Source organism: Neofelis nebulosa, chromosome 2 (genome assembly GCF_028018385.1).
Source record: "Neofelis nebulosa isolate mNeoNeb1 chromosome 2, mNeoNeb1.pri, whole genome shotgun sequence".
Classification (NCBI taxonomy): domain Eukaryota; kingdom Metazoa; phylum Chordata; class Mammalia; order Carnivora; family Felidae; genus Neofelis; species Neofelis nebulosa.
Window position 1 is genome coordinate 165,539,582 of NC_080783.1, and position 72,089 is coordinate 165,611,670.

At 37.4% G+C, this 72,089-nt stretch overlaps 2 protein-coding genes and 1 long non-coding RNA gene across 8 annotated transcripts in view; 2 read left to right on the plus strand and 1 right to left on the minus strand.

Annotated features, from left to right (window-relative positions):
- The first annotated feature begins 10,244 nt into the window (after nt 1–10,244).
- DEPDC1 (DEP domain containing 1) lies at nt 10,245–32,529 on the plus strand. Of its 2 annotated transcripts, XM_058717015.1 has the most exons (12): nt 10,245–10,410; nt 12,488–12,753; nt 16,184–16,340; nt 16,796–16,914; nt 17,339–17,469; nt 19,083–19,130; nt 22,949–23,086; nt 24,374–25,225; nt 25,683–25,855; nt 27,560–27,736; nt 29,880–30,065; nt 30,773–32,529. In XM_058717015.1, exons 1-12 carry the CDS (start codon nt 10,363–10,365, stop codon nt 30,911–30,913), a joined length of 2,436 nt encoding a protein of 811 aa, XP_058572998.1. In that variant the 5' UTR covers nt 10,245–10,362; the 3' UTR covers nt 30,914–32,529. The 2 variants fall into 2 exon arrangements, with proteins under 2 accessions (XP_058572998.1, XP_058572999.1); XM_058717016.1 differs by lacking the exon at nt 24,374–25,225 and having other exon boundaries at nt 10,246–10,410.
- LOC131504580 (uncharacterized) lies at nt 23,565–53,383 on the minus strand. Of its 3 annotated transcripts, XR_009258068.1 has the most exons (6): nt 53,050–53,383; nt 52,211–52,270; nt 30,761–30,851; nt 28,294–28,474; nt 24,752–24,793; nt 23,565–24,510 (listed from the first exon to the last, which is right to left on the minus strand). It is a non-coding gene; the product is annotated as an uncharacterized LOC131504580 (long non-coding RNA). The 3 variants fall into 3 exon arrangements; XR_009258067.1 differs by lacking the exon at nt 52,211–52,270; XR_009258066.1 differs by lacking the exons at nt 30,761–30,851; nt 52,211–52,270.
- A 5,523-nt stretch (nt 53,384–58,906) lies between these two features.
- RPE65 (retinoid isomerohydrolase RPE65) overlaps nt 58,907–72,089 on the plus strand; it is a 20,455-nt gene continuing 7,272 nt past the window's right edge. The window contains exons 1-10 of one of the 3 annotated variants that reach the window (XM_058717017.1): nt 58,908–59,032; nt 60,108–60,190; nt 61,803–61,953; nt 63,467–63,574; nt 63,677–63,818; nt 66,582–66,729; nt 67,949–68,030; nt 68,268–68,400; nt 68,508–68,647; nt 69,594–69,723. In XM_058717017.1, the coding sequence (XP_058573000.1) occupies nt 59,022–59,032; nt 60,108–60,190; nt 61,803–61,953; nt 63,467–63,574; nt 63,677–63,818; nt 66,582–66,729; nt 67,949–68,030; nt 68,268–68,400; nt 68,508–68,647; nt 69,594–69,723 (1,128 nt within the window). In that variant the 5' untranslated portion in view covers nt 58,908–59,021. Of the gene's footprint in view, nt 59,033–60,107; nt 60,191–61,802; nt 61,954–63,466; nt 63,575–63,676; nt 63,819–66,581; nt 66,730–67,948; nt 68,031–68,267; nt 68,401–68,507; nt 68,648–69,593; nt 69,724–72,089 lie in introns of those variants that run through there. The other 2 variants (XM_058717019.1, XM_058717020.1) reach the window with 2 other exon arrangements.

Below are 72,089 nucleotides of genomic sequence, written 5' to 3' on the forward strand. Positions count from 1 at the left end.
AAAACCCAACAGACTCCACCAAAAGTCTGCTAGAACTGATAAATGAATTCAGCAAAGTCGCAGGATACAAAATTAATGTACAGAAATCAGGTGCATTCTTATACACTAATAGTGAAGCAACAGAAAGACAAACTGATCCCATTCACAACTGCACCAAGAAGCATAAAATACCTAGGAATAAACCTAGCCAAAGATGTAAAAGATCTGTATGCTGAAAACTATAGAAAGCTTATGAAGGAAATTGAAGAAGATACAAAGAAATGGAAAAACATTCTGCGCTCATGGATTGGAAGAATAAATATTGCTAAAATGTCAATACTACCCAAAGCATTCTATACATTCAATGCAATCCCAATCAAATTGCACCAGCATTCTTCTCGAAGCTAGAACAAGCAATCCTAAAATTTGTATGGAACCACAAAAGACCCCGAATAGCCAAGGTAATATTGAAGAAGACCAAAGAGGGAAGCATCACAATCCTAGACTTTAGCCTCTACTACAAAGCTGTAATCATCAAGACAGCAAAGTATTGGCACAAAAACAGACACATAGACCAATGGAATAGAATAGAGACTCCAGAATTGGACCCACAACAGTATGGCCAAATAATCTTTGACAAAGCAGGAAAGAATATCCAATGGAAAAAAGACAGTCTCTTTAACAAATGGTGCGGGGAGAACTGGACAGCAACATGCAGAATGAAACTAGACCACTTTCTTACACCATTCACAAAAATAAACTCAAAATGGATAAAGGACCTGAATGTGAGACAGGAAACCATCAAAACCCTAGAGGAGAAAGCAGGAAAAGACCTCTCTGACCTCAGCCGTAGCAATTTCTTACTTGACACATCCTCAAAGGCAAGGGAATTAAAAGCAAAAATGAATTATTGGGACCTCATGAAGATAAAAAGCTTCTGCACTGCAAAGGATACAGTCAACAAAACTAAAAGGCAATGGACGGAATGGGAAAAGATATTTGCAAATGACATATCGGACAAAGGGCTAGTATCCAAAATCTAGAAGAACTCACCAAATTCCATACCCGAAAAACAAATAATCCAGTGAATAAATGGGCAGAAGACATGAATAGACACTTCTCTAAAGAAGACATCCAGATGGCAAACAGGCACATGAAAAGATGCTCAACGTCACTCCTCATCAGGGAAATACAAATCAAAACCGCACTCAGATATCACCTCACGCCAGTCAGAGTAGCTAAAATGAACAAATCAGGAGACTATAGATGCTGGCGAGGATGTGGAGATACGGGAACCCTCTTGCACTGTTGGGAATGCAAACTGGTGCAGCTGCTCTGGAAAACAGTGTGGAGATTCCTAAAAAAATTAAAAATAGATCTACCCTATGACCCAGCAATAGCACTGCTAGGAATTGACCCAAGGGATACAGGAGTGCTGATGCATAGGGGCACTTGTACCCCAATATTTATAGCAGCACTTTCAAACAATAGCCAAATTATGGAAAGAGCCTAAATGTCCATCAACTGATGAATGGATAAAGAAATTGTGGTTTATATACACAATGGAATACTACTTGGCAATGAGAAAGAATGAAATATGGCCTTTTGTAGCAATGTGGATGGAACTGAAGAGTGTTATGCTAAGTGAAATAAGTCATACAGACAGATACCATATGTTTTCACTCTTATGTGGATCCTGAGAAACTTAACAGAAGACCATGGGGGAGAAGAAGGGAAAAAAAAAAAGTTAGAGAGAGGGAAGCAAACCATAAGAGACTCTTATAAACTAAGAATAAACTGAGAGTTGATGGAGGCTGGGAGGGAAGGGAAAGTGGGTGAGGAGGGCACCTGTTGGGATGAGTGCTGGGTGTTGTATGGAAACCAATTTGACAATAAATTTCATATTTAAAAAAATTATGTCTAATACATTATCCCCTCAAGATGTTTCTTGGTACCATTATTATAATGACCCTAACTAATGTGGTTAAATGCCCAAAACCTTCCTAGAGGTGCTGGAAGGACTTTTATAAAATATGGCAGATTCAACATAGTCAATGGTTTAAACCCAATCAACATTAATTGCATCCAAGGCAACTTAATATCCTTATTAGCTTAAGGCAATCCAGGGCTATACCTACAGCTGAACTTACGCACCATGTATCAAAGGAATGGAAAGTGTAAGAACAACCTGGGATATAAGAAAGATGAATAAGGGAAAGCAATGCTGTTTAATCAATCAGTAAATGTCCACTATACTAGGAGAGAATGTTCCTTCATCCTGCAAGGCAAGAGTCATTTACAGACTTAATGCAGTCTTTTCTCACCAAAAAGTTCACCAACTGCCCCATCTTCTCTATAAATCCCCTTCTACCAATGTTATTGTCATACCCTGAGTTCACCGGATTTCTCATGTACATACTATAGTTACAGAGCAGTCCACCAAAGGATTTTTTTCTGATTTGAGAACACATATGTATTATACTTACATACCAAGATATGTCTTAGACATGTATAACTGTACATCTACAGACCAATTAATTTTTAATGGATCACTTTTAATTGAAAAACATAGAAATCATATTAAACAAGGGCAAACAGACATTTGATGGTTGTCTATTACATTAGCATTTTCTATGTATACTAAAATTCATTAGTGAATTTTACTCCCTCCAGGATAGTGTAAGTCCTGACTAAGCAGAGTTTAAAGAAGAAGATAGGATTGGTGTTAAAGTTCAAAGAAATGTGGAAGTCTATAAAATGACATATCAAATGAAGACCAGAATTCCCTACAGCCTCCTCCCTTACTACTATCTCTCTACCAGGAGAGACAAAAGAGTAAGAAAAAAAAAAGAGAGAATGAAGGAAAATGTAAATGGAAACTACTTCATATGAATGACTTTAGGGAAAAAAATAAAGTTCTACATTAATGGCAGAATATAATTTATAAAATTTTATTACTGTTACTATCATGCCCTAAACACACACAAACACAAATCAGAATTATTCAAAGAGAAGAAATTCAAGGGGAGGGACCTAAACAATAATATTCAGGTATACAAAAATCTTAACCAAAATGAAATTGAAAATTACTTAATTAAAAATTTTTCCACATAATTTCTAATACACATTTTTAAGCATCAACAAGACATAAAAGAAAAGTGATTTTAGAAAAACTTTCAACAATGATATTAAACAAAAAATTATTCTAGTTAAACAAAAAATTCTGATTGGCCAGAATACCCCATATAAATCAAGTATTTTTTTTTTACCTGAATTTCAATTTTATGTACACACAAGATATACTTAGTCTGTTTTCACAGAGATTAGTTTACACTCTAAAATGTAGTATTTCCAGTTGAAAAGCTACTAAATATTGCTATTAGTTTTTAAGGAAATGTTCAATTCCCTGTCTCTGAAGACTTCTAAATCTGTATGGCCTAGAAGTAATCAACCTTATATCAGTATCCTGATGTGCTACTAAACAGAGAACTCCAAAGATAATCCACTCAGGACCTAATGTGCAATTATGTGAGAGCATTCACATAAACCACAGGGAGGAAGGGAGGAAAGGATTCACTCTTTTATTGTGTTCCCTAGTACACAGGGAGAATGAAGGGTCTCAGAATGATCACTGCTATTTTTATTATCATGGTTGTTTATTAACCAGCTGAACTGTAAATTCCTGCTTCTCCTTCCAGTTTCCATTAAGCCTCAGCCACAAAGGCTTCCTTGTCTTCCCTGAACAGGGATGGACCTTCTTTCTCCTATGATCCCACAGTATTTTAAACATACCTCCATTATTGCCATTAAATTCTTGTATTTTAATTCCTTATTTGCATGACCATTTCCAATGCAAGTTTTAATCTCCTAGAGAAAGACATTCTATTATTTTTCCAAAGCAACTTTTGCTTTTGTTGGAGTTCAATATACACTTGTTAAATGAAGGAATAATCAATCAACATTGTATCAGAGATTCAGTCCTTCAGTTCATTATATAGAATAAGACTTGAGATGGCAAGACAGTTTCTCTGACATATTTTCCATTCCCAAACTCCCTGTATTACTAAAGAAAAGGCCTATAACTGCCTTCTTAATACAAAGAAAGAAGTATTTCCTGCTTCCATCAAAGACTAACCTCTCCAATTCTATTTCATCCCTTCTGAGTTTTTCATGGGATTTGCTCTCACAATTATCTCCTCTCTCCTGCATCATCAATTATTCTCTTCAGTTTAATTATTCCCATCAGCTTACATAGTCTGGTATCCTGTCTCTTAAAATTTTTAAATACAAATAAAGCAAACAAAAATAAACCCTCTCTTGCCTTCATATCCTCTTCCAGTTACTATTTCTTTAAGAAGCTGTTTCTCATCTCCCCTTCACTGTAAAACTTCTTGAATGGGTTAGTGGTATTTGTCTTAACTTCCTCATTCCCATTCTCTTGTAAGTTCTCTCCATTTGGGCTTCATTTTTTTATCACCACTACACTAAGACTGCTATCAGGAAGGTGCTACTGATCTCCATGTTGTCAACGCCCATAGACACTTCTCGGTTATCCTGCTCAACCTCTCAGGTCATTTGACAAGGTGGGTCACTCCCTTCTTCTAAAAACATTTTATTCCCTTAGCTCCCTTAACACACAGCTAGTTTCTTGTCCTCTTAATTCAATGACTGTTTCTTAAACTTCTTTGCTGACTCATCTTCTTCCCCTCAACCTTAGGAGTGACCCAATGGTGAGCTCCATTCTCTTTTCTACATCTTCTCCTACAGTATTAAATACAATCTATATACAGATGCCTTTCAAATTTCATTCTGTAACTCTGACCTCTCTTATAGTGAACTGTAAACTTGACATCTGCACTTGAATTTCTACTAGGCATCTCATAATTAACAAGTCCAAAGCTGAACTCTTGATTCTAATTTGTTCTTCCCCCAATCTTCTTTATCAAAATAAACTTTACGATTTATCAGGCTGATTTCTTAAGAACAACGAGGGTCTTTATATTATGTATTGTTCTGTAACAATTCTCCCAAAGAACAGCTTAAGACAATAAACATTTATTAATCTTAGACTCTGCAGGTCAGGAAACCAGGTACAGCTTACTGGTTCTAGCCCAAGTTCTCTCATAAGATTGCAGTCAGGATATTGTCGAAGATTGGTCATCCAAAACTTTGAGTGGGGCTGAAGTATCCACTCTAAGGTGGCACACTTAGTCAGTGCTGACTATTAACAGAAAGCTTCAATTCCTCTCCACATGGTCATCTTCAAAAGACTTTCCAATTAGCCTCATGATATGGCAGCTTACCTCCCTCAGAGCAAAAGATCCAAGAGTTAGCAAGGCAAGAACAGGAATTCCTTTTATGACCTAGTGTCAAGATTCATACTGTCATTTCTGCAACATCCAATTGGTTACTCAGGTTGGCCCTACTTGGTTTGTGATGGGATGACACAACACCAAAAGCATGGATCACTGGCGGCCGGCTAATACAATCTCACATAGAGAAAAAGAAATCACACAATTGAATTCTTCATAGTCTTTTCAACCCCAAATGTTTCTTTACTATAAAATGTCCCACCACACAAAAACACAACACAGAAAAATATGGAATATGGCAGCCTGACTACTGGTTCCTGTCATTCTCCTCTTCCCAAGCGTCAGTATATTAGTATAGTGTTAGTGTGTTTGAGACAATAGGATTTACTAGAACCTTTGGAAAAGTAAGTTAGGGACTTTTATATACTGTGTACTAAGTAGGAGACTAGAAGTCTCAGGAGGTAAGAGTCCCTACTAAAGAAAAAAGTCATAGGTCCCAAAATTAGCTTAGCTGTCAAACATGTGAGAAGCTCCTCAGGAAGGCCAGAACCTAATTGTGAGCAATCCTGATAATCTCCCCAATGCAGTTATATGACTTCTCTGTTTTCTATATACAGCTCTGTAACATACTGAAATGATATAAAACCTTACCAAGGAATTGAAAGGCATTCTCACTGAGAAATATCATCATTAGCACTCTAAAAAAAATTCTTTTACTGGAGATGGTTGAATTATAAGTGACAAAAATCTAAACAAACAAAAAAAAATTTGTTGTACCATATAATCAAATTCTAGGGATGTAAGCTAGCCTCAGAAACACTAAAACTACTACTCTCTAGCTTTCGTTTCTGTTTCTCTTTAGGCATTAATGTATTTTACAGACTAGACGTTTCATTCAGTTGTAACTATAGCCAGCATTGGGCCCTGGTTCATATTTTCTCAGTTTAGTTACCAGAAAGAGAAGGCTCTTCCCCCTGGACCCAATTTGAAATAAAAAATCTCAAAGGACTCTCCTTGATCCAGCGTGTTAACCACCTCACTGAATCAGGGGAACTGAATGCTATAATTCAGTTGGATACAGTGTTCATTCCTGAGAGCAAGGAACATGGAAAAATCCATTCAGAACGCATGTTATAGTGGAAGAAGTAGTTCTCCAAAGGAGGAGGAATGCTATTCCCAAAAGAAATGAGAGCCAATTGCCAGACAAAACAATAAGTGTCAACTTTACTTCTAACCTTAAACTATAACAGCTGTCAACATACTTGAGAATGCAGGATCTGGGAAATTAATGGTTACAAAATAAAAAGTAGATATTTTAATATTTTCATGGACTTAGCCAGTCTTTGCTAGGACTCACCTCATTTACTGGTGGCAAATTTTAAAAATATGTATCTTAGAAGAATATGTAAATGAAAGCAAATCAATGCACACAATAAAAAAATCAGCAGTTCAGAGAAGGTCATTCTTGAGAATTTCATAGTGAGTTACTATAAAACATAAAGGTGTAAAGGAAATTGGACCAGTGAATTCAAAGCTCAGTCATCTCAAAACTTACAGAAAAAAAAAACAATAAAATAAAAATCACAGAAGGAAGGACATTAGAAAAATAAGATATACCCAAGATATCAAATAACCAAGAACAGTTTCAAAAGCAGGGAGAAAAATAGACTGGAGCGACTCAAAAGAAAAAGAGGAAATTTTCTCAGACCAGATCAAATACTAGTCAAGATTTATGAAATCAGACTCATAACTAGACATAGCATGGTGGAAAGACTAAACTTCAAAAAGAAATAAATCTTACAAATATGCAGAAATATTTTATAATAAGTTTCCTAGGGGGGGCGCCTGGGTGGATCAGTCAGTTAAACGCCTGACTTTAGTTCAGGTTATTATCTCGCGGTTTGTGAGTTCAGGCCCTCATCGGGTTCTGTGCTGGCAGCTCAGAGCCTGGAGCCTGCTTCGGATTCTGTGTCTCCCTCTCTGACTGCTCCTCCCCTGTTCACACTCTGTCTCTCTCTCTCTCTCTCTTTCAAAAATAAATAAAACAATTAAAAAAAAAGAATTTTTTTTAAGTTTCCTAGGAAGAAAAGATTGGATTATATCACCCATATACAAGCTTTCTTTTTAGTGAGAAGAAAAACTCATCCTTTCACCAAATATTTATTAAATTCCTATGAACTGTTTAGCAGCTGGAGATACAACAGTGAACAAATGAGATAAAGTTTCTGCTATGGAACTTATATTCTAGTAGGACCAAATGAAACTGCAGGCAAAATGGAAAAAGCTTGCTGAGCTAAATAATCTCTATGTAGGTAGGAAACTTTGCATTTCATTGTATTTTGTTTCATCATATTTAAGAGGTGATACTACATTTATTTTGTGATATTTGTTCTATCAATTAGGATTATGTTCAGCTCTAAAATTAAATTAACAGAGGTTCATATTTCTCTTATATATAAATCCACAGGTAGGTGGCCTGTGGGCATTCTAATAGCTCAATTCCATGAAGTCTTTAAAGATCTAGGCTCCTCCATCCCTAAGAATGTATCCTGTACCTACCTGGCCACACCACACACACACACACATATACACACACATACACACACCCGATCTCCCAAAATTATTTGGGGAATCCAAGGAATTAGCATTTTAAGAGGTATCCCAGGTGATCCTAATGAAGTGGTTTGTTACCCACCTAAGAAATCCTGAGGTAGGGGTATGAGGAAAAAAATAGTGAAATAAAATTACTTGTAAGAATCAAACTATGAAATCAATAAATAGTTGCTAAGAGCAGAAATATACAAAGCTAACTAAAGAAATATAAACGACTCACATTGACAAAATCCCAACTTTTAGATATTTTCTTGTCTACAGAAACAGTCAACGTGAAGCTGAATGATGCAAATCAAGTCCTCGGACATAATAAAAGCACCTAAAAAAGAGTCTCAGAGGCTTTCTCAAGATGTGACACCTACATCTTGTTGCACACCCTTTTAGAACTTCTCCAACCATCCTCTTATGAAAAGTTTGGATTTACTTGTTACCTTTTAAAACATGCCAGATGATACTTTATAAATTTTTTCAATATTTATTTATTTATTTATTTATTTATTTATTTATTTTTGAAAAAGAAAGAACACAGGCCAGGCAGGGGCAGAGAGAGGGGGAGACACAGAATCTGAAGCAGGCTTCAGGCTCTGAGCCAGTCGAGCTCGAACTCATGAACCGTGAGATCATGACCTGAGCCAAAGTGGGACACTCAACTGACTGAGCCACCCAGACGCCCTGATACTTTATAACTTAAATTAATTTTGTGCCATTAATATTATCCTCCATCAGGTTACGTCTTAAAAACTTAGGTCATATTAAGCTGTTGCTACTCATATCAAAGGCTGTAATGAGATCATTTTCAGCAAAGGAGTTAGGCAAAAATGCAAAATGAATTTGGCTTTCATATTCTCATCTCCCTTTCATTCTGAAGAGAAATAGGAGGCAAAAGAAAAGAGAAAAGAAAGGACAATATATCATAAAGCCAGATAAACAATAGTTAGCACTATGTTATAACATCCATCACTCTACTTTTCCTTAAAACAAAAGCAAGATGGGAGTTGATTGTGTTCACCAAGTGGTTTTTGAAAATTCCTATCCACTGGTCCTGTTCAGAAAACAGATGCATATCCATCTAAATTATCTTAAGTTCAATAGCTAAAGTAAACTTCAGACCATTCTACTACTCCTCCTTAGAACACTTCCCCTTACCTGGTCTTTTTGCTAAGTCCTATCCTCTAAAATTGCTGTTTAATTTCCAATTAATTATTCTACAGTTACCAATCACTCAACCTCTCAGTATGCTGTGCAAGGCATTCCTATGATCAAACAGTTTCAAATTGGTGATAGAGCGTTTATTTTCTGGCCTCCGCCAAGGAGATCCGGGACTTTGGGTAAGTCTCTTCAACGTTCAGAACTTAGTTTATATCATTTGAAAAAAATAATGTTTGGGGGCACCTGGGTGGCTCAGGCGGTTAATCCCACTCTTGATTTCGACTCAGGTCACGATGTCACTGCTTGTGGGTTCAAGTGCCAGTGCAGAGCCTGCTTGGGATTCTTTCTCCCTCTCTCCCTTCCCCTCCCCTGCTCTCTCTCTTTCAAAATAAGTAAACTTTTAAAAAGAAGAAGAAAAAGAACGCTTGTTACAGATTTTCTAAAATCCCATCGAATTTTTAAGCGTATGATTGTGATTTAAATGTAACCAGCATTCCTGTAAAGACATGGTAGATTTTCTTCAGGGGAGCTACTTGGCAAGTTTTACATAACTTTTCCCAAGCCCGTCATTGTGTGTGTACTTAACGGAAATCTACTTATGCTCCATTTTACCTCCAAATTAAAGGGGGTGTGGATAACCTATATTTTTGCACTGAGAACAGAATCATGGCCCCTGCTAAGCTGTATCAGAACGACAGCACAGCCAACATACACCCAGGAAGCTTTTTAGAAGCAAAACCAAGGGATTTGTCAGGTGAAAGCTACGCCCCAGAGATGCTTTGTTTTGCATGCCAACCACTGCTGGAGATCCTGTAGGGCCAGGCTAAAAGGGCTTAGGGTTTTGTTTTCCTTTTTCTTTTCAAATTTCAAATTCCCTTAAGCCGAAGCCTGGTCTCCAAACCATCCAGTCCGTGACTAAACTGCCTCACCGGTTCTTAGTGTGGAAACAAGACTCCGCCTCGCCTGCAACCGCAAGAGGGAGAAGCAGCTCCAGGGCAGCCGGGTGAAGCCCGGAGCCCGTCCCACGGGCCCGGCCCCCGCGCTGACTCGCGGGCGCCAGCCATCCACCGCCAGCGCCCCAGCCCTGAGAGGCTCCACTGTGCAAGCCAACCGCAGCCGGATCCCGGCGGCGCGCCACGTGACTCAGGGCCGCGACCAATCAGCGCAGCCCTCTGCGCTATTCAAATCCGCGGCGCGGCGGACGGTTGTTCCCAGCCAGCCGCCGTCGGGGCCCCCAAAGCCCTAGAGTCGCCTAAGGCCGCCATGCACCGCGCTGAGCGCTGACAGACCTCCGGGCCCGGCGGGCGGAATGGAGAGTCGGAGTGTGCCTCCCGGACCTTATAGGGCCACCAAGCTGGTAAGACAGCGCAGAACGACTAGACCGGCCAACCGCAGCCGTGGCCGCCACCGACTTTACGTGAGAGCGTTCGGAGTTTTGCCTGGGGCGGACAGACGGGTCCCAGAACCTGGTTTGGGTTTGGTTTTCTGAGACGTCCGGGGAGGGGGGCGGGGAATAAACCGGTATCTAGAAACCCTTGCGGGACACCCCTCTCCCCCTTACCTGGAGGTCGGGGCTGTGTCCCTCCCTGTGAGCCGTTTGTCCAAAGGGTCTCGTCCCCGGGATGGCGCATCATACTCTGGCCTTGTTTGGGCGACAACGGTGCCTGCAGTTGTCAGCTTGCCCTGGAACATCAGAGAATATTATGATTTTAGCCGTTCCCCACGTCTGATTTTCTCCCCCCATCTGGATACAAAAAAAAATTCAGAGTTCCATTACTCTGGAGTGTCAGAATGGGGACAGTCCGAATGTGACAGCTTCTTTTTGCGGGGCCTGTAGAATTTAATGCAGGATCTACCGACTGAATAGCACTAGGTAACAGCTGCCCATTTAAAAACTAAACCCAGAGTGTTTAAGATACTCGTCAGGAACCACTGTTGGTAGTCACTGGATTTGTGCAGTCTTTGTGCACTTAAATTTTCAAACCAAGAGAATACAGCGCCACGGGGTAGGAGACATTAGGAGAGTGACTTAACCGCTGTGAGCCTCAGTTTCCACATTGGGAAAGTAGGGCTAATGATGCCTATCTACCTTAAGGATATCCTGAGAGGATACTGCATGTGAACGTGTGTTGTGATGTATAGATCCTATGGATAGGCTACAGCTCAGTGTTTCCTGAGTAAATAAATGTGTGAAATGGGGAGGTGTGGTGGGAAGAAAAGAATACGGTTATTGTGTTTTCAACTCTTAGGTTTTGTGTTGTGGTGCCACACAGTTGGGGTTACAAGTCAGATTTCTTGGCCTCTAATGGAGGATTTTTCAATTAAAAAGTGATGTGTTCATTTTACACCACCACCACCACCTTAGTTCTCCGCTGTTCTAGCCGCCACAAACCTTGAAAGTGTGGGTTGAGGACAGTTTAGAAAATATGAGTATCTTTTTAAAACATAGGTATATCAGTGTTATTAAATATATAGTGGACTTAAAGCTTACTTAATTTGCCTCATCTGTTCTGTGTTCACTATTGGAATCTTTACATAAGAAACACTATAGTAAATATTGGAGCGCCTGGGTGGCTCAGTGGTTAAGCGTTGGACTCTTGATTTCTGCTCAGGTCAGAATCTCCCAGTTGCTGAGTTTGAGTCCTTCCTCAGGCTCTGCACTGACAGCTGGAGGCCTGCTTGGGATTCTGTGTCTCCCTCTCTCTCTGCCCCTCTCCTGTACTCCAACGCACGTTCTCTGTGTGTGTGTGTGTGTGTGTGTGTCTCTCTCAAAGATAAACGTTTAAAAAATACTATAATAAATATATAAGATATTGCAACATTAAAGGTATTTTACCAGTAAAACTACTGCCTGCCATCAACTTTGTTTGGCCAGCTTGGTAGTTATTACTGCAAGTTGTAGAATAAATCAAACCTGGGTTTGAATGCCTGAGTTCATCACTTAGTTCTGTGACCTTGGTCAAATTATCAGTCTCTCTGTGCTTCATATTCCTTATATGAAAACGGGATAATAATAGTACCTATTCATAGAATTGTGAGAATGAAAGTGAAGTAATGAATGTAGAGCAGTGTCTGACACAAATGTTACCAGCATTTTACTAGTATTAGTTAAAATTAAAAAAAAAAAAAAAGGGCACTTTCTCTGTTGAAGGTTAAGAAGCAAGTTCATTACAGTTCTTCATTATTTCTAGGTTTCCTAAATAAGCCAACCAGCCAATAAGTGCTTTTACACTATTACAAAGACATATTATTACAATGCCAGAATTAATAAAGAGAAATCAGTATGATATATAAAATTTTCTACAGTAAATAAGATCAATGATTTCTTCACGAATTATGATGTAATCAGATATGAATAAAATAATGCTCTTTGTCTCATTTGTTCTGAATCAGCACAATGTTTAATTTCTTTTTTTAATATTTTCTTTTTGCAGTGGAATGAAATTACAACATCTTTTCGAGCAGGAATGCCTCTAAGAAAACACAGGCAACACTTTAAAAAATATGGCAATTGTTTTACAGCAGGAGAAGCAGTGGACTGGCTTTATGACCTATTAAGAAATAATAATAATTTTGGTCCTGAAGTTACAAGGCAACAGACAATCCAATTGTTAAGAAAATTTCTTAAGAATCATGTAATTGAAGATATCAAAGGCAGATGGGGATCAGAAAATCTTGATGACAACAGTCAGCTATTCAGGTACTGAACAGATAAATAACTACAAAACTGAATTACTTAACAATATAATTTAACTCCACTTCTATAATACTTTTACTAAAATTGCAGCTTTTTCAGAAAAAACATGTTTTCTTTATAAAACTGTTACTGCTCTTAGTGTAATTAAAACCACTTAGAATTTAAAGTTAATTGCTACACAATTAAAACTTTTAAAATGTTAGATAGTATATATAATAAAATAACTATTGGGAGGAAAGAATGAGATATCACTTCTGCATATTCTGAAATCTGTAACATTTCAAGGATAGGTCATTATTAACCTTTAGTTTCATAGATTCAAGAATTATAAGACAAATTCTCACAGGTCCTTGCCTCCAAGTAACATAATCTCATATAACCTAAGAATACATGTGATAAAAGAAATAATAGCAAACTTTATATAATAAATAACAGAAGAAATATACTATAGGTTAAAGAGAATATTTTTTAAGGATTTACCATATATCAGAAGACCTGCTGTATGATTTCCATGTTTTCTTAATCCCTGGACTAGCTAAGCAGGTTAGGTATTAACTTCTTTTTACAGATGAGGAAGCTGAGACCATGCTTCAGTAAATCTTGTTATATCTATCTGAAATATGTTCTTCTACCTTGAAACACTGTAGACATTGTCAGATTAGTAAATACATTTGCTCTCCTGTCAATTCTATTGCAGCCTCCTCTGTGGAGCCTTTCTGACTCCCTTAGGCCAGCACCATTGCTTTTTCTCTCATGTGCAGTGTTCTGTGTTATATATCATTAAACTAGGTCTTTGGATTCTAATATCCATGTTTTTTCTCTCTACAAAATTAGTACTTTTCAAATGAAGTGTCTTAGTAGTTGATTCTTGTGTATCAAAGATGATTTATGTTGTACAAGTAAATTGCAGTAACAAACATGTGAGTAGTTCCATTTGTATAGCACTCTACAAATCCTGACTGTCTTAACTACTGCTCAGGCACTTGGTGAGCTCCTTTGCTATTATTCATCCTTTAGCTGTTACTGGTTCTAAAGGTCCTAGACTTGTCTTTACTTCACTGTCTCCCTGGGCAATCTCTTGCCATGTCTTCACCTACTTTCCTTATAACTTTCAAACTTCCAACCCAAATATATCCCTGAGCTTCAGACCTATTTTTGCCCATTAGGCACTCCAGATAGAACATATAGAAAAATCACTATCATGTCTAAACCCAAATTTTATCTTCTTACTCCATACTTAACTGTCTTCCCTATAGTTGTTTTGATTCTTTTCCTTTTTCTCCCCTTTAAATATGATTTAATTAACAGACCATCTCTGTTATACCACTTTAGCAGTTCTCTGATCTACTCCTCCCTTCACTCTGATAGTTCATTTTGTTAAACCATTTTTCTCTCTTACCCAGAATTCTGCATAACTCTTCAACTAGTCTCTCTGCCTCTAAGTGTTTTATAATGTTAGCAAATTTATAAAGTATACTTAAAAATAAACTTTACCAAAAATGTGTCAGACTTTACTGGAGAAAATTATATAATTGTTTTAAAGGTAATAAGTGAAGAAGGATATCCTGTTGATGAATCAGAAGACTTAGTATCCAGAGCGCCTGGGTGGCTCAGTTGGTTAAGCGTTGGATTCTTGATTTCACCTAAGGTCATGATCTCACAGTTTGTGAGTTCCAGTCATGTTGGGCTCTGTGCTAAGGGCATAGATGGCACAGAGCCTGCTTGGGGTTCTCTGTCTGCCTCTCTCTCTGCCCCTCCTCACTCATGTGTATCAGCTCTCTCTCAAAGATAAATAAACATTTTTAAAGAAAGAAGACTTAGTATCATAAATAAGTCATTTCTCCCCAAATTGATATATATATATAAATTAAATGCAATTTCATTCAAAACCCCTATATAATTTTTTATAGAATTTGACAAGCAGGTTCTAAAGTTTTTTTAGTAATATAAAAGTCCAAGGCAATTTTGAAGAACAAGGAGGAGAGAATTTCCCTACCCAATATCTGGGCTTAAATTTAAATAATTAAGTACTGAAAAAACAAAACTATACATACAGTTGATCCTTGAATAACACAGCTTAGGGGCACCAACCCCCTCCCCTGCATGGTCAAAAATCCACATACAACTTTTGACTCACCAAAAACTAGTGATAGCCTACTGTTGACCAGAAGCCCTATCAATAACATAAATAATTAACACACATTTTGTATGTTAAATGTATTATATACTGTATTGTTACATTAAAGTAAGCTAGAGAAAAGTAAATGTTATTAAGAAAATTAGGGGCGCCTGGGTGGCTCAGTCGGTTAAGCATCTGACTTCGGCTCAGGTCATGATCTCGCGGTCCATGGGTTCAAGCCCCGCATCGGGCTCTGTGCTGACAGCTCAGAGCCTGGAGCCTGTTTCTGATTCTGTGTCTCCCCTGTTCATGCTCTCTCTCTCTCTCTGTCTCAAAAATAAATAAATGTTAAAAAAAAATTAAAAAAAAAAAAAAGAAAATCATAAGAGAGAATACATTTATAATACCGTACTGTATATACAAAAAATGTGTTTAAGTGTGCTGCACAGTTCAAACCCATGTTCAAAGGTCAACTGTACATGGGAACTTGGTGTAAGAAAATATTTTTAGGATCATGGAATAAGAACTTCTGAGGTCACTAAAAACTTACGCATATTTTATTTTATACATTATACATATATCTTATATATTAATATATAAATGCCATAGAGAAAAAAAGCCAAACCATATGTTGTTTATGTATACTTATTAAAAGTATAAAAACATGAATAAGAAAGAAACACACTAACTGCAAGTTAATGGCTTCCCTCAGAAAGAGAAAGAAATAGAATAAGCAAAGAATTTGATTAACAAAAAAAAATCATGAAGTCTTTTTTTTTTTTTTAATAATGAAGTCTTGAGTAAAATGTTAAATATTGTATTGTTTGATGTTTGATGATTACATATCTGGATGTTGTTTACATTATTTTCCATACTTTCTTGTATCTTTGAAATATTTTTTATTATACTGGAGGGGGGGGAAAGCATTATAGTCAAAAGGAATAACAGAGACCAAGCTCTGGAAATTAGAAAAAGAACAGTCAGACGAAGATCAGAAAATATATATAAATTAGATAGCTTGTCAAAGAAATTTAGAAAATGGAACTATTTTTTTCTTCAACAGAATTGATCCCAATAACTCTTACTTATTCAGATATAAAGTTAAAATACATACAATATAGTAAAAAAGTAGGAAACCATTAAAATGTTTTTTAAAGGTTTAATGGGAAAATCAATTTATGTAGAATCTTCCTTCCTTGGTAATATAAATAATATAAATAAATTCAGTTCTTTTGTGATTTTTAAAAGATAAACAGACACTAAAACTTTGTTTCTGATCTTACATTATTTAATTGCATATTATTCTTAAACCAGATTTCCTGCAAATTCTCCGCTTAAAAGTTTTCCACGAAGGCATCCAGAATTGAGAAAAAACAGCATAGAGAACTTTTCCAAAGAAAAAGATAGCATTTTTAAATTACGAAATTTATCTCGTAGAACTCCTAAAAAATCTGGATTACGTTTCTCTCAGGTAAAACATCCTTTTTACTAATCACTAGTTTAAATATTATTACCATGTACTTAATTATAAAACATTAAAAGTAGATAGATAGTTCTTTAATATTTGAAGCCAATACTAAAGTCTCTTAACCTACATTATATTCCAAAAATATGTGTATATGTTTTACCGTAGAACAATAGAACCCATAGGAACAATAATAAAAATGGTAGTAAGACACACCTGAAACAGTATTTGTATAACTTAAACATGTTTTGTTTTAAATTGATTTGAGAGTGGTAGGGGCAGCTACAAAACCAAAAAGCTTTATTGCCATATGTTAACCTTATTCCTTCAGGTGACACTTAAACTTACAGCTTCACAGTGGACTGTTTATTAGTAGAATTACTAAATATTAGGAATTGTGTCAGTTCAATATTTCCTTAATTTGAGCATAGCATGTTAAACCAAAGTAATTTTTTTTCCAGGAAAATATAGAGAAAATGAACCATGTAATAATCAATGAAGATCAAGAAAACTCAGTTGATAATAGAGAAATAAGCCCAGAAGATATTGAAGAAGTTTGGAGATATATTATTCTGATCTAGTAAGCTAAAACTAAGCTCTAACCACGTTCCAAAGTGTTCTAGAATGTTAATTTGACATTTTTATCAAGATCTACAAATGCAAAAAAACAGATTAGTTCTTAAAGCTTAGAATTTAACCTGTATTTGTATTTCTTAATAAGTGCTCTTGAACTTCTAGTACAGTTGAAATAGAATGTTTTCAGTATGATTTGTTTTTTCTTTGAGTCGAAGTTATATATAGCTATAGTTCAGGGTCTGTATTGGAATCATTACAAGGTTACTAAGGTAAGTATATTTGAAAGTGGATACTAACTATAACCTTTATCAGTTTGGCTTAAGAAAAATATTCTGATGGCTTTGTTTGCCATTCATACTCTTTAATATTTATCCCATTCCACTTATTTTATGTAGAAAAAAGAAGTTTGTATTTTTTCTTCTGTTTAGCCTGCAAACCATTTTAGGTGTGTCATCCCTAGAAGAAGTCATAAATCCAAATCAAGTAGTTCCTCAATACATAACGTACAACATGACCAATACAAGTAAACATGGAATAGTTATACTACAAGACAAATCAGGTTGGTATCAATAAAAGAAGTTGGACTCTTTTAAACTTGCTAACATAGGTTGCAGCTATTGTGGGGGTGTAGAGAGACTAAAAATGTAGAAAGTAGAATACTTTAACTGAAAGAGTATTAAGGGGAGATTATCATCATAAGTGCTTTAGTAATCATTTAAGTGAATATTATTGGTACTATTATTTTAGCCTCTCATGGTATTTATGCATGATTTTTTTTAAATGGCAAGGTTAAACATCCAAAAGGTATTAAAATATAATTAAAACTATTGATTAACTACATTTTATTGAGGGCCTACAATGTACCAGGCATTATACTAAAGATTTAGTGATGAACAAGAGAAAAATGGTCCATGGCTTCTTGGAGCTTACATGAGCAGTTATATATAAATTTACACAAGTCAAGACATATGCAAAACCCTCAAGACCAAAGTCTCAAGACCAGTATTTTAAAGATCACTGGTTTATTATATATATTTATATATATATAATGTATTGATTTTAGATATAAGATGGAAAAATCAATGATATATTCAAGCCAGCTGCATACATTTAAAACTTAACATTTTAAGAAATGTATCAATGGGGCGCCTGGGTGGCGCAGTCGGTTAAGCGTCCGACTTCAGCCAGGTCACGATCTCGCGGTCTGTGAGTTCGAGCCCCGCGTCAGGCTCTGGGCCGATGGCTCGGAGCCTGGAGCCTGTTTCCGATTCTGTGTCTCCCTCTCTCTCTGCCCCTCCCCCGTTCATGCTCTGTCTCTCTCTGTCCCAAAAATAAATAAAAAACGTTGAAAAAAAAAAAAAAAAAAAGAAATGTATCAATAAATCTCAAAATGTTGACTCATTTTTTATAATCAATTATTGCCTGTAGAATTAACTGGTATGTATCACTTGAGTTTCTTTGTGTTGGCAAGAACTTTAAAGTTTGAATTGTAGGAACAAAAAGCAAAAACTTAAGTTATGTTGCATATGCATATGGCTTTGTACCACTCCCATCTTAAATTACCTAAAATCACATACTTACCAGTATATTCTCTTATTCAAACTTTCTATTCTTTATAACCATAAACTCTTCAAGTTAAGTGTATATGTGGTTTTTGTGTTGGTGTCAAAAAACAGTTCGATTTTATGCAGCATACTTCAGTTAGTAGCAAATGAAAGATTTTAAGCAAGCCTCACTAAAAGCACACTAATATTCAGATATATCATTTCAATCATAGGTCTCACTCAAATCAATAATATTCAAATAGCATACCTATAATCAGAATGGAAATTAAGATAAAGAAAACATGGTGGCAGTGGACAAGTATGAACATTAACTATTTATGAACCCCTCCACCAAAATATCCTCAATTTGGGGGTAATTGTTTTATGTATTCTGGAAAGAATCAAACTCAAGATCTCTATGACTTTTAAACTTGTATTTTAAAATATTGTCTTCACCTTATGTCTTATTAAACATATAATAATTATTAATCCTGGTAATATACATACATATGCATATATACATATATATGTGTGTATGTAATTATATATAATAAGCGTAAAGTTTTAAATATAGTATCATGGAAATTAGGTGATATTATTGAACAATATAAAATTTTTTTTTGTATAGATGACCTTCCTCACTGGGTATTATCTGCCATGAAGTGCCTGGCAAATTGTAAGTTAAACAAACAAAATGTGTATGTATATATATATATATTTATTTATAAAATATATTTATATAAAATATATATTTATACTATTTAATAAGAGCTAAGGAAATTTTGAAAACAATGTATAGAAATCCTGATAAAGTATGCCATTTCTTTTGAAGTTTGAATGACAATCTAGTAGATCTGATCGCATTTCCTTGCATGTGGAATGCATTATAAAGTCCATAACTTTTTCTATGCAGACGGTGATTTCATAATTTAAGTTCATCATTTGTAGCTCAGTTTTCATAAATCATAAAATCACAGGCTAGTGGATATCAAAGGATTTTAGGTATAACTTACACCAGTTGCCTTAGTGAGGCCTATAGAGTTCAAATAGCAACTTTTAAGTAATAGCTCTTATAAAGTGGAAAAGTTCAATCAGAAATGAAGTCACATTCGGGGCACCTGGGTGGCGCAGTCGGTTAAGCGTCCGACTTCAGCCAGGTCACGATCTCGCGGTCCGTGAGTTCCAGCCCCGCGTCAGGCTCTGGGCTGATGGCTCGGAGCCTGGAACCTGTTTCCGATTCTGTGTCTCCCTCTCTCTCTGCCCCTCCCCCGTTCATGCTCTGTCTCTCTCTCTCTCCCAAAAATAAAATAAAATACATTAAAAAAAAAAAAAAAAAGAAATGAAGTCACATTAAATCTACTTCATTCCCCTTGCCATTGTACACAGCGTCAACACTGAGCTGCTTCATGACATGCTTGTACTCCGTAAGATACATTAATGGAACTTTTATGTTTATAAAAAAAATGATCTGTCACTAATCAGTAAATGGAAAAAAACGTTTTCAATAGTGAGCAGTGATAATTAATTTTTATAATTTGAGACACTGGCTCAAGTACAAAGCCCTAATTGCTTTAAAAATCAGTTTTTTTATTTTAAAAAAAGTTTTTTTAATGTTTATTCATTTTTGGAAGAGAGAGCGAGCGCAAGCAGGGGTGGGGGGGACACAATCCAAAGCAGGCTCCAGGCTCTGAGCTGTCAGCACAGAGCCCGATGCAGGGCTCAAACTCACAAACCGTGAGATCATGACCTAAGCTGAAGTCGAATGCTTAACCGACTGAGCCACCCAGGTGCCCCTAAAAATCAGTTTTAAAAATATGCAGAAATATGTGCTTCTAAATCATTAAAAGTTAAATTATATTTTAATAATTTTTTTATAAAAGGATTTTTTCTAGTTCTTATGAAATGAGTATTTTATTAATAATGTTCAAGATAGGTACATATTCCCTTGTTGTCCACTGGGTGTCAATATGACAAAATAACAGAATAAATAGCAATAAAGTAAATAATGTAAGTTATAGAAAGATTTTATTTATCAAACTGAGGTGTAAAGATCTTAATCATAAGCTTGATTTGTGAGTTTCTCTTTCTGCCTTCCCCCACCTAACTGCCCTTCTATCTTATACTTTGGCTCATGGTTAGCAACCCAATGCTTATATTTTCAGGAATTTCTCAAATACCCCATGTTTAGAGATTTTTTTTTTCCCTTTCTTACCAGTCCATGTTATACCTAAATGATAGCAAAGATATAATTTACTGGATTCCAGTTTAACAATATATCTAGCTAGAGGTAGCATTTAGACTTTTAGTTATTATTCAATCCCCTACAGTAATCCTGTGACATATAGGAATGAGTGATTAATATACTATCCCCAGCTTTTTTTTAGAAGAGAAAGTAAGTCTTTTGAAAGTCTTCTACTGATACATAAAGATATATGTATTCAAACCTAGATACACTAACTATAAATTTTGTATTTTTAATTCTAATAAGAGTATGTTCTTAGAAAATTTTCTAATGATTATCACATTTTTTTATTCTACATATTAAGAATATATTTTATATCCTCCTTAAGCATCTGACTCTTGATTTCAGCTCAAGTCATGATCTCACAGATCGAGCCCCATGTCAGGCTCCATGCTGAGTGTGGAGCCTGCATAGGATTCTCTCTCTCTGTCCCTCCCCTGCTCACGTTCTCTCTCAAAAACAAATAGATAAACTTAAAACTTTAACAATAATTTTTTAAAAGATTTTTATTTTGCTCTACATAAAACCCATATTAGCCTTTAAGCTGTTAAATGTGTGTGATTGTTTTCTTCAATCCTTTTTCAGTGTGTGTGCTCACATTATGACCATACAAAAGTTTGCTGGCAGAAAAGTAAAATTATTTGGGTTTGGGAAGAGAAAGATTTTAACTTGAAAGATAAAATAGTGACTCTCAAACCTGAGTGCATATTACAGTCACTAGGGAGACTAGCCAAAGATTCTGATTTAGATGATTCATTAGGTAGGTTCATTCCAGTTGGACTAAACATGCCTCAAAAGCTTCTTATTAGTGAAGATTCCCACACTCAGCATTTGGAAACTACTAAATTAGTGAGCCAGCAGCAAACATTTCTAAGTCAGTAATTCTTAGCTTCACCTCCATAAATTCTGGTTTGTACAGAGGAACTTACATATTTTTAACAGGCACATTGAGTGAGTCTGATTATGTAGTCCATGGAGCACACTTCAAATGTTGTTAGACCTCAAAGCTCTGAGTCTTGCTTTAAGTGCTCTAAGTTCTAATTCTAGCTTTGCCACCAATGGTTTTTTTCATCTTAGGCAAGTTACTCTAACCTTCAGTTTCCTCATCTGTAATATGAAGTCAGATCTTATTTCTGAGTAAAAAACTAATGAGCAGGCATGATTCTTTGAAGAACGTTAAGCTAGGGGCGCCTAGGTGGCTCAGTCAGTTGAGTGTCCAACCCTTGATTTTGGCTCACCTCAGGATCCCAGGTTTGTGGGATCAGCTCTGCGTCGGGCTCTGCACTGAGCATGGATCCTGCTTAAGAGTCTCTCTCTCTTCCCCTCTGCCACTCTCCCCTGCTCTCTCTAAAAAAATAAAAAATAAAAATTTAAAAAAAGAACATTAAGCTAATGAAATGGCAATGTAAAGATATTATTTAAACTCATTAAGGGTATGCTTCATGTCAGACAAAATTTATTCATGAAAATGTAAATTTACAAAAGATAATTTGGAAGAATTATTTTCATTATCTACACATTCTTTGTTTTGTAAAATGAATTGCAATAAAATCTCATTAAATAACCTTACTGCTTTAAAATATATTTCAAATGTTGCCTTATATACAGTTTTTAGGTAAATAAGTATTAAGACAAAATGCTAGTAGTTACTTGCAGTGATTTTTTTTTTTAGAGTTTATTTATTTATTTTGAGAGAGAGAGCACATGGGTGCAGCAGAGGAGCAGAGCCACACAAGGAGGCTCAATCCGAGCCGAAATCCAGACTCGGATGAATGCCCAACCAACTGAGCCACCCAGGTGCCCCTATTCGCAGTGATTTGTAATGAAAACATAATGAGAAAGAATGAGATGTGATGTGCACAATTCTTTGAAATGTTTGAACTGTGACAGAATTTGTTAAACTTTGCTCCATCATGGAGAACTTTTTGACACTTTTTATAAGTACATCTAAATTTTTATTTAAAATAAAATATATTGGGGTGCCTGGGTGGTTCAGTCAGTTGAGTGTCCAACTTCAGCTCAGGTCATGATCTTGCAGTCCATGAGTTCAAGCCCCGCGTCGGGCCCTGTGCTGACAGCTCAGAGCCTGGAGCTTGTTTCGGATTCTGTGTCTCCCTCTCTCTCTGCCCCTCTCCCACTCATGCTCTGTCTCTCTCACTCTCAAAAAAGAAAAAAAATAAAAGAATAAATGTTAAAAAAGTTTTTTTAAATAAAATATATTTTACCAATTTTTTTGGCCTTCTATCTTTTAGGGCCAAGAAGTAATATGAATAATCCAACTTATGTTGGATTTGAACGAGATGTATTCAGAACAATAGCAGATTATTTTCTAGATCTCCCTGAACCTCTGCTTACCTTTGAATATTATGAATTATTTGTAAGCATTTTGGGTATGTATGAGTTTTTACTTATTATGTAAATTTATTAACATTTTCAAGTTTCCCATAATTTAAAAGATCTCAAAGTGTAGGTAAATATGAAGATGGCAAGCTATAAATTATTTTACAGTTTGGGAATACTATGGTTCCCGTTATGTTGTCTTCCAGTAATTCAAATATATCATTCTGACACCAGTTATTCACATCAATCGGGTGTACTACAATTCAATTCATTTCTGACACTGACTACCCAGAGTTAGACCAGACCCTACAAGTGAAGGACAAATTCCTTAAATTCTGATACTAACCACCCAAAGTTATGCAGACTCCACAGATTAAGGGCTCAGTTCCACAAGACTGCCCTCACACTTCAGGTACCACCTACAGATGAGGTCCTCAGGCTTACTCACTCGCATTTCTGCCCTAACTACCAGTTTGGGTGTCCCTTCAACCTTCCTTGGGTTTAATAATTGACTACAACTCACAGAACTCTGGAAACTGCTTTATTTAATGAGTACCAGGTTTTATAAAAGATACAAGTCAGAAACAGCTATGTGGAAGAAGTAAGGGTTGTACACAGCTTTCATGCCCTCTCCAGGGATTCCACCCTCCCAATCATGTCAATGTGTTCACCAACCTGTATGCTCTGTTGGCCTTGTTACTTCATAGTTTTAACTGAGGCTTAGTTACATAGGCATGATTGATTAAATCATCAGTTATTGGTGATTTTGCTGAGTCTTCAGTCCACATCCTCCTGTCATTCAGGGAGGTCTGAGGTAGATTGAAAGCTCCAACCTAAGCAAGTTCAGCCCTAAGTCACCTCATTACCATAAACTCAGATGTTCTCCAGTAGGTGTACTATGGATAACAAAAGACGCCCTCTCTGGAAATTCTAAACGTTTTAGGATCACTATACCAGTTACTAGAGACAAAGACCAAATGTGTAAGTTTTATTATAGTACAGTTAGTTGTCTTATAATTAAGGGCTTTCTAATACTTGTAGACAAAGCCAGTGATTTTTTAATGTATTTGACTCAATTCCTTTAATTAGATTGTTGAAAAGATTTTTAAGTGATTTATATCACAAGTTGGAAAACCTCTACTCAGTCTTGCACTTTGTAACTGAATGTTGCATGTGTCCTATTTAAGTGGCTTCCGAATTAAGCAACTGCTGTTGTACTATACTAACAATATATACTATAGTAATGCTTTATTTTTTTTAACTTTACTATTGTTTTTGTTTTATTTTTGTCCACTGTCACACAGTTGCATCTTAATTTTTGTTTCATTTCCTGGTAGTTGTTTGTGGCTACGTCACAGTTTCAGATAGACCCAGTGGGATACATAAAATCCAAGATGATCCACAGTCTTCAAAAATCCTTCGCTTAAACAATTTGAATTCCTTCAAATCAACTGAGTGTCTTCTTCTCAGTCTGCTTCATAAAGACAAAAACAAAGAAGAATCAGATACTACTAAGAGACTGCAGATAAGTGATCAAGGATTTCAAGAAAAATGTGCTAAGAAAATGCAGCTAGTTAATTTTAAAAATAGAAGAGCCAGTGCTAATGACATAATGGGAGGAAGTTGTCATAATTTAATAGGCTTAAGTAGTATGCATGTTCTATCCTCTAACGTCAAATCAAGATGCTATTCTTTAGAAGGAATTGTAGACTTACCAGGGAGTTCAAGTAAAGAGGTCTCCAATGTCTTCCATCAATCTGTTGTGAATAGAGAAGGACAAAATAATAAGCAGTTTTTAGAGTCTAAGACCAAACAGGAATCCCTAATGAATCTTCATTCAGAGGAAAGTACTCAAAAACCACTCTGTGTTGGTTTTAAGAGAACCTCTACTTTGACTGTTCAAGACCAAGAGGAGTTATGTATTGGGAAATGCAAGTCAAAACAGCCTTGTAGATCTCAGAGTTTACTTTTAAGAAGTAGTACAAGAAGTAATAGTTATATCAATATGCCAGTGGCTGAAATTATCATGAAACCAAATCTTGGACATCTCAGCACAAGTATACAAACAGCTATGGAAAATGAACTCGGAGAGTCTAGTACCACAATCAATAAAAGACTCTGCAAAAGTACAATAGAACTTTCAGAAAATTCTTTACCTCCAGCTTCTTCTGTATTGACTGGCACACAAAGTAAGGTTGATGCTTTCAATGCATGTAATATTAACTTTTAGTGCTTACTAACTGTTTTGCTTACCTGTCTTTTCTTCTCTGAAACTGCTTTATATTTTTCTTCCAAAAGGAAAAGTTTTTATCGTAAAAGATTCTTGTCATGGCATAACCAAGATTTATTCTACTTATATAAAACACTTATTTTCTTTTACTTCATTTTAACTTATTCTGAGTCACTTTATTTGTAGTAAGTGAAGGATATTAGTACTCAAATAGGTTATGAAGAAAATGAGCATCTTACCATGCTTTTGAGGAATGTGGAAATTTCTAGGGACAGTTATAAGAAATTAGATACTAAAATATTGTTTTAATATTTATATAACTGTATTCTTTATGTAACTGTATATGTGCATAATATGAAAGCAACTAGTGTCATTGATGATTTTTTTCGGGGGTGGGGTATAATTTTGCCTTCCAGGTTTGCTGCAACCTCATTTAGAGAGGGTTGCCATCGATGCACTACAGTTATGTTGTTTGTTACTTCCCCCACCAAATCGTAGAAAGCTGCAACTTTTAATGCGCATGATTTCTCGAATGAGTCAAAACGTTGATATGCCCCAACTTCATGATGCAATGGGTACAAGATCACTGGTAAGTTGATTTCTTAAGGAAAGAATAAGCCTTGGTTCATAAACTATAAAAAGAAAAGCAAATCACCTAAAAGTACTACTTGAATGATGTCCTAGTCTCAAAATCCTAGATTCTTGGGGTAGAAAGGCTCTTAAAAATATCTTTCCTAGTAGCAGAATGTTGGTGCATTAATCCTTTGTGCCCAGTATGTTGTACTTTCATATCCTGACCTTTATCTTGTCTGAGCACTTTACCTCTTCATTCATATCACTTTGTAGTGATTGACCTAGACCATCAGACCACATTCCATTGCCTTATGCCAATGCTGTTTGGTGGGAAGGAAGAGGAGATAGTAGGCACAGTTAAAAGCGTAAGGGCACTATAACTCTAGAGAATTGATGGGAATATTATGGTAGTGGGAAAGTTGTATTTGATGAATTATGTGAATCAGGATAGCATGTCACTGTGGGTAAGAAATTGGGACAGACTACTGTGAAGCAGTCTCAGGCTCCATAAGAGGATGAGGGTAGAGGCATTTTATACAGCTATTGATTGGAAATGAACTCTTAAAATAGTATCTTCTCTCTCTTCAAGAGCTGCCACTTCCTCAGTGCAACTTCAAATGATCTTCTTATAGCAAGGAATCTAGAGTTGAGTTCTATTCTTCTACTCATTAAGGACAGTTCTTTAACAATGATAGACCCAAACTACAGAAGAAGAATTATTCTTGCATAATTGTGACACCATTAAAAAGCATAGAGAAGTTTGTAGAGGAATATATTTTGAGAGACATGAGTAGAAAGGAGACAATTTCAGTTTTATGCTTTTTGAGTTTGAGTTTATACAGGACATTCAAGTGAAGTTTATCCAACAGACTGTTAGAAATGTGAGCCTGGTGAAGATCAGGGCAGAAGGCAGATTGTTTGGAGGGAGGTAGTAATTGAAGCTTTGAGGGTAAATGAACTCTACAAAACTAAGAAAGAAGACTAAAAAGCTAAGGACTGAGTCTTGGAAGGAGAAAAGAAAACATGACTGACATGTAGGAATAAAACCAAAAATATTTCAATTCAATAAATATGTTCATTGTCTATTATGTACAAAATTCTTAAAATAGAATTCTTATAACTGTAATTATTTTAGAATGAGGTGTCTGTTTACGTGTGTCTAATACTTAGTGGGTAATATGGATATGATTGAGAGTAAATGAGTTATGAAACACAAAACTTATCCCAGAATTTGAAGACTCCTTATGATGGAATTGAACCATACATGTATTGTCTTTAAAGTCTGACAAAATAATTAAAAACTATTTTCCAGAATTTCAAAAGCTAAATGGTACCAACTTTATAACCACTAAGTTTCTATATTATGTATTCTCCTGGCTTGTGTTTTATGAGATTAATTTAATGTAATAAGTCATTATTCTTTAACATTCTCTAAGTAACATATCTATATGATACCAATAGAACCCATGATATTTACTGATACAATTGTGACAAAATTAAAGAAAAAACTAAGCCTTTTATAATCCTTTAGAATTATATTAAGGAAATACTTAACAAGTACTTTAAGTTCTTACCTTTCTAATGTAATTAATTGTCCTCATTTGTAAGCTGAAGTCTGCTTATCGCTTTGTCTCAGTACTTTAGCATGATACCCAGAAACTACTGATACTCTTATTTATATAATACCTTAAATTTTTAAATTCACATCTTTTGTTTCTAGATGATACATACTTTTTCTCGGTGTGTGCTATGCTGTGCTGAAGAGGTGGATCTTGATGAGCTTCTTGCTGCAAGATTAGTTTCTTTCTTAATGGATCATCACCAGGAAATTCTTCAAGTACCCTCTTACTTACAGACTGCAGTGGATAAACATCTTGACTACTTAAAAAAGGGCTATGTATGTATTGTAAATCTTAAAATTGTCTGCATTAGTCAGTTCCAAGTGGCAAATTCATCTCAAACTAGCCTAATGAAAAGGGAAGACTTTATCAGCTCACGTAAATAACCTCTAAAAGTCAGGAATGTAGACAGAATTTGGAGACTCAAATAGCAATAAAACTGTTTCCTTCATCTCTTATTTCCACTTTGGTCCTGTATTTGACAAAAGGCTCCTTCACATGATGGGGGATCCATAAGTCTGATTAAAGTTCTTAAATCACAGACTTAACATTTTTTTTTTTTTTTTTAATTTTTTTTTTTTCAATGTTTTTTATTTATTTTTGGGACAGAGAGACACAGAGCATGAACGGGGGAGGGGCAGAGAGAGAGGGAGACACAGAATTGGAAACAGGCTCCAGGCTCCGAGCTGTCAGCACAGAGCCCGACGCGGGGCTCGAACTCACAGACGCGAGATCGTGACCTGGCTGAAGTCGGCCGCTTAACCGACTGCGCCACCCAGGCGCCCCGACTTAACATTTTTAATCCAAAGGAAAAAAGAACTATCCCTTCACCTACCAGTTTGAAAAGTTCTTCACATGGACTCTGATTGGCCCCATTCAGGCTAAATACACATCTTTTAGATGGTTGAGGGTGAGTGCGTTGGAGACAGGGCCATGCTCTGATTGGCTCTCCATAGATTAGAGGAGAATCTGTTCTTCAAAAAAGGTGAGGATAGTGGAGGTGGAACGGGAAGAAACTATTAAAAGAAGGAGAGAAGGAATACTGAGTAACCAAAACAACAGATGTCTATTATATTCACTCTTTGGCAGCCCAGCACATATATTCATGTTTCTTCCCATACATACCATTCTAATATTGCCCTTGCTTAACATAATTATCCCTATAATTTCCTTCCTTTATGAGCAGATGTTATAGTATCTTCCCATGCTCCTACACCTCAAAAACAGTATATGAATACTCTCACTACATCAAAACATTAATATTTTAAATTTTTTTTTTGAAACGTTTATTTATTTTTGAGACAGAGAGAGACAGAGCATGAACGGGGGAGGGGCAGAGAGAGAGGGAGACACAGAATCTGAAACAGGCTCCAGGCTCTGAGCAGTCAGCACAGAGCCCGACGCAGGGCTCGAACTCGCATACCGCGAGATCGTGACCTGAGCCGAAGTCGGGGACGCTTAACCGACTGAGCCACCCAGGCGCCCCAAAACATTAATATTTTAAAGTAAGTTAGGGGCGCCTGGGTGGCGCAGTCGGTTGGGCGTCCGACTTCAGCCAGGTCACGATCTCGCGGTCCGTGAGTTCGAGCCCCGCGTCAGGCTCTGGGCTGATGGCTCGGAGCCTGGAGCCTGTTTCCGATTCTGTGTCTCCCTCTGTCTCTGCGCCTCCCCCGTTCATGCTCTGTCTCTCTCTGTCCCAAAAATAAATAAACGTTGAAAAAAATTTAAAAAATAAAAAAATAAAAAAAATAAAGTGAATTAAAACATCACTTTGGAGCACCTGGGTGGCTCGGTCAGTTAAGCGTCTATTGATTTCAGCTCAGGTCATGATCTCGTGGTTCATGAGTTCAAGCCCTGTGTCGGGCTCTCCGCTGACAGTATAGAGCCTGCTTGGAATTCTCTCTCTCTCGCTCTCTCTCTCTCCCCGCCCCCCACCTCTCTCCCTCTCTCCATCTCTCTCTCTCTGCACCACCCTGCCCACACACACTCTCTCTCTCCCTCCCTGTCTCACAAAATAAATAAAACTTTTCAAATATTACTTTGATTTTTATTGTTTTGTAGTTAAAAGAATAAAATACATGGTTAATAGCAATGATGATGGATGGCTGCCTTATTTAATACTTATTCTGTTCTAAGCCTTTTGTATACATTATCTCATGTAATCCCCATTTTACAGGTGAGGAAACAGACCAAGAGAAGTTAAATAACTTGCTGAAGGTTACAAAGCTAGTAGGTTGTGGGTCTGGGATGTAGATCCTGGGATTTATCACTACTCTATTGCATAACAGTTTTTTTTTTTTTTTAAATGTTGAACGTTTGGTGGCGAATGAATACATGCTAAATCCCATCAAAAGAACACTTAGCAAACAGGAACATGAACAGAATTAATAGACTTGGACTATATCATTTTGTTCAAAACAGATTAAAAATCCTGGAGATGGACTGATTGTTCCTTTGCCAACATATTCATACTGTAAGCAGATTAGTGCTCAGGAGTTTGATGAACAAAAAGTGTCTACCTCACAAGCTGCAATTGCAGAACTTTTAGAGAATATTATTAAAAACAAGAGTTTGCCTCTAAAGGAGAAAAGGAAAAAACTAAAACAGGTAAGAGAATGCATAAGTTCTCAATCACATAAATCTTTTTAAATATGCTGTTGCTGATTGTTATTTAGCAACATTTAGAATCTAATTTCTCATTATTTTGGATTTTAGATATTGTATATATAGGTGTTTATGTAAATGTAACCTACATTCCTGGTTTTACTCTTTATAAATATAAATATACTCTTACTAAATTTAAATAATAACAATAATAATAACAGATAACTCTTCCTTTACTTCCAATGATTATAACTTAGATTGCCCTGAAAAAACAATTATAAAATTTGATTGTAATACATAGCTTTTGGTGACTCATTATTACCATTTACAATTTTTATCTCTACCAAAATCCAGTAGTAACATGATGCTGGCAAGTTTAATTCCAGGTCTGAGATACTCAAATATGAAGTATACTAGATCATTCTGGCCTTCATAGGCTTTACCAATGGAAAGGAAGAACATCTAGAATTTAGGAGGAAAACACATCAGAAGAGAATCCTTGTATATTAATGCTAACTGGGATCTAAGAAATCTTACTTACACCTTTCATATATGAGAAAGCAGAGGGAGAGGCAAGGATAAATTGAAAAGATACTCATTTCTGAAATACATCTTTGAGAAAGTCACTGAATTCTTATAAAATGTTGAACATTGGCTTCAGCTAGGATAATAATGTTAAATACTCTCTAATTCCTCACCTCATTTTTAAGTTTCAGAAGGAATATCCCTTGATATATCAGAAAAGATTTCCAACCACGGAGAGCGAAGCAGTACTTTTTGGTGACAAACCTACAATCAAACAACCAATGCTAATTTTAAAAAAAACAAAGTTTCGTAGTCTAAGATACTAACTGTATTAAAAATTATGTAATACTTGTAGAACTTTGGTGAATGAAGCCATACTTAAGAATTTAGCTACTAAAAAAGGAAGTCTATTTATTAATAAGGTTTTTCTAAATAAAACACATGTATGGTACCAAAGTAATTTTTTATCAGTGTAAGACTGCTAAGAAAGTAGTGAGTCTCAACTGTGAGCAAATAAGAAAAGCAATACCAGATACTTTAACCAGAAACAATTTTTTTTTTTTTGATACAACATCTGGAAAAGCTATTACGGTGTGTGCTAAAATTTTATTTACTTGAATTTTGAAACCTGACATGTTTATCAAGATTAAGCTATAATTCTGTTTTTAAAAGAAATTAACTTATCTGCACATGTGCTTATGAATATTAGTTAAAGTACAAGTTATTTAGGGATACTTTTATTTCTAAGAATAAGAATGTGAAGAATATTGGAAAACTCAGTGAATTCTCTACTGTTAAATGCTGCACTCTTTTGTATACTCTTTTTCTACTTTTGATCTATTTATATATGTGTGTTTTTAAAATATGTACATGTAAGTCTTCAGTTGGCTTTAAACATTTATCCCAAGTGCTTCAGTCATTCAATTTTTCAATAAATATCTTGCATTCTTATGTTCATGTATCTACTGGAAGATAGTGGTGTAAAAGAAATATAAAGCAATCATGTATTCATTCAAAATATATTTATTTAGCAACTACTATGTGCCTTTTATTATTCCAGTTATGGAGAGACTAAGATGAATAAAACAAAATGTCTTTCTTGAAAGTATTTATTTTCTAATCAAGGGAGACACCTATCAGATACTTAAAATAACAATACACACTCTGAAGGAGTCCTTCAGCTGAATACTGAGCTCTTTAGTTATGTAACAGTTCTCTCAGCTAGTGTTTTTCAAACTGTTACATATTAGAATCACCTGGAAAGTTTTAAAATAATACATGCTCAGGCTCTACCTTATATCAGTTACATCCAAATTTTAAGGGATGATATATAGGCATCAGTATTTTCAAACTTTCTAGATGATACCAATATTTACCCAACTTTGAGAATCAGTCCCTAAACACTGTTTATAAACAAGTAAATACCAAGCTGGTGGCACATTGGCTTTATTATTTCACTGGAAGAAAATGCAGATTATAAATGCTTTTCATCTTAATACAGGGTTATCCATATTTCTGCTTTACTGACTTAACACAAACTTGAGGCAGTTTTTCTTCCATATTTTACTCTAAGATTATTTAATATCCATTCAAGTGTAAAAATGTACAGAGTATCTAGGATGTCATAAACACTTATTGTTCAATGACTTTTGATTTATCAATGTAATGTTGTACTCTAAAATGACAGTGTTTCATTTGAGATTTTTTATTAAAAACTTGAATAGAAAATGGCAACTATATATCTTTTGCCCAGAAACCTTAGCTGTAAGATTATAGGACCAAATTAGATCTTTTTCTAAGGTGTTTATATGCTAAAACTTCCTGTTTAAAGATGTATAATAATGTGAATTCTATGCATATTGAGATAAAAATTATTGTGGGTTTTGTAACAATTTAATTTTGTTTTTGTATTTATTGATATTAAATATATAAATACTATAAAGACAGTAATTTTTCATCTGAGCTAGTGTGCATGCAATTGAGATTATAAAATTGGTGTAACAATTTAGTAACATGGGGTGCCTGGGTGGCTCATTCGGTTAAGTGTCTCACTCTTGATTTTGGCTCAGGTCATGATCTCACTATTCCTGAGTTCAACCCCTGCATCTGGCTCTGCACTGACAGTATGGAGCCTGCCTGGAATTCTCTCTCACTCCCTCTCCCTCTTTCTCTGCCCCTACCCCACTCATGTTCTTGCTTGCTCTTGCTTGCTATAAATAAATAAATAAATACATAAATAAATACATAAATAAATAAATAAACAAACTTTAAAAAATTTCAATGACATGAATTTGAAGTCAGGTTTGAATTTTACCATGCTATTTACTATGTAACCTCAGACAAATTACTTAACTGCTCTAAGTTCTACTTTCCTTATCCATAAGATAAAGATTATAATAGTATCTCTCTTTTAGGATTGTTGTGAGAATTAAACTGAACAATGCATATGTAGTGCTTAGCAGTATCTAGCCTAGAAGAAGCATTCTATAAATATTAACAATTATTATTAGAATTACCTAGAATTATAGCACTTAGAAGAGATCTTAGCAAAAACATAGTCCTGTATTCTTTCAGTTGTTTTGGGCACACATGAACCAAACAAAATTGTGAACAATTGGTGAGTCTTATTAAACTATTGTTTAGTTACGAGATTAGGGTTCTGATTGTACACACTGGCTAAAAAATTTTAACCTAATATAAAGGGAAAATTTGATAAGGAAGGAAAGTGCAAATACCTTCAGAACCAATATTCTTGAGTATGTGAAAACATGGGATGCAGTTTTCACCATATGTTTCTATTCTATCATTGGCAATAATTTGACCTCATATTTGGTGAAATTGGAGATAGTTCTGAAATTTTATATCCTGGCAACCTGTGTACTTCTCCAACAGATATACCAGCCTTTGATTTTGAAGGTAAAGAGTGTGTGTGTGTGTGTGTGTGTGGCGTTGAAGCCTTTCTAGGAGAGAAAATGAAGGATGGCTAGTTTTAATATTAAACTCTTAACTGAAAGAAATAAAGTCAGTTTCACTAGAATAAACTTAACAGTTCTAAATACAATAAAGTACAGCAACTAACAATCTTTTATTACTCAAAAATAGCTCTTTTATTGACTCAGAATCTTATTTCTTATTTTCTAAGAACTAGGGGTGGGGGATGTACAGATTAGCTGTTATCTCCTGAAAAACCTCAGAATGTGCATGGAGGAAATGCAGAATGTATAAGACAAATGAAAGTAGTGATGATTTTTTCCTCATTATAAAAACAATTTTTGAATTAAAGCATAGATTCATATACACTGGTTGATCTCTGAATTGTTCTTCCATAAGCAACTAGGAGACCAAATTATATGAAACAACTGTTTTTAGACAATGGGCTGTAGGTAATATGGGACTGTGATAACTGAGAAAGGGGAAACAAAGGTGGTGAGACTTAGGATTACCCCTAGATTACTACCTGGAGGCAACTGCCAGGCCACAGTGCAGGGAGAGAGAACCAAAACAAAGCCCAGTGTCTCACTACATTTAGTAGCTAGAGGCCAGAGTTCAGGATGACTGAAGAGCTGCAAAACAACAAAAAGCTCTAGAGATCTGCAGAATAGTCTAAAGGTTTTTTCTGAGTAATAATTGGGGCTGGGTGAAGGAAATCATTTGAGTACTATTCAACAAGACCAACAAAAAATTAACAAGCAGTAAATCAAATAATCCCTGGACCTCACTGAGCTGGGAATAGTTCATGTTACCAGCCAGAACAGAGCTCCTAATACATGGGGCATTGGATAGCATCTTCAGGAGAGTTATGCTTTACTAGTGGGACCAAATTAGCCCTAGAATAAAAACTGCTATGGATTAACCCTAACAAACCTTAAAAACAAGCCTCAAAATGTTCAAATTGATCAAGTAACTTCCTGTGTGCCACCATAAGTTCCACACTTTTAAAAATAAAACAAAACCCAGCATTCAACAATGTAAAAATCACAATGTCCAGCATCTAATAAAAAATTACCAGACATGACTTACTATGTGATCATTTCATCATATATACAATGTTATATCATTATGTTGTACACCCAAAACTAATATGTTGTATGCCAACATACTTCAATAGAAAAATAATAGTAGTAATAAAAAGAAAAAAATTATTAGACATGCAAAGAAACAGAAAAAATATATATAACCCATAACCGGGGGGAAAAATCAGTCAATAGACACCCTGGAATGACAGATATAATGGAATTAACAGACACTTTAACAATTATTATAAGTATATTGTAGGATATGAATGAAATAGGGAACACAGTGATAGAAGATATTTAAAAAGATCCAAATAGAAATTGTAAATATTAAAAATACAATACCCAAAATGAAAGATATATATAATGAAATTAAGAGCAAATTAGACACAGCAGAAAAAAAGATCTGTGAACTTGAAAACAGCAATAGGCACTACCCAAGATAAAGAGAAAACAAAATGAGAAAAAAGCACAGAGCCTCAGTGAAGTGTGTGAAACTATGAAACTGAGTAATGTGTACAACAGGAGCCTAGGAATGAGAGAAGAGAAAAGGAAGACATAAAAATTATTGGTCAAAAGTAATGGCATTTCTTCTAAATGTGATGAAGACCACAAATCCACAGAAACTCAGGTAACCCCCAGCAAAAGAAAGAAAACCACACCAAGGCACATACTACAATCAGGTTGCTGAGAACTATTGATAGAGAAATCTTAAAAGCATCCAGAGAGGATCATCTGGGTGGCTCAGTCGGTTAAGCTTCTGAATCTTGATTTCAGCTCAGGTCGTGAAAGCCCTGTGTAGGGCTCCACACTGACATCTCAGAGCCTGCTTGGGATTCGCTCTCTCCTTCTCTCTGCCCCTCCCCTGCATGCACACGCACTCTCTCTTTCTCTCAAATAAACATTTTTTTAAAAATCCAGAGAAAAACATAATTTATACAGGAAAATAAAAATAACAGTAGACTTGTGAAAAAGCAATCCCAGAGAACAACTGAATGATACTATTTTAGATTTGCTATTCTGGCTGGGAGCTGTTGGCAGTTCACCAATAAAAGTCTGGGCAGGGACTATTAGTACCTTACCAGCCACCAGTGATAGTCCCCTCATTATGAGCCAGCCATCGGCTGATCTGACTCTAAAACTCAATTTTAGTCATCTTCCTGGAACTAGTCTTAGTTCTATTATAGGTCATGTTCCCCATATTTTGATACAAATATTTGCATAGAATATTACTGGAAAGTACTCTCGGGGACACTTGTAAGAAAGTGATGGAGTTGGGATGGGGCAAAAGAAAAAGTTGAACTACAGTGCAATTGCAACAGAGGCCTCAGCTGATCCCATGAGGGGCTCTGAAGCTGAGATGGCTCTTCAGAATTGTCCCAAACAGAGAAAGTGCTAGGCCTTTGTACCTTTATGTAAACCAGTCACTGAATATGGGTTGATTCTGAAGAGGAGGTGTAACCTTGAGTGAGACAACTCCCTTCTGCCAAGCATACAGTTCCTAAAGAGGACTGCAGCCAATAGTCCTGGCAGCTGGGGGAATTCATGACATAGCAGTGAATGGAGGTCTGTGTGGAACACCTCATCCTCACCACAGAGGACCCCTAGCATTAAAAAGAACAAAAAGCGGCGAGGGGTTGGTGGGGAGGATTTCTGTTAATATGATACCAGAGAGAAAGGGGGACAGAGGGAGGAGAGGTTGTGAGAATCAGTTTTCATTTAGTTTTTACTTTAGCATTTACTAATTTTAATTTCTCTTGTTAAAAAGTTATTCCCATTTATTGTAGATGATTTGGAAACAAAAGTTTAAATCACCCATAATCTTACCAACCAGATACAGCCCTATGAAAATCTTGAAGTTCTTTCTCCAGGACTTTATGTCTTTTAATGATTCAAGAAAAAGTAACTCTTTTTTTTGTCTTCTAAAACTTCTATGGCTGGTTAGGATTTGAGATTGGTAATAAATTTCCCAAAACTTCATGCCGAAGCTAAAAATACAATGATCAAGACCTGCCATTCTTGTTCATTATGTACAATGTCTCAGATTTTTACATTTGTGGGCTTTCATCAGCTTTCAGGTTACTTGGAAGTTCTGAAGACTGCATTCTGTCTCATGATTCTCACGATCTGATTTGTCAGGCAGCACCTTATGCTCGAGCAAAGAGTCCAAATTTCTTTCTCTTCCCCAGCTTAATTGATACTCTTGTGTCCCCTCCACTAAGACTCATGCCACCTATTGCTAGGCTAGAAATTATCAAGCACGATACTCATTGTTCATTAAACTGAAAATCAAATTTTAACATCAAACAATAGATTGGAAGGAATCACCCAAATGTTGGTTGAACTTTTGGAATCATTGTTGGATAATTTCTACAATGACTATCTTTTGTTTTGTTTATTTAAAATATTAGGAAGTTTGATTTTGGTGACTCATGGGCAGCAGGGCCATCTGCAGGTCTCCTCTGATGCAGCTCTGATTAGTCCTGAATTGTCTTCTTTTTTTTATTTTTTTTTAATTTTTTTTTCAACGTTTTTTATTTATTTTTGGGACACAGAGAGACAGAGCATGAACGGGGGAGGGGCAGAGAGAGAGGGAGACACAGAATCGGAAACAGGCTCCAGGCTCCGAGCCATCAGCCCAGAGCCCGACGCGGGGCTCGAACTCACGGACCGCGAGATCGTGACCTGGCTGAAGTCGGACGCTTAACCGACTGCGCCACCCAGGCACCCCTGAATTGTCTTCTTAAAAGGGATTCGACTCTACTGAATATTTATGGCTTTATAATGTCAAATACAAAGTGATATGAAGCACAAATTTAGGAAGCATAAATTTACAGTTACAAATCCCTGTTAGGGATTTTTTAACCCACTGAGCTAATATCAATTGTCGTATGTATAATTATAGACAAAATAATAAACATAATGTATCAGACCTTCAATATATATGGAATGAGCATAAATATTGGGATCATGCAGGACTGGGTTCTAATTGTGGCTCCATTACATTAACATTTTTAATCTTTCTGACATGCAGTTTCCATATTTATAAAATGAGAATGATACTTCCTTCTTGACATCTTTGAGAGCCCAAATGAGATAACATGTATAAAGTGCCTGGCATAGAATATGCATACAATGTGTCCCAATGAACAATAGTTCCCTTTCCCTTAAAATTAAAACAAACACGTAAGAAAATCTAAAGACTATTTATTGCCTTTGTACCCAGTCTGTTTAAGAGTTGTAAAATATACCATTACCTTTTGGGGGAAAATGGAGTTTGAAGGAACTGTCTTCTTAGGATACTTATTATCCACTGTGCCCTCTGTTTTCATTTTTATGCCTTTTACATTTTAAATATATGTAGATAACTGCAAAGAACATTTCCTCAAGATAATTACAAGCAATTGATAAACAGTACATGCTGAATTGGGGGGATATGAAGGCTTATTTTTTAATGTGTATATCCTTGTAACTGTTCTAAATTCTATCATTTTTTTTCAAGTGAAAACAAATAAATATAAATATCTGGAAAAGGAAAATATATGAGATTATCCTTATATAAAAAATAAATGAGGGGTGTCTGGGTGGCTCAGTCGGCTAAGCATCCCACTTCAGCTCAGGTCATGAACTGTTTGAGTTCGAGCCCCATGTTGGCTTGTGTTGAAAGCTCAGAGCCTGGAGCCTGCTTCGGATTCTGTGTCTCCCTCTCTCACTGTCCTCCCTCCCTTGCTTGTGCTCTCTCTCTCTCAAAAATAAACATTAAAAGGGGCGCCCAGGTAGCTCAGTGGGTTAAGCGTTCAACTTCGGCTCAGGTCGTGATCTCACAGTCTGTGAGTTCAAGCCCCCCACCCCTACCCCACCCCCGTCCGGCTCTGTGCTGACAGCTCAGAGCCTGGATCCTGCTTTGGATTCTGTGTCTCCCTCTCTCTCTGCCCCTCCCCCGCTCACACTCTCTCTATCAAAAAATGAATAAGCATTAAAAAAAAAATTTTTTTAAACATTAAAAAAATGATAATTCCTTCTCTCCACCCTTCAAGTCTTTGCTTCTACATGGAACAAGACAGAAAAGGAGAAGGTTTAACTGAACAATTCAGATTTGGGATAAACTTTCTAAATTCTTAATATATACTCTCAAGGGAACCCGAATTATGTAGTAGACAATTATTTCTCTTTGCAGACTTTTCTACCAAGAACTCAGAAAAATCTTTGCCTTGGGGGATTTTATCATCTATGTAGAAAGCTGACGCAAATACAGTTACCTTGGTAAATACTACACCAAGACAAGATCCTTTGCTTATCCAGCATTTAAGACATGTTGGAAGCATGAATTATGCTATGATGATCCATAAAGTCCAGGCTGAGCTAAAAGAAATATAGTAAAACCTGTGCTATCTGGAAAACACAGGCCAGAATAATTAGTAATTAATCATTTTACTACTGGTTTCCAAAGACTTCTGAATCACATTATTTGGCCTTTGTTAACATCTACTATGTTATTGTGTGTTATTTGCAGTAACAGTCACCAGTCCCTCTCATCTTCACCTGACTGAATCAGACTGTGTCCTTAGTACTTAGCTGAGGCAACCCCTCCTCTATGAAGTGGCTCTCTTGTGTGTACTCCCCAAAGACCCCATGCCTACGTCCAGTACTGAGCTTACCACAATTTGTTAAAATAATTTGCTTACCTGTCTGTCTCCTTCCATCAAACCATGAGCTTCTAGAGGCTAGGAACTGTCTTGTTCATTATTATCTCCAATACCTATCAGTGCCTAGCATACACTTAGGAGAGATTCAAGAGATGTTAAATGAAATAAATAGCTAGCTGCATGGATCTGTCTTGGGCATGGGGCACCGAAGTCTCTAAATGAGATTTTATAGAATAAATGTTTCTGAAAAGCTCTCTTGTACAGTGTCTATGATTTTCACAGAACCAATCAGTTTTTGATCCTCATTATTCACAACTCCATATTTGTGAACTCGTCTGCTTTAACCCTCAAACTGACACTTGCAGCACCTTCACGGTCATCCCTGGACATACCCACAGCGGCATAATATTTGAATCACCAACTCGCATGTTTCCAACTAAGGTTGAACAAGGTGACATTCTGCCTTCTTGTTTCAGCTCTCATACTCTAAGTAATCGTCCTTTTTTTGCAGTCTATGTGGTGCTATGTTTTTTTGCATTATTGTGCTTTTGGTCTGTGGTTTCACTATTTAAAATTAACCCCAAGCATAGAGCTAAAGTGCTATCTAATGGCCCTAGGCATACCAAAACTGGAATGTATCTTACAGAGAAAATGCATGTGTTAGATAAGCTTCATTCAGGCATGAGTTATAGCACTGTCGGCTATGAGTTAACGTTAATGCATCAACAACATATATTAAATAATATGTCTTTAAACAAACACACACAAAACAAGGTTATGAATTAATGGATTGATGAAAATGTGACCAGAATCTCACAGGAACCTAAACTTGTAATTATCCTAGAAGCAAGTTTTCAGTATTTGCTAACTCAGTATCCATGGTGACTTTATAGAACATTATTGCAAATAATGAGAATCAGTTATTTGCATTGCCATGTTTACAAAGCAGTGGAGGTGTCATTACTGATTTTTCCCCTATACATTTCTATATTTCCTGCATTTATTACAAACATGTACTAATTTTATTACAAGGATAATATTTTTTGGAATATATATATTGTTGGAGATAGTGTGGTATGATGAGTACAAAACACTGATTTAGCAGTCAGATCTGGGTTTGAGTTACTGTTCTGTCATTCACTAGCCACGTAACTTTAGAAAAGTTATTTAACTTTTCACAGCTGTTTCCCCGTGTGTAAAACAGGGATGATACTATGTACCTTGGGGAGTTATTTTGAGAGTTAGAAACAATATATCTAAAATATCCAGCTCACAATGTAGTACACAATGCACTCTCAATTAAAACACGCTATTAATATTATTAGCTTTCTGCTGGGACCAAATTGCAGAGACCCAAGCAAGCCTCAGAGGCTCACAGGACTTAGGGCATTCATGTTTCATCCCAATTGCTAACCCCATTCACAAGCACAAGTTTTATAGATTCGGTGCTTCAGCTTCTCTCCACTTGTGTTCGTTCGGTCAACTATTTTTTTAGTGTCCAAATGTGCAAGAACTTTTCCAGTTCTCTTTTCTGATGTGCTAAATCATGTGATTTAGACCTTTATGGAACTACAGTGACTTTGAACTTGGCTTATATACCCCATCAAATACCAGGATATGGGAGCTGGGACAATTAACTCTAAAAAGTAGCCTATTTTAGAAAGAGCTTCTTTTTAATCAAGTCCCATCAGATATTTGCTTAGGTACAGTCCCAGCTGTTTGCCTTTTAAACTGTTTAATATGTGTGGCATGATAGTGCTTGATTTTCCCACAATGACCTCCCAAAGGTGTTCTACATACTTCTTCCTTTTAAAAATTCATATTCTGCTCTCTCTCTACCAAGCTGGGAAGATTAAACTACCAGTACATTTATAAGAGTCTAGCCTGAGATGGTCAATAGGATCTGACTGTTGTACAGATTTAGCATACTTCTAAATTGGAAGCTCTATTTCAAAAAGGAATTTTTGAGAATAATTGAATCCGCACCTCAGATAAATTTAATAAGAATGACTTGGACATAATTCATGCTTCTAGAAATAAACTCACAGTGGGAGTTCCACTTGGTCTCCCATACAGGGAGGGGCAGCAGTGTATTTCTGTGTGCCCCCCCCCATCATGATCTCAACTGTGTTGTCCTGTTCCTTAGTATAAGAGCACTTGAGATGTCACTATCTGTGTACCCATGTGTTGTCCAAGCTGACAAAATCCCTCCACGCATGGCTCAGTGTGCCACTGCTGCCATTACCAACACAGCTTTGCTGACCTCACCCTTCAGTGTTTTCCTCTTGTCTCTGCTTTTATGCTGCATTCTGCTTTTCTCCTGCACACTGAAATGGCCTCTCCGTACATCCTCTTTGCTTTTGCTTCAGCTCTGAAGCCATGTTGGAGAGACTATTTACCTTTGGGAAATGAATATTCTTTTGCCACCAACCCCCTCACCATGTGTTTCTTCTGTAACACACCCTGGATCTTGGGAACAGGAAACAGTAAGTAGTTTTTTTCATTCCAGAACATCCTGGGCCATAGCTACACAGCAGGGATCAAAGCAGGCACACATCAAAAACACCCCAACCGAGAGGAGCAGCCCTCAAGCTTCAGCGCCTCTGGCTCTTGTTATCATCACTGCCTGTGAGTCATGTGTATCTCATCTCATCTCTTTCCCCTGTCTGCTGTTCCTTCTCCAGGCTCTGCGAGAAATCTGTTCTTTACCAAAAACTTTCTTAACAATTCAAGATAAAAACTCCTTCAACTTTTCCCATCTTTCTTCCTCATATAATTAGTAATAGATAAATAATTTCAGTGATATTCATTTGACATTTCTTAAGCCCTTATTGTGTGCCAGATACCATGCTAAGTGATGAGCCTTAAAAAATGAATGACACACTCCCTACTCTCAAGGAGCTTTTGAGTAATGGAGCAAGACAGCCAACACATAAACAGTTCTAATATAGTATAATACAGTCAGTGGTGGAGGCAGGCAAAGGGGCCTTTGGGAGTAAATAAGAGGGATGCTATTTCTCAGATAAGGCGAAGCCCCTAGCTGAGTATTTTTCCAGGCAGTGGGTGCTGGGCTGTTGAGGAGGGGTATGCAGGAAAAGGGCGAATCATAGGGATGAGATACAGATCTGTTCTGTTAGGGAGGAATAATAGAAGCAGAAGTGCTGAACTACGTATTTGAGGCAGGGAGTTACTGGAGACACAGCTGGGAAGAAAGAACATAAAAATTTATCTGACTCATATTCAAAAATTTGGGCTTTATCCTATAAAGATGAGCTTTACTAAAATGCATCCTCCTGTGTCTGCTTGAATAACAGGCCCCCAAACAAGTTCATGTCCTCATGCCAAAAACCCCTGATTATCAACCTTATAAAACTTTAAAAAAAACAACAAAAACCAAACAAACAAACAAAAAACCACTGTAAATGTGATGAAAATAAAGATCCTGAGATAGAGCGATCATCCCAGATTATCTGGGTAGACCCAATATAATCACAAGGGTCCTTATAGAAGAAAGACAGGAGGAATACGGAAGACAGATGTGAAGAGATGGAAGCAAAAAACAGAAGAGAAAATGCTGCGCAGCTGGCTTCAAAACAGGAAGGGGCCACAAGTCAAAGAATAGAAGCAGCCTCTAGAAGCCGGAAAAGTCAAGGAAATAGATTCTCCCCTAGAGGCTCCAGAAGGAAAGTGACCTTATCCTACCAATTTAGACTTCTGACCTCTAGAACCATAAGATAATAAATGTGTGTTGTTTTGGTCACTAAGTGTGTGGTAATAATAGGAAATTAATACAACTCCTGAAGACCAGAAATTTTGGGGTTTTTTTCTTCTGTATCTTAAACAGTACCAGAACACACCACCCCAAAATATGCCTCTTTGGCATGTGGGTTATTTTGAGCTAAAGGCTACTGAGAACCAGAACACCCAGAAAAAGATCTAAAATCAGGGCACACGTTTCCCTTTTGTAAAAGAAATTCACATTTATGGAGGAAATTTCCATTTGTAAAGATGTCCCTCTTTCCTATAACAGGAAAAGGAGAACTCAACAACTCACCAATGGAGAAGACACTGACAAATCTGGTTAACAAACCTTATTAAACCTTATTACACTGTTGCTTACTATACGTTTTCTGGCCACCTTCTCACAACTTACCTTTCTTCCCAAAAGCCCTCTACCCCTTTATCAACCACCCCCAAAATGTAAAAGCTTACCATGACTATTTATGTAACTCATACTTCTGCAGTTAAGCAATTTCAGCTGGGCTCAGGACAGTTTTTCTGGTCTTGCCTGACCTGGAATGTCCTCAGCTGAGATGAATCGTCTTCATTTCATGTGGTCTCTCACCTTCTAAGCAGGCTAGCCTGGTCTTTTTTTCACGGCAGAGACAAAAGTCCTAAGACACAGAGTGGACTTGGGCAATACCTCTAGAGGATTAGGCCTGGAACTGGCACAGCATCTCTTCTACCACATTCCATTGGTCTAAGGAAGTCACAGACCAGCCCAGTTTTGAGGAGTGGGAAAACAGATTCCATCTCTTGATAGAAAGAGTTATAAAGACAGACTGCAGAGGGCATGAATAAGGGCCACCATTTGTCATCAATCTTCCACATGACCCAATGATTCTTTTCTGTCTTACCTCAGCATCATAACTACTCTCCTTCTGAAGTGACAGAAATAATAATAGCTGACATTTATTGAGCACTTGTTGCCAGGCAGTATTCTAAGTACTTTGCATTAATAATTTATTTTATTCTCAGAAGAACTCTTTGAGGTAGGTATAATTATTACTGGCATATTAAAAGAGGAAACAAAGGCACAAGGAGGTAAAATAATTTAAGAGATCCTTTCCACCAGGAAAAAAAGAAAAGATCTCAGAGGAGCCATGTGATGCTGCTGAGAATTAAGACAGAATTGAACAGCTCTCCAGATCATCTGAAGGCATGAACACTTTTCCATAGCCTCCGGTCACAACAAAAGGCATTCCTTTTCCACAAGATTCAGACGCTAAAGCACTCAAGAGAATGAAGCTGTCCCACCATTGTTAAAGAGAGAGTTGTACATTTACAGTCTCAGCCAATGATTTTTAAAAGGCAAAATTTTAAATCATCTTTAACGGGAAGAATTCCTCTGTGTAAGTTTTCTTCACCATCCCTATAGAATCCGTTTTGCTTTAATTCCAGCAATCTGAATCATGTGACAATGATGCCGGACACTGGGAACATCAGGAATTATAGGAACTTACAATTTGACATAGCAAAGTAAACTGGAATTAATGACACAATACTAGAAGAAGAACCAACGAGGTAGTTCTAGAGAATTGAGTCTTTCCGTAGAGCCAAAAATGACCCTGACTGGCCTCAACTTTGAAGTATGCTCTAACCAATAAGAACAAGGTCCCTTGCCTCTCTGTCTGATCTACCTCTGATCTTGCCTTTTAAGCTTTTCCTACCCTGATAACAGGCATCTAAGTTCTATTGTGCCTGCCTTGCTTTAGCCAGCCTGCATGCCCTATTGTAGTGTTTCTCCATCTTGTCTTAACTACCAACTTAGATCTAATGAGCCTGAATATTCAGAGAGAGAATCTGTATTTCTAAAAAGTATCCCAGGTGATTCTTATGACAATGTAGATTTGGTAAACACTGCTTTATCTCTCATGTAGCATGATTTTAACTAACATGACTACTTGAATCTAGAAAGATCACAGCTTAATTCTTATTGGCTTGACAGACTCCTACAAGCTGGGTTCATGAAAATTGGTTTCCATGGTGGGAAGTAAATTTTGCCAGGGAACTCAGTCTGGACATTCATATTGGGTATAGCCCAATTGAGAGACAAGACCTAGAGCCCCACCCCTGATAATCAAAAGTGACATAGAAAAGTGCTCTCTGGGGGCACCTGGGTGGCTCAGTCAGTTAGGTGTCTGACTTTGGCTCATGTCATGATCTCACTGCTCATGGGTTTGAGCCCCGCGTTGGGCTCTGTGCTGACAGCTCAGAGCCTAGAGCTTACTTCAGATTCTGTGTCTCCCCCTCTCTCTGCCCCTCCCATGTTCATGCTCTGTCTCTCTCTGTCTCTCAATAATGAATAAATGTTAGAAAAAGAAAAAGAAAAGTGCTCTCTGGCATCCATATGGGCCACACATGGGCTGTCAGAAGTAAATGTTCTCTGGTGGAGAGAAAAGATTAAAACTGACAAATATGAAAATATGCTTTGACATACCCCAAATCTAGTTGCTATACTCCACACCAAGGCCATTTCAATTCTTTTTTTTTTTCATTCTTTTTTTTTTCAATATACGAAATTTATTGTCAAATTGGTTTCCATACAACACCCAGTGCTCATCCCAAAAGATGCCCTCTTCAATACCCATCACCCACCCTCCCCTCCCTCCCACCCCCCATCAACCCTTAGTTTGTTCTCAGTTTTTAAGAGTCTCTTATGCTTTGGCTGTCTCCCACTCTAACCTCTTTTTTTTTTCTTCCCCTCCCCCATGGGTTCCTGTTAAGGTTCTCAGGATCCACATAAGAGTGAACACATATGGTATCTGTCTTTCTCTGTATGGCTTATTTCACTTAGCATCACACTCTCCAGTTCCATCCACGTTGCTACAAAGGGCCATATTTCATTCTTTCTCATTGCCACGTAGTACTACACTGAAGGCCATTTCAATTCTAAGTTGAAAGTAAAAGCAATGAGACTTTTACTAATAAGTTATATACACTTTTCAAACTTTAATATCCTAACATGTAAATGGGAGGTTTGTACTAGATAATCTCTAAGCTCCTTTATACTAATCTTGGATTCTGCGTTGGTCTAGTCAAAGAAAATATAACTAGTCATTGGTATGACTGAAATGTTTATTGAATTGATAGTAGTTTTACTATATTAATCTGACTGTTAATTCAATAAAGACCAACAAATCTATTTATTTCTGTAAACCCAGCTAATGTTTCCAACTTAATCCAAGTTCGGACATCGGGCAGGGAGGAAGAAGGAACTCCTTGTCACTTCCTTTTCTCTTCACCTCTTACATTCCCAGAAGCTCTGAAAGAAGCCAGTGGTCCAATGACTGATTAAATAGTTTTCCTCCATTCCATAGTAGAGAAATTCATTTAATGCCCTTCATAGAAGAGATGGCACCACTGTCTCTTCTACCCTATTTCAAATGTGAACTTTATACTGATTCTTTCAAATCTATGTTCTACTAGTTAGAAGCTTCACAGCCATAACAATCTAAAATAGATCTTCTCAATGTAACAGTTAAAATGTAATTTCAGTGCAACTGGAGCCTTTCTAAATCAGTTGTTAAAAGAAATTCCTGATTAATGAATATAAATAATAACACATTACCCACTCAGAAATGTGTCCTCATACAAAAATATATAAAAAAGCAATTTAGCTCAACAGTAGATGATTCAAACAAAAAATCTATAGTGTCCACTCAGAAGTGTGAACACTAAAAATGAAAGTGATTTTTAAGATGTAGTTTCTTCGAATAATTGTCTCAACTGTATATGACCAGGCAGTTATGATGAACTTAGCTAAAGAAAGATCATGAGAGATTTATAGTGGTAAAAAAAAAAAAAAAAAAAAAAGCTAGCAAATCGGATTGAATGTGAATTTCTGCATTTATGATTGATGCCAGAAAAAGTCATTGTAGCAGTTTCACGGAATATCTCACAGCTTGAATGCACATTTTTGTGCCATTATCAGCGGTTGCAAACTAATCCTCAAAGCTTGCATGGTAAAAACAAAACAAAACAACAACAAAAAACAAAAAAAAAAAAAACAAAGCTTGCATGGTAAACTATTAGAATCTAATTTAATTTCCGCCCCCCCTTGACCTTTTTTTTTATATGTAACATAAGCAGAGTTTGGAAATAAGTCAATTTGACAAGTCTGACTTGAGCATCTTTAATGAATTCTTTTCTGATATTTCACTTCTTCATAATTATATTTGATGTCCTATCAAATATCTGGCCAGACGTTGAATTATAAAATATCATTAAAGCCCCATAACTTATGCACAACTTTGCCATGTTTTCTTTTATGTGTGGTTTCTCTCCTTCTCTTCCCCTGTGTGCCCTTGTACTATTCTGACCTTCTGAGAAGCAACTTAATTCTGGCAGAGGTTTTCAATGTGACACCTCATTTTACAAACTTGATTGGAATTCAGGGTATTGAATCATGGCTTGAATAGTTTGAGCTAAGCTACAGCATTATATTTCAAAAATATCCTAAAAAACAATCTTCCCACCCATTTTCTACAGTGGCCCAAGGCCATTTGATTATAAAATATATGCGTTTTTGAATATACATTTTTTTAAAAAACGGGTATTCTCTTCATAAACCATAATAATAGCATCCTCATCAATTATAGATATTACTTTGCTAAATGGGTTTACCTTTTCCTTTTTTTGAGTTATGCTCCCAGAGTCATTTTGAGATAGTGAATTAACCTATAGAAGGATGAAGTGTTGTTCATTCACCTCTTCATTCATTCATTTTTAGGCATTGTTCTTTTTTAAAAAAAATTTTTTTAATGTTTATTTTCGATAGAACACAAGGCGAGAAAGAGAAGAGAGAGATACAGCATCTGAAGTATGCTCCAGTCTCTGAGCTGTCAGCACAGAGCCCGACACAGGGCTAGAACCCACAGACCATGAGATCATGACTTGAGCTGAGGTCGGTCGTCCAACAGACTGAGCTGCCCAGGCACCCCTTCTAGGCATTGTTCTTGGTCCTAGAGACCCATACATGGATCCTGCTGCCAAGGCCATGATCCACAATTAACTGCTGCCTTTTAAAAATTTTATCTATCGGGGCGCCTGGGTGGCGCAGTCGGTTAAGCGTCCGACTTCAGCCAGGTCACGATCTCACGGTCCGTGAGTTCGAGCCCCGCGTCAGGCTCTGGGCTGACGGCTCGGAGCCTGGAGCCTGTTTCCGATTCTGTGTCTCCCTCTCTTTCTGCCCCTCCCCCGTTCATGCTCTGTCTCTCTCTGTCCCAAAAATAAATAAAAAACGTTGAAAAAAAAAAAAATTAAAAAAAAAAAAAAAAAATTTTATCTATCAATTTATTGCTTCATATTGGAAGAATATAGAGCTGCCTTTGCCATATCATGAAGTAAGTACTGGATATTGCTCAAATGGACATATAATTAGCTTCTCACTTGTTTGAGTTTAGGAAATACTGCTGTTTATTTGTTTAAATTTGAAGGCAATAAAAAGCTTGATGTTGTCACAGAGATTAGTATTAAAACTTTAGAAAAACATATACTGAGGGGCACCTGGGTAGCTCAGTTGGTTAAGAATCTGAATCTTGATCTCAGCTCAGGTTTTGATCTCAGGGTCGTGACTTCAAGCCCCACACTGGGCTCCACACTGGGTGTGAAGCTGACTCACAAAAAAAAAAAAAAAAAAAAAAAAAAAAAAAAAAACCCATATACTAAGCACATAACCCTATTATTATTACACACCAACCTCATTTGGGCTTGAGAATAAATGTGTTGGCTATTTTGACTGTTAGGTGTCAGGACAGTGACCTAAAAGTAACCAAAAGACCCATTTATCCAAAATAACTTCCTTGACAGTCAACCCTAATACTAAAAATTTATACCATTCATTCATCTAATCATCCATTCATTTGTTCACTCACTTATACCGGCTATGTGTTCTGCATTGTGCTAGACAATGGGGATAAAAGACTAAATAAAAACACCCTAATCTTGATGTAGAGAAGCTGACAGATTGGTTGGGGAAGCAAATAAATTGCCATTTATAATACAATACAGGTGTTACAATGGGGAAATACAAAGCTGTGAGGTAATGCATGTCATATGTTGTATATTCTTGGGGCTATATTGTCTATCCTAATTAAATAAAACACCTCAATGAGTGCAAAAAATAATAAATTAGGCAAACACTTGTGCTCATGCAAACTCTAATGAAGTCTGATGAAGAAAGGGACTTTGGGGCACCGGGTTGGCTCAGTCGGAAGAGCATACAACTCTTGATCTTGGAGTTTGAGCTCCATATCGGGTGTAGATTAAAAAACTTTAGAAGAGGGAGTTTCTCTTTTGATTCACTACCATATACATAGTGTACACACTATTTGTAAGTCTTAACAGTCTTTTTAAAATTTCTTGCCTCCTGCATTATCCAGCCTGCATTAGCATATTATGCCTAATGCCTTTAGTCATAAAATACTATAATCTCACTTTCCCACTTCCAAAGATATGTAACACACAACCCCCCCCCAAGTTGTTCTATATGAAATCTAAGCAGGTCTCTGAAATTTATGTCAAAAATTTTATCAATTGGTGAACTTCAGCTCCCAACCAAAATTAAGCTCTTAAGACTAGATTTATCCTCTTGCCTGAAATAATAAAAATTAAAACAACAGTGTCTGAGATACTCGACATCATACGATAAAAAATAATGATCACTAAACAAGGTAAGTCATCCAAATGTACCAGCTTAGTGCTATGAAATGTTTCTGTGCTGTGATGCCCAGAAAGTGAACCTAGATAGAATCTAGAAGATTTTAGTTGCGGAGATGAAGCTGAGAATCTGAGGAGAATGCAGTGACTTAAAATTCACAAGAAGGAGTCCCACAGAGGGGAAAACCTACAGAGAGAATTCTGAAGCTCTGCATAATTTCCCCCTTAAGTATTCTGCTGAAATATTTATCAGTGCTTTTATGTAAGCAAATTACCCAAGGCCAAGAGGAATCTGTCTGGATTAGAGGAAATTATAGTCACCCGCATTGAACTGAGAGTAGGACCTATCTATTACCACCATCCAGACTAGAATCTCATGATTCATAGAGAATTTAGTAGAACACACAGAAAAATTTTGCCTTAGTATTTGGACAGTACTGAAAAATTGGCCTTACGCTGAGCATTTCAATCCCACTTGAGAAATCTTAATAACAAAACTCAAAAGCACCTGTTTCCAAAAACAATGAGTCCCAGAACAAAGCACAAAAATGTTTAAAGAAATATAAATAAACCTAGCAACCAATGAAGTAAAAATGTAAATGCCTGGTAACCAATAAAAATTACCAGGCATGCAAAGAAGCAGAAAAATATAACCCATAATTAAGACAAAAATCAGTCAATTGACACTGACACATATGTTATAGTTACCAGACAGGTATATTAAAATATTCAAAAATTTAAGTAGAGATACAGGAAATATTAAAAAAAAAGACCCAAATAGAAATTCTAGAGATGAAAACTACAACATCTGATATGAAAATACACTAGATGGTATTAACAACAACAGAATTGATTAATCCAAAAGAAGGCAGAAAAAAGGGGAGGGACAAAGAATAGAAGAAATGAACAGAAAACAGTAAGATGGTAGGCTCAAATTTAACCACATCAATAGTCACATTAAATATGAATGGTCTATATATCCCAACTAAAAGATACATATTATCAGATTGATAAAAAAGACCAAACTATATTCAGCCAACAAGAAATTCAGTTTTAAACACAAACATACACACATATATATATATATATGTTTAAAGAGATGGGTCTTTGGGGCACCTGATTGACTCAGTCAGTTTAGGGTCTGACTCTTGATTTCAGCTCAAGTCATGATCTCATGGTTTATGGGATCAAGCCCTGTGTTGGGCTCTGCACTGACAGCACAGAGCCTGCTTGGGATTCTCTCTCTCTCTCTCTCTCTCTCTCTCTCTCTCTCTCTCTCTCTGCCATACCCTGCTTGCACACTCTGTCTCTCAAATAAACGTGAAACAAAATTAATAAAAAAATTTAAAAAAAGATGATTCTTTGAGATCAATAACTGATAAACCCCTAGCCAGATTTATCAGTGAAAAAAAAGGAAAAAGGTATAGTTACCAATATCAGGAATGAGAAATGCAACATAACTACAGATTCTACAGATATTAAAAAAATAATATGGAATTATTATAGACAACATTATACCAATATATTCACTAGCTTAGGTGAAATGGATAAATTCTTTGAAAGACACAAACTAACAAATCTTATGAAATAGATACCTTAAATGAAATAGATAATCTAGAGTCCCATCTCTACTAAAGAAATAGAATTTGTTATCAAAACCCTGTCAAAAAACAAGTTTCAGGCTTAAACGGCTTCACTGATGAAGTCCATCAAACACTGAAGGGAGAAATAATAGTAATCTGTACAGAGTCTTCCAGACAAGTTAAGAGCTGATAACAATTTCCAACTTATTCTTTAAAGCCAACATAAACTAACCAAAAACATTATAAGAAACAATACACTATAGACTAATATCCTACATGAACATAGATGTAAAAGTCTTAAACAGAATCTAAAAGTTGATTAAAGTGATAATATGTTTCTGGTTTATCCCAGAAATGCAAAGTTGGTTTAATATTCTAAGAAAATAAATATAATTCACCATATTAACAAACTAATAAATAATATTCATATGATAATCTTAATGAAAACAACAACAACATAAAGCATTTGACATAATCTAACATCCATTCCTGATTCAAAACCCTCAGTATGTAGAAAATTTCCTCAACCTGATAAAGGACATCTATGAAAAAAGCTATAGCTGACATCACACTTTTTGGTGATAGACTCAGTATTTTCTACTTAAGATCAGGAATTAGACAAGGATGTCCTCTTTTACCACTTCTATTTAACACTGTCCTGGAGGTTCTAGTCAGTAAAATAAGGTGAGAAAAGAAATAAAAACCATCTAGATTACAACAGAAAAAGTAAAACTGTCTTTATTTACAGCAACATGATCTTCTATTAGAAAATATGATGGAATCTACTTAAAAAACTGCCAGAATAAATGAGTTTAGGAAGAATGCAGGATACAACATCAATTTACAAAAATATATTTCCATAAGCTAACATCTAACAAGCAGAAATTCAAATTTAAATAACTACGATTTACATTGGAATAAAATATTTAATAACTACTTACTAAGTGCTGGGCTTTACCACACAGTGACAAATAAACAAGGGCACTGTCTCAAGAAACTCTCTAAGTAGGGAAACAAGAACAAAAACAGATAATATACTCCAATAAGTAAAGGAATAAAGATATATGTGGACATTCAGTCAATTGTTATTAACAAATTTCTTTTATTAGTAAACCTATTTTCCCACTGTCTGAGAATGACCCATAATTAATCTAAAATTTCATAAACTGGATTAGCACAACCAGGATTCCTAATGCTATTAGAATAGTTCTTTTTCTGATATTCATGTGCCTAAAGTTAAGAGGATAAGTTATTCCTAATCCACATTTGAGGTTCTTTTGTCTAATCAGTTCTCTGGTCCAGAGAGGGTGAAAAAAGTCTGTTCTGAAAGATTTCAGCTGCGCATTCTTCTTTGCATTTGTACCAACTTGCAGAACCAGAGAACTTAAAAGTGTACTAAGGCCTTAAATAGCTGAGGCACCATTAATCCACTAGGGCTGGCCCAGAATCCTCTTTTGTGCTTTGTGTGTCTGTGTGAAGCAAGAGCTAATTAATTAAAATAAGACTATAATCAACATTTTAAGTAAAATATTTTAAATTCTTCAGAGAAAACAAACTCAAATTCCACTCATTTTATAAACACAATTCTAAGATTATTCTCGTGCTCAATTCACTAAGGCAGCTATTTTAGTGACCTATATTAACTAGGTTGAAGAAACAAATTTTATTGAGTTCTTATACTGATGCCCTGAACATAATGATGCCTAGGCTCCACCTTTTTAAGGATATGTCAAAACATATCACACCCAAGCCAGAGACCACAAAGTAAACTATTACTCACATAGCCATGTGCAAAGCAAGGGGATTTCCTGAGAGGCAAGACCCACCAATAAGAGAGCACTCTGGGGGTGCTTGGGTGGCTCAGTCAGTTGAGCGTCTGACTTCAGCTCAGGTCATGATCTCAGAGTTCGTGAGTTCGAGCCCCACATCGGGCTCTGTACTGACAGCTCGGAGCCCGGAGCCTGCTTCGGATTCTGTGCCTCCCTCTCTCTCTGCCCCTAACCCACTTGCATTCTGTCTCTGTCTCTCTTAAAAATAAATAAGCATTAAAACAAAATTTTTTTAATGAAATAAAATTAAATTAAAAAAACAGAGAGCACTCTGGTATCTACTAGAGAAGACAGAAGATAGAGTGTGCATGGCAGGGGACTATATATATGTCTATCTCCTTCCCCATGACATTTTTCAATGATGCCAGGGCAGACTAATTTTGGCAGTGGTGGGGAGATAAGAGGGGCAGGATATTTGCCTTGAGTGATTTATGGAGGTGCAGCAGAAGTGACTGCACAGATTTTGCTAGTCTATTGGTTTTCACCCTGGGGGAGCAGCTGGGGTGGCTGCCAGTTTCCATCCTGACAGGTGTTGAATGGTTTAGCCAAATGTCATTGTGCTGGGTGATTTAATTCTATCACTCAGCAATCATCAAGAAGCTCACAAACTAAAGTGGAAGATAGACATGCTAACAATAAAACAATGTAACGTGATACATATAAAAATGGACTTACATAAACGTTTCCAAGAAAAGTATAAAAGAGAGCATTCTGTCTGAGGCATCACAGGAAGGTGATGCTCTATCAAGGTGGTGATAGAAACTAGGCATATACCAGATGGACAACGGAAGGATGAGAAGAAAAAGAAAACTTTTTCCAAGAAAAGTTAGCTAGACTCTATGAACAAAGGGAAGCAATGAGCAGCTTGGTACTGCTGGAGCACAAATGAAAGAGCATGGCAGATGAGGGCACAAAGACACAAATGACATAGGCAGGGATCAGGGTATGGGGGATCCTATAGTCATGCTAAAGTGCTTAGACTTTATCTAGTAAGTAATGCAGACCTCTTGAAAGCATCTAAGAATAGAAGGGACATGGTCTCATTTTCCTTTAAGAAGTATCATTCTGACAGTATTATTGGGGAATGGTTGAAGACGCAGATTAGGGACAAGTTAACTGGGAGGCTTCCAGGAGCATCTGTCTACAAGGAGTACTAAAATGTTATTAAGCACATAATAAAATCGAGAAGATAATATTTATCAGAACTTAAGTGTGGGGTTAGAAATAGTACTTATAAGAATACAGACTGGAATCAGTCTGGAATCAGACTGCTTTGGTTTGAATCCCACCTCCACTGAACAAGTTCCTTCAGGCTAAGGAGGATCCAAGGTGCTATAGGAGGGAAGAAGAGTGGACAAGTCTTACGGAGAAGATGAATATCTTGCAGAATCTCAAATTTCATCAGGAACTCTTGATACATCCATTTTCACTCAACTATTCCTCCCCTAGTCTTAAAGAACAGTATGACATTCAGTTGCTAAAAATCGTACTTAGTTCTTCATGCATCTGGCTATAAAATGGCCCTAATTCTTCATCTCTCCCTGTATCCATGACCTTGCTGTGTGACACTGTAGTTCTCACTAAAGGCAGAGGCTATTTTCATACCCCTTGAGGTATGGGCTGGTCCCAGGACTTATTTTGGCTAACAGAAAATTGTGGAGGTGGTTATCAGTTCTGAGCCTAGCCCTTAAGCGACTTTTTGTATTTCTACTTGCTCACTTTCATTTCTGCCACGGGCAGAAGGTGCCCAGGTTATCCTGCTGGACAAATGTGTATGGTAAAGCCAGTTTACCCCACTCATCCCAGCTGAGACCTAGAGATTAACCAACAGCCAGGCAAATCCAATTATGACAGCAAGTCCAGCCAATATCAGCAAATCTACCTAGCCAGCCACTTCAGGCACTTAGTGTTGTAGGGCACTCAGGTTTGATGATTAATTTTTATGTTATAAGAGATAAATGATAGTCCCCGTGACTGCATTTGCTTACATCCCAGGCATATCAGTTACATCACACAAAGCCCTAAACTTCTACCTACCAAACAGATCTCAAATCCATCTGCATTGCTCTACTCTAGACTAAAAATCGTTACCAGCTCACCTCAACTACTACTATTGCTTTCTCTGCTTCCACTCTAGATGCTTATAATCTGTTCTTCAAATATCCGGGAGACTGATGTAAATCAGATCACCTCAGTCATTACCCTGTTCAAAATGCTTTAATTTCTTCTTACTGCTCTAAGAATACAATCTAATTCAAGTGACCTCTAAGCCCAGCATAGTCTGCCACATGGCTGGGATTATTCTCTCAAAAATGGTTTCTTCAAAGAAACGTGAAATCAGTTCCTATTAAGAAATCTCTGCATGTAGAGGTGCCTGGGTGGCTCAGTCGGTTAAGCTTCCGACTTCGGCTCAGGTCATGATCTCACGGCTCGTGAGTTTGAACCCCGCATCGGCTCTGTGCTGACACCTCGGAGCCTGGAGCCTGCTTCGGATTCTGTGTCTCATTCTCTCTCTGCCCCTCCCCCACTTGTGCTCTGTCACTCTGTCTCTCAAAAATAACTAAATGTAAAGAAAGCTCTGCATGAAGAAAGGAATATTATTTTGGTAAATGTACCAAAATATATCAAAATGAAATAGTTTGTTTGGCAGACACAGAAACTGAAGATCTGATTTTTCTAAACAACAAAAAATTAAGGTGGAGAATAAGAGGAGAGGAAGAAAGAAAAAGGAACAACACACTGGTGATCCAGTGTATAACACCGAAACAACAGAAGGGTACGGTTGGATGAAAAAGAGATCCACATTTGGGGCTTTAGAAGCCAAGAGGTCAAAACAATGCTTTGGGAAGGATAGAGCCTAGCTGTTTTCTGACTTCACCCAAGAGAGAATATGGAGAAATGGGTTATCTCTGAGGTAAAAGGTATTAGCTGGAAGATTAGACATGAACTCACACTCCCTAAGCATGAGCATTGCTGAATATCACTTAATATTTGTATAGAGTACCTTGAGCTAAAAAATGCTTTTGCATACTTCCTTTGTTTTATACCTGAAGAACTCTGGGTTCCGTGAGGTTCAGTGCACAGTAATTAGTTTTCATTTTGACTTTAATAAAGCATGCTAACTTGATGACTCACATGATCCATGAGTCTATAAGTCTTCCAGGAATGAACTTTGACTTATATTTTTTTAAATGACCCTCAAGCCACTGATTTCTAGGATTGAGACAAGTTGAGACATAAAGGCTACCAAAGATGCAAAACTAAATTCAAAAATCACCAAAATTAATTCCTGTTCTTAAACAACATGGCTATGGTCCCAGAATACCAAAGTCAACACAGGAATACCTATGAAAGGCATTTGGTACAGTCATGGGCACTCATCAGATTGGTGTTCATCTCCCAGAAAATGCTCTTCAATAGAAAATGCAGTTTGTCAGTGCTTCATCACTCAGCTAGTATAGGTTTTCTAGCACCTGGCTGCCACAAAGCCTTCTACTTTGGCCCCTTGCAGTACGAGGTGAAAATGAAGAAAAGCAGCTGGGTTATAGCATTCCTGGAATTTCTCTTTAGTGGAATGACAGTGGATAGTGGACAGGTATCACAACATGGCCCATAATTCTACTCAAGAAGAGACACTTCTGAGCCAACAGAAGTGGTGCAAGACATAGAAATTCCTTTTAACATTGCTTCCTACACTGCCTACTCTGCCTTCTCTCACTCTGCTCCCTTTACCAGATATTTTTTTTATCTTCTCTGTGCCCATACCCTGCGTGTCACTTAGATTCCAACTCACTCTACTTCCCTATGAAGTCTTCCAACTATTACAGCCCCCAGTGATCTCTTTCTTTAATAAATATATAAAAATCAGAATTCATTCTCTCTGCATTGCTAAAACATCTCTCTCTCTAACACACACACACGCACACGCGCACACACACACACACACACACACACACACACAGTATGTACTTCAAGTATTTGTACCATATTTCAATCCAGAAATCTATCCTTATCCTTTTTTCTACCTTTTATTTCTCCAATGCATTTACCAATCATAAAATTTGATCAGTCCATCTCTGGAATATCTCTTGAATCTGATCATTCATCTCCAACCCCAACACATCCCCCTACATCAGTTACCTTTACTTGTTTGGTCTGTAATTTATCTTGCCCAAATATCCCTTTCCAATATATAGAATGTAAGTAAAGTAGTCTTAGTAATGCAAATCAGATTGTGTCACCCTTCTGAATAACACATTTTGGTGATTCCTTGTGTTCTCAAGATATGGGTCTCAATTTCTTTACATAGTTTACAAAGCTCTACATAATCTGGCCTATGGTTCTCTCTAATCTAGCTTCATCTTTCACCATTTCCCCAAATCACACTCACTTCTAGACTTTTGTAAATGCTACCAGCCACGCCTGAACACTCTTCTCCCTGCCCTTTGACTGGCTAACTTTTACATATTCTTCTTATCTCAGCTTAGAGACTTCCTCAAAAATCCTCTGGGACCTCCATATACCAATGTAGATATTCATCCTATGTGATACCACAGTATCCTATATTATCAACATTTTACAGAGACAGAGCTCTTAGTTCTAAACAATGAAACCGACTTCAGTTAATCAAACAGCACACAAATATTTTAAATATTAGGTAGCTAATAGAATCCCTGAGATGGCTAAAGGATGGGGCTTGGATAATACCAGGCCAGTGAAAACACACCAGGCCCCACTGTCAAATGGCTCCATGGAGGCACTATGACTGCCTTGGATGAGCAGAGACACAGCTGGTGCTGGGCACTGGGTACTACCATGAGTACCCCTGCCCCTTCCTCTGATTGGTGGAGCCCAGGTCACAAGTCTGTGCCCTCACTGCAAGGAAAGCTGGAAAAATAAGCTCTTGTCTTCTGTCTTGGGGATGCCCAGGTTAATCATTTTGTTTAAGAGCTCTGGGGTGAATAGCCATAACCACTTCTTAATTTCAAAATGGATAATGAGTTTCTCAAAAAATGTTAAAGTCATCAGCTTGTATAGTATATATTTTGTCCATTCCCAGTAGGCAGTACCATGTCTGTTCTGGCAAACTGAGGCTTATGGAAATGTGAAGGAAATAAGGCCATCTACTCTCTGAGGTCTCCCCACATACCAATGAACAGGAAGGTGAGGTGGAGAGCAAGCGAGCATTAGTGACAGGCAAGGACATGAAAAGGGCTCATCCTTAGCAAACTGGAAGGACATAAAGTCCTCAGCCTCATTGTAACTGGGGTGCTGAATGGGGCCAATGAAGCAGCCAGAGAGGGTTGGAGGTGCTGCAATATGCTTCCATAACACTCCATATCATGATTATTCCAATCATGGCACTTAAAAAATTTTATTCAACAGTTCGTTAGTTTCTTGTTTTCCTTGCAGAATTACACCATCTGTGATGATGGGGACAATGCCCATCCCTGTCTGACCCATAGACGATATGTAATAGATGTTTTAAAAAGATGTAAGTGAATGAATAAATGAGGGTGAAGATGAGGGCACAGAGGTGGTAGAGGGAGGTGAGTGCCAGAGAATAGTGCCAGTTTCCAGTGGGGTGACCCGGATCAGCTCAGGCCTGATGCTAGCCACTCCCACGCAGCTTCTTTCTTTCCAATCCACTTGTCATTCTCTTTGGGAAGGATTGAGGTCTCTGGAAAACAGCCAAAAAACTGTTATGGGAACGGCAAGCCCAAATAATGCTCAAGCATCAGGAGGATCTAAGTGCTGAAAGCCACTTCTGTTCCCCTTCTCTCAGCTGAGGGGGTGGGAAAGGGTTTGGAAAGCCCTAACTCCTTTTAGAGAGACTTAGAAGGCATATAAAGGCCCCTGGTTGAGGACTTGCTTCCCCATTCTGCACTTCGTGCCAGAACTCTCAATCCTTCACTGAGAGAAAATGTCCATCCAGTAAGTATCTCTGAGAGATGTTTTTAAATGCCTTAGTGGGTCGATAGTAAATGGGCTATTTCAAGGGGTCCTGAAGAGGATTGATGGCCTGTTTATGGGAGGCCTCCAGTCTTGACAGGGAAAATTTCTTCCTATTTATATATTGAAGCATATATCTAGCACTTAGGTCTAAATTACTGTGGGATTTTTGTGACTGGGCCTTGAAAGCAGTGGTGAGCATGAAGGTTGTTATGAGGCAGGTCTAGGTTCCAGCCATTTCCTAGCTATGTGATTTTGGACAAATTACTTAACTTTTTGTAGTCTATGTTTTCCCATATATAGAATGAGCATACAAGTATTTACCCATTGTGGTGTTGTGACATAAATGAGCTAATAGCATACAAAGTTCTTTTTATGGTGTGCAGCACACAGTAAGTGCTTAATAAAAGATGGCTATCATAATTAGGGAGTCTGATCAGAGTTCCTACTCTAAGAAGTTCTAAAATGGAGCCAAAGTGAGGAGGCAGAAAATAAGCAAGAATATTACCTGAATCTCCTAGTCAGACTATTTTTAAAGGGCACCATAACTCTTGGAGACTGTTGAAGAAATGAGATGATAGGAAGAGATGATGGTATAATATAGGTGAGTAACAGAGAATGAGTTACTAACCCAAAAAGCTGTCATCTCCCTACCCTTGGAGATTCTTTATGAAGCAAGAGAATCAACAAAACAGTGCAACAGGGCAGGGTAATTCTGTGGGAAGGACTCTGTTGGGAAGTCAAGAGATAGCAACAGGATTAGTTGATTTCAGAAATATGGGAAAACTGCAAGATGCAGAATTAAGTCCACCATGACATTAAACGGGAGGTCATTTCCCTTCACATCAAAGGTGGAGGACTGACCCAGGGGCCCTGCCTTGCAAACCTGGGGACTTTTCCAGCCCCAAATACCATGAGCTCCCAGCAAAGGCTAGACTGGCAGTGGTGCACTGTCATTGATCCAGAGACTGCCTTCTCTCCTGAAGCTGTGCCTCTGTCTCAGTGGACTTTTTTGAGTATCAACATGGGCTTCTTCCCCATTATTCCACCTTTTCAGAGTTGAACATCCTGCTGGTGGTTACAAGAAACTGTTTGAAACTGTGGAGGAACTGTCCTCACCACTCACAGCTCATGTTACAGGTTGGTCTCACCGGTCTTGAAACCATCTTCTCTTTTTTTGTCGAGATCCCTCTTCATTGGCTTTTGTTCATTGGCATCTCTCAGTAGTGTTTCCCACTGCGGGCTACAGACAGGGGAATCTGGAGGTGTGGCCTTTTTGTATCAGAAACCTATTTCCTCTCATTTACCCTTTGTTTCCCTAATGTAGAAAAATCCTGCCTAATTGGAATCCCTTGGGGACTGAGACTACACCTTTGTCATCTTTAAACTAGTCAGTGCCTAACTCAGTGTCTGGCACATAGTAAATTTCCAATAAATGTCTGTTCCATCAGTGTCCGGATAAGTGAGGACTGGGTGACAAGCATCTGGAAACATTACAATAAAGGGTGGTAGGTTTCGTGCCTGTTACATTGCTTCTGGAGTCAGACAGATGTAGGTGCTAATTGCAGCTCCATTATTTTACTGGCTGTGAATCTCACAAGTTACTTAAACTTTCTGAGCCTCAGTTCCCTTACCTATCAAAAACCAAACTTTCCCTCATGGGGATGTTGTGAAGATTAAGACTATTTGAAAGATTCACCTAGTATTCAACACAAAGCAATCAATAAGTAGTTATTATTACTACTGTTAGCATCATTCAAAGACCTCATATGACCCGTACAGCATCCTTGCTTGGATATGGCAAGTCTCTCCCCTACCCCCCATTTCCTCTTCTGTAAAATAGAAGAGATGAGCCAAATGCTCTTTCTCAGCTAGATTCTGATGCTAACAATTTAGGCTCTAGCAATGAAATTAATGTTATGCCTTTAGTTAAGTCATGCTCTCTTAAAGTTTTTATCAGAAATATAAATTCTTAGGAAGCAGGCTGCTGAAACTGAACTGTTGGGAATAATCCATTTGTTTAAAAACAGTTGGTAAGGATTATGCAAACACTGCACTTTTCAATGGATAAATGGGCACAGACCTTACCGCTTAAACTAAAAGTCTTAGGCCTTTGTTGTGTACCCCTCATTTTGCAGATGAGGACACTGAGCCCTAGAGATGTCACATGGCAAATCCTGAACCAGAATCCAGGTCTCTGACACCCAGCCCTGTGCAATTCCTGCTACAGCAGGTTAACCTTCATCTGGACAGTAGCCCATACCCTCAATGGACTCTAGATTTCAAAAAGCCAGTATTATTGTTCCATTTAAATGCTCTTCTCTATTGAAATATCTTTTTATAGTGTTTTGATCCCTGCTCCTAATCTACCTCTCCTACTCCTCACTCCATCAAAATATATCAAGAAATTTGAATTTTTTCTTAAAAGACAAATGTATTGATACCTGGGGAAATCTGTTAGGTAGAGAATCCATTTCCTCAAGGGCCTTTTCCTTGTCTCCTTCCAACCCTTTATCCAAACTCAGGCACTGTGACATTTCCCGCCACTTGGTCTCCTGGTGAAAGGAGAGTCAAGTCAGCAGGCATTTTTGTCAGGGCTGCCCAGCATGAGAACTGGGAATGAAAATCACTGCCAGCTTTACGAAGAGGCTGCCCAATTGAGCTGCTAATATAATCACCACGCCTTACCAGGGATGAGCACAGCAAAGGGCAGGAGTAAGAAGCAATGTTCTATGTCTCGCCTTCATCACAGGCAGGATCCCCCTCTGGCTCACTGGCAGTCTCCTTCGATGTGGGCCAGGACTCTTTGAAGTTGGATCTGAACCATTTTACCACCTGTTTGATGGGCAAGCCCTCCTGCACAAGTTTGACTTTAAAGAAGGACATGTCACATATCATAGAAGGTAAAGAATGCTAGGTCCTACTCCTCCTAGGGGTGAGACCTAGCTCAGCTCTTCCTCCTATGTGCTTCTGAACCTCTTGAACCCAAGAGGAGACCTATATATTTGCTTACTCTCAGAATCCACTGGCCCAGTGCATTTGCATAGGTACCTGGGAGGTGTGCCATGATAAAGAACCTAAGAACTAGAGCTTTGGGGTCCAACATGCCTGACTTCAAATTCTATATCTACCAGACCCTATTTGTCTAGGTGGGCAACGTTTGGCAAGATGTTACTCTCTAATTCTTGGTTTTGTCATCTCTAAAATGAGAAATAATAGTGTCTACTTCAGGGTTCATTACAAGGATTAAATGAAGCACCTGGGAAGCATTCAGTAAAATAAGTTGTTATTATTATAGTTACTGTTATAGTTATTAGACCATTGGTTTTCTTGACTCCTTTTCTTTTTTAATAATCAGAAAGGCCCCTGGGAAGGAGGGAGTGGTGGCACAAAGAGGGAAGGACCAGATTATGTCATAATAATACAAGAAAGAGAAGTTTTCTAAAAACAGGGGATTGTTGCTAAAAGGCTTGAAGGCTTAAGCCATCACTCCAGGAAGTACCCATTAACACCACAATAAATAGTCTTATGCTTTAATATTCAGACCTGTTAGACACTTTGTTGATCACCACAGGTATCAGGAATTCTGAAGAGCAAATGGAGGCTTGAAGTAGTCAGGATACCTCAGACGGTAATAGAAGAGAATTCGATCAGATCAAGCAAAAATTTAGCTAAGTCAGAGAAAGCTTTCATATGCTCACTAAAGACCTTGGTACTTTTTCCTCTTCATAACTTTGTTTCTTCATCTATGACACTTTAAACACTTATTATACAGATTGCAGGAAGTGCAAAATCAGATTTTAATTGATTTTCCATGTGAGAAATCCTAGGCAATGTATGGGATATGGTTCGGGAGTTCTGCCTGTGCAAGATACTGGATTCAAGAATACCCTACTCTTAAAACTAGCAAAACAAATTTTACAATTGAAGAAAAAACAAGAGTGAAAAAGAGAGACTGAAAAGAATATAATTCAACACACCATGTTCTGTATTTCTCCACTCAGTGTAGTTGATGGCTACAGGTTATAGGCTACAGGAAGTTGGAGGTCCTATGTAAACTACCCACTGCATAGTGTGATATGGAGAAATGCGTGTTTCCTGGCCTGGGTCGACTTGAGTTCTAACCTAGCTTCATTACAGACACCAACCGCTTAATTTCCGTGCTTGGACACAGCAAGTCCAAGCCACGAGCCTCAATTTCCTCATCTGTCACTGGGAGGTTTGTAAGGCATAAATTCAAGCTCACAGCATTGTCTCTTTCTTTCTTAGTCACCCTGAGAAAGTGACCTGACAATACTCTTTATTCTCGATGTAGTGGATTTAGGATTCCACATTCTCTCTGACCATTCTCAGCTCCATATGGACATACTGACTGGCCCTGCCTATGACCCTTTGCCATGTCTCTGTGTCCTTCAGGTTCATCCGCACTGATGCTTACGTTCGGGCAATGACTGAGAAAAGGATCGTCATAACGGAATTTGGCACTTGTGCTTTCCCAGATCCCTGCAAGAATATATTTTCCAGGTTACTGAAACTCAATGGCATATTATTAAAGACATTTTACATTAGCCCTTCTCTCTCATGGCTTGGAAGTTACTGGACTGAAAACTCCATTTGTTTCTGCAGGTTTTTTTCTTACTTTCGAGGAGTGGAGGTCACTGACAATGCCCTTGTTAACATCTACCCAGTAGGGGAAGATTACTATGCCTGCACAGAGACCAACTTCATTACAAAGATTAATCCTGAGACCTTGGAGACAATTAAACAGGTAGGACACAGTGCTCAGGCAACATTGCTCAAGAATTTAGAATTTGCACCCTACCATTAATTGTGCAGTTTGAGGGAAAGAACACGAGAGACAGATAGATTAAGTTTCACCTCCTTGCTTTGTCATCAACTACTACCTAATGTGACAGAGCAAACTTTGTTTCTTCATCTATGAAATTTTAAACAATTATAATACAGGTTGAAGGAAAATCTTTAAAAATGCTTAACATATTCATTCATTCATTTGTGACACAAATATTTATTCAGTCCCTTCCATGTATCAAAACTTACACTAGATGCAAAGGACACATCAGTAGGTAAGACAACATGGGTAAGACAAAAATCTGGAATAAGTTATTGAGTTAATGGGAAGCTATTGAAAGTTTTTGCTCAGAGAAATGGTATAAGCAGAGCTGTGCTTTAGGATATTTAATCTGGAAGCTGTGTGGGAAGAAAGAAGAGATAAGAGATGGTTAGGAGACCAGTTAGGGGAATTTAAGACCAAAATTAGAAATTCAGTGTAGTGTAAATAGAAAGGAATAATACTCCCAACACTAAGTCTCTATATCAATAGCTGACTTATTGTTCTCAGCAGACTATTTACTAAGGCTTAACATATACTCTCAATAGCTCATTCTTGTTTTTAATGTATGTTTGTAATCATATAAGAGTATGTGTTGGATCATTTAGAGAAGAACTTAAGCTGAGTTCTTTTGTTTATTTATTTATTTATTTTAAGAGAAAAAGCACGTGAAAGTGAACAGGGGAGGGGCAGAGAGAGAGGGAGAAAGAGAATCCCAAGCAAGCTCCCGGCTGTCAGCGCAGAGCCCATCATGTGTGACAGGGCTCGATCTCACAAACCATGAGATCATGACCTGGGCCAAAATCAAGAGCCAGCCACTTAACCGACTAAACCACCCAGGCACCATGCAGCTGAGGTCTAAACCATTCATTTAACTCTGATAAGTAAACCTGTACTCAAATTGCTATGGGAATATAATTGCAAATATAATGTTCATGTATGGCTTCAAAACAGCCTTTATTAGGGGTCAGGTTCCATTGTCAACAGCACTGTACCTTGACTTCATATAAGAATATAGTTTTAAAAATCTGAAACTTTTTTATTACTATTACTAAAATAGCTTCCTAACCAGTGCCTTTACCTCTAGCCTGATTCTCTTAAATACAACTTCCTTAATTCAGTAGAAGCAATGTTTCTAAGATTCAGGCATAAATGTGTTACGGTATCGGAGGCATCCACAGTTTCTAAAATAAAGTCCAAACAGGGCTTTGCGGCCGCCTGATTCTTCTTTCTCCTCCTGCATGCATGCCTTTGACAGCAGCCATGTTCGATGACTAGTAATCCCCAAACAGCACGTGCTATTTCACACCTCAATGCCTATACCTCAGTGTTCCCACTCCCTAGAACACACTGTCATCCTTCTCCACCTGATTAACTTTTACTTGTCTTTTAAGCATTAGTTGGAGTCATTGCCCTTGAGAAGCCCTGCCTAATCTCCCAATCTGGGTTAGATGACCCTTCTCTACAGATACCATTTTGCATTTACCAGCAATGTACTATATTTTATACACAGCGCTATCAAATAGAACTTCCTGTAATGATGGCAGTATTCCATACATCATTGTCCAAGTGCTATTGAGCACTTGAAATGTGACTACTATGACTGAGGAACTGAATTTAAAGTTTTATCTAATCATAATCAATCCACATTTTAATTACTACATGTGGCTACCATATTGGACAGCACAAGTCTAGACTACAGTTGTTGAGAGCAAAGACCATCTCTGTTTTCCTAGACCCTGGCACAGTAATATTAGCTCAATGAGTACTTGATAAATGAATGAATGTCTCGCCTATTATTTAAATAAGAATGCTAAAAACTCCCTTTAAAACACATTCTCCTAATCAAATAGAAAGAATTGTGGTTAAATAAATATATACCTCATCAATTATTCATTCGATAAATCTGTGTTGAGCCAGTCCCACGTAGAAATTCTAGTGCTGATTTTGCCAGCATGTGGCTCTGTATCCTTGAAAAAGTCACTTGACCTGTCTGGGACCTCAGTTGTTCTTTCTATAAACAGAGAGGTTTATGCTAGATTTGTGATTCTGAATTTCTTATGAGACTCCAAATTGAATTAAAGCGCTAAATCTTCTCTCCAAAAACATTTGCATTTAATTTAATTCCAGGAGATTCATGGTTCTCTTGAAGTCTATTTAGGTTAAGACTCTATACTAAATAGAATCTTGGGGTTTCTTTCAGTTCCAAATTTATACTCTCCGCAAGACAACAGGTTTGGTATTTAGATTATACTATACAAATTTGCCATTTTTGTAAAATAAAATTACTGCGCATAAGAGGTTTCACACAATTTACCTAATAAAATAAGGGGGATATAAAGAAACCCCAAGATTCAAATTACCACTTTGAGGACAACCTGCATGCGCAAAAGGAAAGTAGCTAACTAGAGTAGCATCTGGTATACACTGAAGAGCACGACCAGGGACATCTCCAAGATTTCAGAGGTGTCGGGGAGTCCGCATGGGGGTCAGAGGAGAGCTCTGCACTGAAAATGGGCATTCAGGCAGACCTGAAAGGGGGTAGAACCCAGAAAGATGCAAAGAAAGAGAAAATGCACTTAGGGTGAGGCTGCAAGTGGGAGCAGTGAGGTCAGACCTAGAGACCAAAGGGTTAATACAATCTTTCTCTTTACATGGATGACCTCTGCTCTCTTTCCATAGGTTGATCTTTGCAACTATGTCTCTGTCAATGGAGCCACTGCTCACCCCCATATTGAAAGTGATGGAACTGTTTACAACATTGGTAATTGCTTTGGGAAAAATTTTTCAATTGCCTACAATATTGTAAAGATCCCTCCACTACAAGCAGGTCAGTTTACCAATTTGACTCTTCCTAAAACAAGTATCTATATTATGAGAAAGCTACCAGAGATACAGAATACCAGATCAGAATACCAGGATAGCACTATATATGCATGGTGAAATTATTCTCAGATTGCCCTTGCCCCTATCCTACCAGGGACCGATGGTTAAGGGCACCATAGCAGAAAATGACAACTTGAAAATATAGAAAGCAAGTGGCCAAGTTGTTTTCTACAATGTTTCAAAAATATTGTGCATATGTGTATTTGATTATATAAGAGTTAGATTAAAATTCAGGGAATGTTTATTGAGCACTTATTCATGTGCCAGGCAAGATTAAATTTTTAAACCAACCTATATGTATGCATAATTGCATGTACACATATATGAAAGTGTACTAAGTATTTTGTGTGTGTTTAATTCCCCAAACTCCAAACAAATCTATTAACTCATGTTAATATTATAGAGAAAGAATATTAAAACAGAAAGAGAGTACTCTTTAGAATTCTCCATTCATCCTCCATTCATTGCCAGAAATTTGATAACCATCTTGGTGACAGAACTATTTGAACAAAAATGGATTTTTGTTTAGTATTGGGTAGCACGGTTCTGAAGATATAGTTCCTGAATCAGCAGCATTATTTGGGAAGCTGCTAGAAATCCAGATCCCCACCTGTGGTTGACTAAATGAGGAATTCTGGGTGTGGGCCCGCAGTGAGGATTTTTAAGAAGCTCTTTATGTCATCCTGAAGCACACTAAGGTTTGAAGACCACTGACCTAGCAGTAAACAAACTCTTATGTGCTTAAGAATTACTTTACGGAGCTAATGACACAAACCCACATATACTGTACTTTGTAGGAAACTTAAGAGATTATAAAAGGCATTTTGACCATACAAAGTTTTCCTTTACTCCCTGACTTAGCACCTACCACCTCCAGTTGTACGATGTGACTCCCCTGTACTCTGCCTGCACAACACTATTTGAGTGCACTTTTCCAAATCTGCTGCTATTTGGATTTTCCTGGGTGACTGCAGCTTCTCATGAAATTTCCCTAAGAAACACCAATGACTGAGAAAATGAAAATAAGCTCTAAAACAAAACAAAACAAAACAATCAAGATCTGGAAATGTATTTCTTTACTTGCATGAGCTGTTCTAAATGCTTTGTATTAAAAGAGAAAAGAGAGGCTTTTTCCAAAGCCTTTTAAAACCGCTTTATTTCAGACAAGGAAGATCCAATAAGCAAGTCAGAGGTCGTTGTACAATTCCCCTGCAGTGACCGATTCAAGCCATCTTACGTCCATAGGTAACTTGAAGGCCTGCTATGAATCTTCAGGAAAACCAAGTTTAAAGATCTGTTTTGCCTACCTTTGATACCAATCCTGATCATGACATTTTCTTGCAGAAACCTAAATTTAAATGTAATTAATTTCACGTAGGCACTGTTGATTCATATAACTGAGCATACCTCATGTGCACGTATTTCTTTGTGGTTTGAAAATCAGCCCTTCCCATTCACAAGTTTATTTGTGTTTCTAAACAGTTTTGGTTTGACTCCCAACTATATTGTTTTTGTGGAGACGCCAGTCAAAATTAACCTGTTCAAGTTCCTTTCTTCATGGAGTCTTTGGGGAGCCAACTACATGGATTGTTTTGAGTCCAATGAAACGATGGGGGTAAGACTTACATTTACTTGCCAGATTCATGCTTCTGAAGAAGGTGTTTCATAATGTATGCTGTTTTCCTTTTTAAATCCATCAAAATATTTTCCTCACTTTTCAAGGTTTGGCTTCATATTGCTGACAAGAAGAGAAGAAAGTATCTCAATAATAAATACAGGACCTCTTCTTTTAATCTTTTCCATCACATCAATACTTATGAAGACAGTGAGTTTCTGATTGTGGATCTCTGTTGCTGGAAAGGGTAAGAAAGGACATTGGATAATATTATGTCTCCAGTCACTCCTAGAAATTAGGGACCTTTTTCAGCGATGCTCTCAATATTTACTCTGAATTACATCTAGAAAAATAAAGTATGCTTAAGTTGCAGAATATAATTGAGAAAGCAGTAGGAAGGCTAGGTAATCAGAAGCACTCACAAACTGAATATTAAAACCACGGTTAATGACTGAAAACCGATCAGGTCTATGAACCTGACCTGAAACTAAAAAGTGCTATGACCTGATAAGTAAATTTAAACTTAACTTCACTGCAACTTGACAAGATCCCTTGGCGGCAGGGGGGGGCTTGAACTCCACCCACTCTGGATTTGAAAGAAAAAGGCATGCTTTCTTCAGAATACCGAGTCACCAAAAAGACAGTAGCCTCTAAAGACACAGACGGAATGATGATGGAGAAGCAGAACAGAAAGTATCATATAAGTCTGCTGTTATTTAAACATATCCATGAGGGAGGATATGTTTTGTTTGTTTGCTTGCTTGCTTTTCATGCAGCATGAGCATGGGCAGCAGCTTATGGCTCTAATATACCTGGGTCATTAGCAGGTTCTGAGTTGGAGAACGAAGGACAGGCAGGCACTTGTTCTTTTAAAAGGCATGGATTGGGGCGCCTGGGTGGCGCAGTCGGTTAAGCGTCCGACTTCAGCCAGGTCACGATCTCGCGGTCCGTGAGTTCGAGCCCTGCGTCAGGCTCTGGGCTGATGGCTCAGAGCCTGGAGCCTGTTTCCGATTCTGTGTCTCCCTCTCTCTCTGCCCCTCCCCCGTTCATGCTCTGTCTCTCTGTCCCAAAAATAAATTAAAAACGTTGAAAAAAAATTTTTTTTTAAAAAAATAAAAAATAAAAGGCATGGATTGTCTCTCCGAAATCATTTGCAATTGTCTGCGCTCATGTCTGACTTCTTACTTTTGCAGATTTGAATTTGTTTATAATTACCTATATTTAGCCAATTTACGTGAGAACTGGGAAGAAGTGAAAAAAAATGCCAGAAAGGCTCCCCAGCCTGAAGTCAGGAGATACGTACTTCCTCTGAATATTGACAAGGTAACCACCCTCTACACAGATTTCAGATATAACCAGAATGTTTCATCTCTCTCAGGATTTGTTCTCCTGCCTTATGTTTATACATAAAATCTTGAAATTTTAGAGCTGGGAGGAACTTTAAAAATATACTAATTCAACTGCCCTCATTTAACAAATGAGGAAACTGAAGCTCCAAAGAGTGACATGACTTAGCAAAAGCCAATGGCAGCAGAGCCAAAACGAAAACCAGGTTTTGATTCTAAATCTGCTGTTCTTTCATTTGCAAAATCCTTTAAAAATATTTTTTCTCAGTGAATAGTGCAGACCACTGATGCCTAGGATCCTTTGTCAATAGTATAAATAATTTAATTCAAATAATTTGAAATTCTAAAGCAATGAAGCTTAAAAAAGTACCCCTGTAGGGAAATCGGCCCATTATTTTGGTTTTCTGCAAACCATCTGAAGATACCACCACAGGATAAACACCATTAATAGCCTTTGGCAGTCATCTTTTCATCTCTGCTTTTTCTTCCTTGTATTCAGTGGCTCTCTTTTTAGAATATTAGATTAACATCAAGAAATTTTAGTGTGATAGAATACCAGTCAAAATCAAGAAAAATATTATTTTCACAATAGATACATGGACACACACTGGGTAAGACAGCTATATGGAATGTAAAACACTGTACTCAAAGCTTAGATCAGATGTACTGGGAAATAAACCCAGTTTAGAACTAGACACTATTGCTCTTAAGCAAGCTTGTAAGCTCTATGAAGAATGATAAAAGAAGAGAAGGTTGAGGTGGAGTAAGTGAGCTTCTACAAAGGCAGGGAGGGATTAAAAAAGCAAAACTTGATACAGAAGTATAAAGAAGTTGGTGGAGCTGATACATTAGGAGCATAGAGGAGATGGGCATGGGGCAGAGAGACTGGAAAGACAGATTGGAATGATTTTATATGGGACTTTAAGCACTTCTAACTTGGCCCTTAGGAAGCATATCTCTGGTATATGTAGTTTAGTGCCCATAAGATACCAAATGAATGAGTCCATTGATTTTAGTGAACTCTTATTTGACTAGTAATGGTAAAATCACAATCATCTTTAAATTAAGGAAATAAAATAAGATCATTTAGCTTAAATATTCCTTACCTCAGTGTCTTCACATTCAAAAAGAGGAAAAAGGAAAGATTTTCCTAAATGTGTAGCCATCACTGTCTGAAGAAAGACCACCCAATTGTAAAATAGGGAACTTCAGTGATGATGAAAAATGGCTAATGTCACCCGAGACCCTACCTTCACTTTCTTCCAATAGTTATTAATTACCCACTGTAACACAGCATCGTACTAAATTATTTCAGCGCGTACATCAATAGGATATGCTCTTGCTCTCCTGGAACTCATCACCTAGTGTGGTAGGGAGGAGGAAGGTGATTCAGTAACGATAACACATGTCAGCATGAGACAAGTAGTGTGAGGGAGGCATAAATTGCTTTGGCTATTCAGAGGATGGAGCAGTCACACTTGTTTGGAGAGATTCATGGAACACAGTCATTTGCAATATTCTGGCAGAAGAGATGAAATTGAAGCAGATCAACTTAAGGCAGAAGTAATAGTTTGAGGAAAGAGAGAAGTGGGGAGGGACAGAAAAGCATCAGGAACTGACTTAATCCAACTAGTTGGAACATAAGCATAAGTAGTGGAATACATTGTTGTGGGGGGGGGGGCGATAAAAAAGCTTAAAATGCAGGCTGGGGTGCCTGTGTGGCTCAGTTGATTAAGCATCTGACTCTTGATTTTGGCTCAGGTCATGATCTCATGGTTTGCGGGATGCAGCCCCGTTTTGGGCTCTTCTCTGTGAGTACAGAGCCTGCTTAGGATTCTTTTCTTCCTCTCTCTGTCCCTTACCCACTCACACTCAGTCTCTCTCTCAAAATAAATAAACTTTTAAAAAAATCAAGCTGGTAATCTCTGAAAGCATTTTTTTTAAGTTCACTTATTTGAGAGAGAGCACAAGCAGGAGAGGGGCAGAGGGAGAGAGGGAGAAAGAGAATCCTAAGCTGATAGCACAGAACCCTATGTGAAGCTTGATCTCAGGAACTATGAGATCATGACCTTAGCTAAAACCAAGAGTCAGAGGATCCACAGACTGAGCCACGCAGGTGCCCTCTTTTGAAAGCTTTAAGGCCAGGATAAGAGGTGGTACTTTATTCGGCAGGTGATGGGAGACAGTGAAGGTTTCTGAGCAGAAGGAAACCATATTCAGAGCTAGGGGACTGGGTACTAAGTGTGCTGATTTGCATGGTTCTCTCTACTACTAAATGTCCGCCTTCCCTGAACAAGTCACTCAATCACTGTAAGTTCAGTGGCCTGCTCTGAAACCTAACTA

What these genes read in the sequence shown, in the direction of transcription:
- DEPDC1 (XM_058717015.1), top strand. Translation starts at nt 10,363, where the DNA reads ATGGAGAGTCGGAGTGTGCCTCCCGGACCTTATAGGGCCACCAAGCTG. An exon ending in TATACTACAAGACAAATCAG is followed by an intron (nt 17,470 to 19,082) that starts GTTGGTATCAAT and finishes TTTTTTGTATAG; the next exon opens with ATGACCTTCCTCACTGGGTA. An exon ending in CATGAAGTGCCTGGCAAATT is followed by an intron (nt 19,131 to 22,948) that starts GTAAGTTAAACA and finishes TCTATCTTTTAG; the next exon opens with GGCCAAGAAGTAATATGAAT.